At 43.4% G+C, this 72,089-nt stretch overlaps 1 protein-coding gene across 1 annotated transcript; it reads left to right on the forward strand.

Annotated features, from left to right (window-relative positions):
- The first annotated feature begins 23,697 nt into the window (after window positions 1–23,697).
- Window positions 23,698–56,642, forward strand: CNRIP1 (cannabinoid receptor interacting protein 1). Its single transcript, XM_030195202.1, has 3 exons — window positions 23,698–24,155; window positions 24,992–25,136; window positions 55,982–56,642. Exons 1-3 carry the CDS (start codon window positions 23,977–23,979, stop codon window positions 56,144–56,146), a joined length of 489 nt encoding a protein of 162 aa, XP_030051062.1. The 5' UTR covers window positions 23,698–23,976; the 3' UTR covers window positions 56,147–56,642.
- The last annotated feature ends 15,447 nt before the right edge of the window (window positions 56,643–72,089 follow it).

Here is a 72,089-nt window from a genome sequence, read left to right on the forward strand (position 1 = left end):
CTGCATCCAGTATCAGAGGAGAGGTGGTGGAAGAGAATAGCGGAGAGTCTGAAGAGGACGTTAGTGAGGAAGAAGAGGAGGAGAAGGAATCCAGGCCTAGGGCCTGGCAGAAGAAAGAGGCCCAGCATATGACTCCTGAAGAGGTAATTAGATCAGTGAAGAAAATGAATCGAGTAGAAGGTGAAATAGAGGTACTGAGGAAGCGGCTGAAGCTAGCAAAAACTATGTGTAACCTGGCTTCCACTGGCCCACGAGACAAGTATGTTAAGGGAGTTGAAGCACTCCAGAAGCGGCTTACAGCAAAACAAAGGCAGCTGCAAAAACTAAAGAACTGCAGAGATAATCCCCTTCGTGAGGTTTTCCTGAACAGGGAACGCATGCAGCAGACCCAGACGCAGTCCCAGATCCAGCAGGAAGCAGAACCCAGAGACACACAGGACTCCGTGGTTCCAGACACCCCAGAGGCTATGCTGGAAGGGACAGCAGGGGAAGAGAAACAGCAGCAGCCAGAAGGAGGGAAAGACAAGACTGACACAAATAATTCCCAGTTATCACCAGTATTTTATTTCCTACAGGATTCCCAAGAGCTAGGTGCTCCATCCACTTACCAGCCTTGTAGAACAGAGGCTCCTAGTCCAGTTGTGGCAGGTACTGTGGATAAGGAGGGGCTCCAGCACTGCATGCAGCAAGAGAGCCTGGCAAGTTTGGAACACAAAAGAGCTATGAAACTGAAAAAAAATTCAAAAACGTCCCTTATACTTAGAGAGCTGGCAGGGCATAGCCGAACCCACAGAGAAGAGCTCAGGTTTGCTGGGAGAGACAGAGAAGAAAGACAGCCTGGAGAATCAGAACAGTTTGAATGCTGAGGAGAATCAGAACAGTTTGAATGCTGAGGTAGGAGAAGAATCACTACACACTGAGCAAGTACAGAAGTTACCAGGAACAACGGGAGGGAAAGTAGAGCAAAAACAAGGGGTTTTGCAGATGGAGACAGAGACTAAAGAGGATGGGAAAGTACAGGAATGGAGTAGTGGAGTACTACAAGAGATGGAAGAAGCTGAGAGCAAATATGGTGGACAGAGGGCGGGAACATCGTGGGAACACCACAGTCACTCATGGACAGAATTGATAGGGCAGACCTCTGAGCAGGGCTGTCCAAGAGCTGCCATCCAATCTCAATCAGAAGTGCTGATGACATCATGGGGGAAGCTCAGTGACAGGCAGGGGCTCCCAATAGATTCTGCCACTCAGAAACAAGAAGAAAGAGCAGAAGGGAGCTTCTCAGAAACTCATGCCCATCAAAGCAGGAGTCCCAGAAAGGAGAGAGAGAATTGTGGAGAGTGTCAGCTGCACCAGGAGGCGGAGCCAAGACCCAGATCGAGTGAGACAGGGCATGGAGGAGAGTGTCAGCTGCACCAGGAGGTGGAGCCAAGACCCAGACTGAGTAAGACATTGCCAGATACAGAGAGAGTACATGAAGGAGAGTGTCAGTTGCACCAGGGGGCGGAGCCAAGTCCCAGACCCAGTAAGACAGAGCATGGAGGAGAGTGTCAGCTGCACCAGGAGGCAGAGCCAAGACCCAGACTGAGTAAGACAGTGCCAGATACAGAGAGAGTACATGAAGGAGAGTGTCAGCTGCACCAGGAGGCGGAGCCAAGACTCAGACTGAGTATGACAGTGTCAGAAACAGAGAAAGTGCATGGAGGAGAGTGTCAGCTACAAGAGGAGACAGATCCCAGACCTGGTCTGAGTGGGACAGTTGCAGAGCAAGGGAACGAGTGCTGGTTGGGAACAGCAGCAACTGGCAAAGGACTGGAAGTAGAATATTGCAGAGGGGGAAGAGACAGAAACAGCACAAGTGAACTGAACATAGTGGGGTTAGTGGACATGGGAGAGGAGGGAGGGGAAGAGAGGGGGAGGGGAGGAAGGCAGGAAGGGAGTGGGGAAGGGGGGAGCATACTGGTATCAGCCCCTTTATCCTTTGCAGCAGTAGTACGGGGAGGAGGGGCAGAGACAGGGAAGGAGGAGGGGAGGCAGGAGTCAGACATGGAGACAAGGGGAAATCCATTTTCTGGTCCGTTGCGGGGTCCCGGGAGCGGTGTTACCCCAAAACGTCGAAATGTTGTCCAGCTGCGTTGGGTGGGCACAGGGGTAGCACCACCTAGAGAGGTTGTTTTAAGAATGGTATTCTCCCTTGGCTTTATCCCTGAAGATTTGTATGCATGCATACACCCTGTGGGAATCCCTGAATATGATATTAGTTTCTTAACAGGGCGAGGTTTGGACCTGTTTTGGGAAAAGTACACAGAGGTGCAGCATCAGGGTAGATGGGTGGATTTTAAGGCTGTCCCCATCAGTAGACAGGACGCAGTCCAGATTACCATTTTGGTACGTAATGAATCTCTTATGGCTGCAGACCTGTCATACTGGTTGGGACGGTATGCCGAAATTAGGACCCCATTAAGCAAAATACCAGACCAGAGTCGTGTGTGGGCGGGGGGGTGGAGTGCCCTTGTAAAATTAAAACAGGCAGGCTATGTCACCCAACATATACCTTCAGCCGCATACATTGGAAGGGATCGAATTCAATGCTTTTATGCAGGACAACCCAGACAGTGCTACAGGTGCGGATCTTTCCGTCACTTAAGCATGTCATGTACAGTGTTAAAGTGCTCGCGATGTGGTAGTACAGATCATGACACCAGCGACTGCACTACCATACGCTGTAACCTGTGTGGAGGCTTGGGGCACCCTTTTAGCAAGTGCCCACAAGCATCGCACAATCAGGTAGAGGAAGAGAGGAGGGGGGAGGAAGGGGCACAAGCAGAAACTACAAGGATACAAGGACAGAAGCGGGAAGCATTAAAGGGATTAATGGATAAATCAAATACCACTATTCATACAGAGGCAGGCACTAAGGGAAAGGGAAAGGGGGAGAAAAGGGCATCAGGTTTGGATCACATTCAAAGAAGGGGTATTTGTGAAAGGATGGAAGAAGGAGGTGGGGAGAAGGGGGGAGAAGAAGGGGAAGCATGGACCCTGGTAGGGAAACATGGAGGGAAGGGGGGTCGGAGGAAGGAGGGGAGGGGGCTAGCCCGAGCGGGGAGAACAGATATTCTGGAGAAGAGCCAGAGTAATCGATATGCAGTGTTTCAGGTTTCAGGTGAAGGAGAGGGTGATCTTGAGATGAATCCACCCCAAAGGGAGGTTTTGGAGGAGAAGAGGAGGGAGGGGAGGGGAGCAAGGAATGAATCATCTGAAAGACTTAACAGAGAGGAGCCAGCAGTGTTACCCCCCAGTCTAACATCACATCCTACTAGTTTAACGAAGGGCCTCATGCAGGAAATAGAGGAGGGTAAGGAAGGGATGAAAGGGGAAAGGGCTGGTCCAGAGGAAACCAAGAAAAAAAAGGGTAGAAAGAAAGCCGGGGAAGATGACTCAGAGTGGGAGGATTTGGAATTAGAAGAAATTATAGAGGATCCTGAAGAAATGATGGGGGCAGGAATATCTGTGAAGAGGGATTGCGGTGAAGAGATGAGGAGGGGTAAGAAATTTAAGAAATAAACCATGGCTGCCTTGTCCTTAATCTTTGCAACTCTGAATGTAGCAAGCATAAAGGCAGAGAGAACTAGATTTGTCGCCTTTAGCGATTTGACCCAGTGCAAGGTAGACTGCATCCTGTTGCAGGAGACTCATTTGGATTCTTTGCAGCTCCTGCACCGGGCCAAGAGAGATTGGAAAGGGGGGCCCTCATTCTGGTCTCTGGCCAAAGAAAGATGCGCAGGGGTGGCTATTCTTTTTGCCACCCGAGAAGTGGAGATTACGAGGGAAATAGAGGTGGAGATAGGGAGGTGTGTTGTCTTAGACGTTTTCATTAGAGGGGTAGCAGTGCGAATCATTAACTTTTATGGGCCCCAGATTAGTTGGGAACGCAAGCAGCTGTTGCTCCGGGTGAAACCGTATTTATATACAAGCAAATTGGTGGTATTTGGAGGAGACTTTAATATGGTCTTACAGCAAGCAGATAGAAAGGGGTCCAGGCGTCAGGTGGGTTATGACAGCCTCCAGCTGGCAGCAATTGTAAAACAGGCAAGACTGGAGGTGGCGGGAGGGAAGGGGTTCACTTTTAGAAGGGGAGACACGGAGAGCCGTATTGACTGGCTCTTTGTAGGCGGGTTGGCTAAGTTTCAGGGGCAGCCGAATAGATGGACGGAATATTCAGATCATGCCTTAGTTTCCACAGTCTTAACAATATGCGAAGGGGCGCAGAAAGGCCCAGGATTTTGGAAACTGAGTGCAAAGTTATTAGAAGTAGAGGAAAACAGACAAATATTTGAGGGTTTTTTAGCAGACCAAGAAACACTATGGGAGGTGATGGATGATAAGGGAGCCTGGTGGGACATGGTAAAGGGGCGAGTCAAGGCCCTTTTCCGGTCCCTAGCCAGGAAGCAGAGTCTGGGGTTACAGGCACAGTGCTGTCGTCTTCGTAAGCAATTGGACCACGCGGTCTCCAACCATCTAGAGAAGGGAGAGATAGAAGCTTTGCAGGCCCAGTTGAGGCTGTTGCAATATGATCGATACGCTGCTTTGCTTCTGGAAAGGGAATATGGGCATCGGTATTCCCCGGATCCTTTCCAGAATTGCAAGGTAGCAGTAGGACACAAGGTCATTTATGCTATGAGAGATGAAGCAGGGCAGCGATTGACGAACCAACGTTCAATCGAGGCCAGGGTCATTCGGTTTTACACCCAATTGTGGGGGAAAGAGAGCTTGGTTTCTAACTTCATGCTATCATACGTGCAGAGTGCCCCAGGCTTGGAAAAGGTTTCGGAGGGGGAGATGGAACAACTGCTTAGGCCCATTACCACAGGAGAGGTAGATGATGCTATTGATACGCTATCAGCACGTACAACTCCGGGTCCCGATGGGCTGACCCCAGAGTTCTACAAAAAATTCCGTGTGGTCCTGATTCCAGTGTTAGCTGCAATTTTTAATAATTGTTTGCAGAACGGGCGTTTGGCCCCTTCACAGCAGTGTTCTATTTTGGTTCTCCTCGCAAAGAAGGGAAATCGGGAACTTATCGAGAACTGGAGACCCATAAGTCTTCTGAATGTAGATAGGAAAATAATGGCCAGGATTATTTACAACCGCCTGGCTGGGGCAGTGGGTGGTCTCTTGTCCTCAGCACAGTTTTGCTCGGTGAAGGGGAAAGGGGCAGTGGAAGCAGTTTGTACCATCCGTGAAATAGTGGAAAGGAGTCAAGGTGGGACAAAGGGAAAGTATTTGCTGACCCTTGATCAGTCTAAGGCTTTTGACAGGGTGTCCCAGGAGTACCTATGGCTAGTGCTTCGGTGCTATGGGATACCCGACCAGTTTATAGGGTGGATCCAGACTTTGTATCGCAATGCAAGGAGTAGCACTCTAATAAATGGTTGGGTGGGCAAGAGCTTTGCAGTGAGGTCAGGGGTACGGCAGGGGTGTCCCCTCAGCCCCTTGCTGTACGTCCTTTCCTTAGATCCTTTCCTCAGAAGGTTGAGTGGAGGGTTTAGCGGTCAACTAGAGGGCATCTCTTTGGGTTCACACACATGGCGATGTGTCGCCTACGCAGATGATGTCACAGTAGTAATCAGTAGCAAGGAGGAAGCCGAGCGAGTTCAGACCTGGATGGCAGAATACACACAGGCTGCGGGGGCCCAGATAAACCAGGATAAGAGCTCCGCAATTTGGGTAGGACAGGGCAGACCAGCTTTCAAACTTCCCAGTCAGTACCCAGTAGCAAGGGATGAAGTACGGATCCTGGGTCTCTGGGTAGGCAGACAGGACTATGATACGATCAACTGGGAGAAGGGGCTGGGGAGAGTCGAGGAAAGGGTGGCCCAGTGGAAATCATATAAGTTGCGGTTTGTGGAAAAACTGCATGTCATTAAGACCTATCTGATACCCCTTCTCCTGTTCATATCCAAGGTCTGTTTACTGCCTATATCGTTACATGCCAGAGTATACAGCTTGTTTTTCCAACAGCTATGGGGGAACAGGATGAATATTATCCGGAGGGAGGTGACCTATTTGCCCAAAAGGGAGGGGGGGTTGGGAATGGTCAACCCTGTGGTACATTTTAGTTGTTTCTTTTTCCAACAAAATCTGGGAGGGGTCTTGCGGGAAGGGAGGCCGGCTTGGGCAGACTGCATGGCCTCCTGGCTTCAGCGGTACTTGAGGGATTGGGTGAGGGGAGGTCAGGCAATGCCCCTGCGAGGGAAGGCGGGATACTTGCCACAGTACATCTCACCTCTGTTGAGATTGGTGAAGAGATGGGGTATCACAGTACAGGAAATCCAGAAGGAGGACAGGAGGCAGCTACAACACCGCATTATTCAGACACACTTTTCAACACGTCTAGCCTTGAGGGACTGCCCAGGTCCACTACAGGAGGAAGGTCTGGCTTTCCTCAATTCATCACGCCTCCCCCGGAAGATTGCGGACATGGCCTGGCTGACTTTCCACAGCCGGCTTTATGTTCGAGCTAACATGAAAAATAGAAACAGCAATGATCGTAAGTGCCCGAGGGGGGAGTGCGTGACGGAGGATGAAACAATGGACCACTTCCTCCTCAAGTGCCCGTTCAATCAACAAGTCTGTCAGGCAGTAGCCCGCCAATTAGGGATTCCTTTCTTCCACCAGCTATCTTATGCAGAATGGGCCTATGGAGGGTTTCCAAAAGGAAAGGGGTGGTGTAGGGAGACACTGTATATCATCGCTGCAGCCCTTTGTTACTTCCTGTGGCAGGCACGCTGCCAAGCTTCATTATATCGGAAGTGGCTGTCTGTACAGGAGGTGGCAGGGGATGTGGTACATTTTGTCCAGCAGCTGGCAGTGAGGGAGAAGGAGCATTGTTCTGGACTACAGTGGGCAAGGCATTGGAGGGGTTTTTCGTTTCAGCCTCCCTGAGTGGGAGGGTTTGTTGAGGGGCGGGGGTATTGGCCAGTAAGGTTTTATTTATGTATTAGTTAGCGGGTTTTATTGCTTGTTTTATCGCTTGTTTGTATGCTTGGTTTGTCTTGTTGCAAGTTTCAATAAAGACAATATGACACACACACACACACACACACACACACACACACACACACACACACACACACACACACACACACACACACACACACACACACACACACACACAAAATAGGGAATACTAAACAACAATAAAAAAAAACAAAATCTCCTATATATAGAAAATGGCAGGAGATGTATGTATATACCTGGAACAAAATGGGTTATGAGAGTGTCATTTGATATATGAGAAATGGCTTACCCTGGAATATTTGTTAGTTAGTTGAACTAATGTTTAGCTAAAATACTGAATGTTATTGTCCATTTCTGTAATCTGCCTTGAGATAGAAGGTAAAGCAGAATACAAAATGATCATGTTAAATTTTAAATTAAATTAAATCACATATAGCAGTAGCCACAATTCCTCTGTTATAGTGGATGACAAAACTCTGGCACCCCTAGTCCTAATCTTTCAGAGTGAATTATGCAATGGTGATTGGGTTTGTATATATTTATCAGTGCACTTATTCCCATTTGATTAGATAAGGCTTTGGTGAGCTTAAAGAAGGAGGTTTGGTTTCTGTCTTCTGTAGGAGCAGGAAGGAAGCTCCTGTTTCTAGGACCAGCAAGGCCTGGACAAGTAGGGGAATTTGTATAGGTTGACTACTACTACTACTATTTAACATTTCTAGAGCGCTACAAAGTGTACGCAGCGCTGTACAAACACAGAAGAAAGACAGTCCCTGCTCAAAGAGCTTACAATCTAATAGACAAAAAGTAAAGCATTTAAATTTAAAATATTTAAGCAGTCAAGCACAAGAGAACAGTCACAGAAGGACAGAAGATGTTGAAGGGTGGTCAGTGTGATTAGGTGTAACTCTGGTTGGAGTAGTAGGGGAAAGGAAAAGAAATAGTTCTATAGGAGCAAAGTAAGCACTACAGAATGCACTATATGCCACTATATAGCAAAGCTGTATAGAAATATGGTGATGACATTATTCAGCTAACCTGACTTTGTGATCAATTCTAACTCCGTTAGAGTGAAGGAGCTACCCTTTATCTGTCAGGTCGCAGCTAATTTTTCCTAGTGCATGGGATTAGGAGTCCTAATTAGCAGGCAATAGGGTATATTTGAATTGATTATATCCATTATTTTACACCTGTTCTTTATGCAACCAATTGTTTACCTACTCTTGATTGACGCTTGCTATGATGTATTATTGTAAGCCACATTGAGTCTGCAAATAGGTGGGAAAATGTGGGATACAAATGCAATTAAAAAAAAAATATATATATATAGTGTGTGTGTGTTATCTTTACCTTGCTTTGACAGGTACATAAACCCACATTGTTACCATCATTTTGGGCCAGAAAGGACTGGGGTGTTTTGGCACCAGAGGATTTTTGAGATCATTTTAAAGCCAGAGGCTTTTGGGACCTTACCAATGTGCATCCTAGAGACTTTCAGAATACTTTATTCTCCACTTTTCCCAAGTACATTCCATGCTTGACTGAGATTTTTGGATTATGGATTCTTTTTGCCAGGCAAGAACCCTGCATGTACCTTCCTCAGGTGCTGCACAGAATGTATGAGATTTTTGGATCAGTTATTTGTGTACCTTCCTTAGGTACACTCAATTTATGGTAAGTATTTTTTTAGGAAAGGAAGGTACTTCCCAAGAATCCTACACATGAGCCACAAAAGTGCAGAAGAGAATGAGGAAGAGCTTCAGAGGAGTCAGACCTTTCTGTGGAGAAGCTGGAGGAAGATCAAGGAGATTAGTCAAACTGGCTATAGAGAAGGAAAGAGGGAACACCTGTAAGATAGAAGATCTGCATTTGCAAGAAAGTACATTTTGTATTAAGTTCTTGAACTATTTACTTTCCACTTCTTATATTTGCTTTTTGTTTGAAACCACAAGTAAAAGAGTTTTTGCAATGGGATTTTGGCTGTAGCTTGTGCCCGTCTCAGAAGTTCAAGGTGAGTTATGCTCAGGTCTGGTAGGTCTTTTCCTGTTTGAGGGCTTACAGTCTAATGCTAACTTTTACTAAGGATTAGCGCCTGTTATCTGCAGCAGGGCTCATAGGAATAAAATGGGTCTTAGGGCTGATAACACATGCTAATCCTTAGTAAAAAAAAAAACAAAAAAATAACAACAACCCCCCCCCCCCCCTAAGTTTGTACCTGAGGCAATGGAGGGTTAAGTGACTTGGCCAAGATCACAAGGAGTTGTCAATAGAATTTGAATACTGGCTTTCCTAATTCTCAACCTGCTGCTCAAACCATTAGGCTAATCTCCACAAAAATAAAAAGAAAGAACACTGCCTGAACTGAGTTTATTTTCTGGTGAGGAAAGGTAAATTGTGTGGGGTAGAAGAACTGACAGTCTAGACCTTGAAGATTGTGCCTCCCTCCATTCACTGGTACTTCCTCCTCCTCTTTCCCTGTGGTCCAGACACACTGCCCTTAGACCCTTGTTAAATACATTATTGAGCCTCTACTGTCATTCTGATCAGCATTTACATGCACTAATTATTGTGATAAAATTAAGCAGTTACTTACACCGGATTACAACTCATTGCTTAATTTTGAATAAGAATTTATTTTATTTTCTTGTCCTAAATGCATCCATTTTATTTTGCATTAACTGTACAGGTTCATTTTTTTAAATGTTGATGTCAGTTACTGAGATGTGTAAGAAGATCCTTCCAGATTTGAATCTTTCTCCAAAGTTCAGTCTGCTCTGGGGACAAAATATGGACCTAAATAACAATAAAAGCAATTCTATAAATTGTTGACTAAAGAATAGGTGCCAATTGGGTGTTTAAGTTATAGAATAATAGCACTCACACATGTGATTGGTGCCACAAATTGGCATTTACATGCATTATTCTACAGCAAATGCACCAAAATCATTGAGGGGTAAATTCTATAAATGGTGCAGAAAATATCAGCACTGAAAAAACCCGCTTAAGCAGTATTCTGTAAACCACAACTAAAGTTCGGCACAGTTTATAGAATACACACCGAAGCGGAAAGTTGCACATAAATTTAGGTGCGGCCATTTGCACCAACGAAAATGTGGTGCAAATGCCCACACCTAAATTTACACATGGAGCACCATTTTGTAATTATATGCATAACTCAAAGCCGCTCCCTCATTCCGCTCCTAAATGCCCATGACCCTCCCATTTCCGCTCCCCATTTTTTGGAATGTACATAAATTTTAGGCATGGATCCTGAGCCTAACTTTATATGCTGTGATCCTTTCTCCATCCGCTTACAGCAAGGAGAAGGGTTAGGTGGTTCTGGCTCCTCTCTCTCTCTCTCTCTCTCTCTCTCTCTCTCTCTCAGGATGAGTATCAAAGTCTAAGTCCAGACCCTCAGTGCTCACTCCCAACCAGGCATTCGCCTAGAGCAGTCCTGGCCTCAGGCTCCAATACAATGTCCTTTCACTGGGGTTTCCCCATCCATCATCTACCAATCTAGACAAGGTGTCTGGTTTGTAGTGGCCCTCCAGCAGCTTGAGGCCATCTCTTACCCTCCCAAGGTCCACAGTAAACCCGGAATTGTAACAACCCAGAGTCAGAGTTGGGCCACGGCCTCTCCCCCACCCCAGTGGGTGGAAGTGCGAATGCGTGCACTCAGACAGGCCCTCTTCTCCTCGTTGCTATCAAAGGTTCACTTCTATTCAGGAATATATGTAGCACAGCTCTCGTATTCTCCTTTCAAACACAATTCATGTACACACAAAGGAATTATAATCTTCTCAGTTTCAACCCTTTTCCCTTCAGCCTCCTCCCAATCTCTTCACAGAATCTAATGGTGACCTCCACCCTTTCCTTACCAGCACTAACACCTGGTAACCTCCCACTTGGGTCAGCGGTGAGACAATTATTTGATGTCTATCTTCCTGATAAAAACCTCCTCCTCCCTTTTGAACCAAGGTAGTGAACCAGGACGCAAAGAGCCCTTTCAATTGTTCACCTTTCCTCTTAGCCAGGGCAGAAATGTCCATAGGTTCTTCCTCCACACCCTCCTCTCTTTTCTCCCCAGTTTGCCAGTCCATGGACTCCTACTCAAGGCCCCTCAGCTGTCTCATATCCTCATGATTAGGCTTCCCCAGCCCACCCCCCTCTTCACCCATAGGATTGTAGGAATTGTAGTACGGGGAAACGCCTCAGCTCTATCAGGTGACCTATCTAAGTGCTGCTGGGAATTGTAGTCTTTCGGCCTCTCTGGAGAGGGAGAGAAACCGCTCTCTTTGAGTGGAGCAAGTTTTCTGTACCGGAACCTTCTAGCTCTGTACTTACAAGAAGTTTCAGGGTAAAAACTGCCCCCCTTGCCTTCCTCCCTACCTACATCTTTACCATTTCTCCTGTATCCTTCACAGTGCATGGGTCCCAATTAAATCTCATTAGTGCCAATAATTGCTTGTTAAAAAGCCAATTATTGGCACTAATTGCCTTGTTATTCAATTAAATTGCATGCATAAATTGGGAAAATGCCTAAATTTGCGCATGCAATTTTTGGCGACCTTTATAGAATCAGAGGGTTAGCATGTAGGTTCTAGGAGGTGTGCATTGCCTCCTGATGGTCTGGTCCAACTCTCCCTGCTGTCGTGAAAGATCTCGACTGATATCTGTGGCACTACCGCCTCTTGATGGTCTGGTCTGACTTGCACCCCACTGTCATGCAAGGTGAATCAGACGCCTGGAAGTTGTCTATTTAATCAAATCTGCTAGTGATGTTCATTTATTCTCTGTGTGTGATCCTGTTACAGTTATTTTAGTAACTTCTCTTTATTTTTCACTGTTTCCCTTCACATCTTGACTGCTATCTGTTGTGCTATTGCCTCTCAATGCTCCAATCTGACTCTACCCCCCCCCCCTTCCCCACTGTTATGCAAAGTGATGTCAGATGCCTGGAAGTTGTCTATTTATTCAAGTCAGCTAGTGGCAGGAGCAGACTGACAGTGGTCTGAGCCCCTGGGCAATAAGGGTCATGGGTCCTTATCCACCTATCAAAAGTGATTAAACTAGGTGGAGGCTAGAGGAGAGTGGGGCCCTTACTACTGTGAGCCCTCAGGCATTGCCCTATTGTTCCAATGGTCAGTCCACCCCTGCCTACTGGCATTTACTCTGAAGGAGTAAGCACAGAGCAAGTCGTGCTCCTTGGGCAAACTCCTTGGGGTGACTCCTGGCCTGGGCGACTATGAATACTCATTCCTAGCCTTCTTGATATACCACTGGGCTCTTCCTTTTTCTCTGCTCATCTTAACCCCTTGTTTGTCTGTGTAGCTTCTTTGTTTCTTTTCTTTCTGTTTTCCTCAGTGGCCTTGATTCCAGTACATTGGGGCAATCATCCTTTACATCGCCTTTCTCTTCCAAGGCCTATCAACACTCCTCTCCTATTCTGCTTAACTGCAAGTCTTTCTGTTCCAAAACAGACATAATCCAGGTTTTGAATTCCTTCTCCCCCCTCCTCTTTATTCTGTTTCACTGACTTTGCTGCATTTTACACCTGTAGAGTTTCTAAAAAGAGAGGCAGTGGTCTTGCTATTCTAGCTTCAACCTCCCTGCCTATCACGGAAATTGTACTGGACACTCCTCTTTCTTTCCTGAATTGTTTCTGCTCCACATTAATTTATCTCCCCTACTGCATTTACTTCTGCTTTAAGTCCTGTCAACCTTAGATGCTAGTACTCTGAATTACTTAGCTTAGTGTCTTTCTTATGGTACCCTCCACCCACTCCAATTATTTATCTTTGGGGATTTTAATTTTCACGTTGATTCTCCTACAAGGTCAAGTTTTTGTTTCTTTACTTTCCGATTTAGACCTATAGCATGTTCCCTTTCCCACCCATTCTGCAAACCATACCTGTGACTTAGTGTTGACTTGTCATTCTGATCATCTTTCACTTTCAAACATTACTTCTCAGCCTATTCCTTGGTTAGACCACTTCCTTGTTTCTATTACCCTTTCCCTCACATGTCCCTCCATCCCTCCCCCTCCTCCTACCTGGCCTTTTATACTATTGATCCCATTGCTTTTGCCCCTCTTTGCTCCAAATTTCCTTTGGATTTTGCTTCTTCTCTGCCTTCTTGTCCATTATCACTGGTTACCTATACACCAAACAACTATACACTTGGAATACCACCCTTCTGGCTGCAACCAATGACATTGCCTGATTGCCCCTCTTTCCAAGGGCTGCAGTAAACTCTCTAGGAAGCCCTGGTTCTAGGTTAATGTTCGACTACTTAAGTGCCAACTTAGGTAGCTGAGAGCTGCTGGAGGCAGGGCCGTGCCGACACGGTAAGCGAGGTAAGCAACGCAGGGGGCGCCGACCTCTAGAGGGCGCCACTCACTTGCAAAATCTTCTACCTGAAGTTGTGATTTTCCTCTCTCCCCTGCCCTTCCCACTTCAGGAAGTGAAGGTAGCCCAGTAGTGCTGAGACAGACACGCTGCTCTGCTAAAGCTGCTTCAAAGAGTACAACCAGCAGCTATTTATGGCTTTGGTGTGTGAACAACTTTCATTCAGGGTGAGCTGGAACAACATTCAAATTAAAGAGAACAGGTTTGTAGGCAGGTGTGCAAGTGAGACTGGGGAGAAATAAAAAATAAATAGTGTAATTGTTATCTGTAAGTGGTTCAAAGTTTTTGTTTTTTGAGCATGAACACTGAGAGGAGGGCATGACTGCAATGATGTGTACGTAATTATCATAATTGGCTGAGGTTCAAAGAGGAAGTTTAGCTGATGTATAGTGTAGAATAGCTGGTAAGTAAAAATCTGATTGCTTTTTTTGTGTGTTTGTTTTTATATAAAACATTCTGCTTGGATAGGGAGAGTTTGTGATATTTTAAAATACATTTTGCTTTAATGAAATTGCTAAACTTTAGAGTCAGAGACTTATCAATGAGGGATACATACAGTGGAAAGGAAGCCCTGGAAACAGAGTTAAGAGGACAGATACCAGCAACAGAATCAGATACTGGGCCAGCATGATCAGAAAAAGAAAGTCACCAGCCAACAAAGGTAGAAAAAAATCGTTTTATTTTCATTTTAGTGTTTGGAATATGTCCACTTTGAGAATTTACATCTGCTATCTTATTTTGCAATGTATAGCAGTCTCCAAGAGACTGGGCTCCCAGTGAGCCAGGGAGGTCAGACTGTGTAAATGAGATGAAGAGACCCCCCCCCCCCCCCCCCACTGTAACAAACACAGGAACATGCATAATCAAAGCTTAGGTCTCTGCAGTTACAAGAGCTGGCCATTCCTATTTATGCTAATAGTTTTTAATAGGCTAAGTCCCACTGAAAAGCCTCTTTATAAAGGCAGTGCTTTCTCTGGAGAGCAGTGTTAAGAAACAGCAGGAATTGTGTTTATTTTTTTAAACTGCTTTCCTGTGTAAGCTAATTTACAGTTTTCTAGTATATGCTTGACATTGAAGGGTGTGGTAGACCCTTTTGTCAGGTCTGGCTGGGCCTGTAGTTTTCAGTGTAAAGGAAAGACAGGTAGCAATGGAGAAACATCTAATGAAGAAGCGAGATGGGGGGGGGCACCAACTGATAGTCTGCAGGGGGGCACCAGAGACCCTTGGCACGGCCCTGGCTGGCGGAAGACTAAATCATCCACAAGCCTGGTCTAATATAATCTTATAGCCTCTATCGCTCAAAACGCAGGGAGCTCCATCATCAATACTGCACAGAATGCATTAACAAAGCTCCCAATTGCCACGAAAAACATTTTGCCATCTTTAACCAGCTTTCCACTGTTCACCCACTAGGTTTTCCCCTCTGGTTCGCCGTCTGCACTCAATTTTACAATGCATTTCTTATCTAAAATCAACCCCCTGTCTGTTCAGGAACACAAGTTCCATACTTATGTCTCCCCACCATAGCTTCCTCTAGTTCACCCTCTTTATCCTCACCTTCACCAGCTACTTCCTCCCTTACCATTTCTGGTCTAACTTTAATATTCCCACTCTGACAGCATATAATAAATTGGTAAGTGGAGACAGGAAAACAACTTGTGCTCTTGACCCATTTCCATCTTCTTGGCAAGAGATCTCATCTCATAGTCTTTGGCCTCTTTCTCTCTCCATGATATCCAACAGCCCGTCTACTGGCTGCTTCCCCTCAGCTTGGAAGGCAGCAGTTGTTCAAACCATCTTGACAAAAAATATTCTTGATTCCTCCCAGGTTTCAAATTATAGACCAGTTTCTAATCTTCCTTTTCTTTCAAAGATCATGGAAAGGATTGCCTTCTCCCAACTTCTACAATACATTGAAGCTTCTCATATTCTACACCCAAGACAATCCAGATTTTGGCTGGGCCATAGTATGGAACCTGTGTGATTGCATCTTTGCACAATGACCTCCACTGCCTTTGATGGGGATGATGTAGGTCATATTGTATTACTTGATCTAAGTACTGTGTTTGATCTTGTAGATCATTCTATATTACTGACTAGACTACTATCTATTGGAATTTCAGGTACAGTTTATAACTGGTTTTCTTACTTGCTTTCTGAACGTAGTTTTAAGGTTTCCCTACCATCCTCAGAATCAAGACCCTTTCTGCTACATTGTGGTGGCCCCCAAGGCTCTGTTCTCTCTCTCTGCTTTTTTTTAAACAAATTCCTTAGACCTCTTGCTACTCTTGTTCAAGATTCTTCTGTTTCTGTTTATTTTTATGCCAAAATCCCTACATCCCTGACTTGTATAAATTACAATCCTCTCTGAACTGGATATATACACAATGTGAATCACTTTTGCACACTCACAACCACTGTATTGAAGATGAGAGGAAACAACCTCATACTACTGTGGCTCTACTCGGTTACCTTTAACCGGAAAAGTATTGTTAGCTCACAGTTAAAAAGTAATCATAGGCAAAAAAAAACCCCTCTCATTAAGCTCTTCTAACAACGTGGTACAATAGTCAAATAAAAAAACATTTATCTTTATTTATCTGCATTCTATCCGTGCTCCGCTGCTCCGTGAATCTTCTCAAAGAGTGAGGTCCCGACGGACCCGTTTCGCTGATGCTTTTTCAAGGGTCCTCACCGTCTGACCTGAAACAGTGAAAACCACAATGAGCACTCAAACCCTGGAAACACAGTCGGAGCACAGATAGAATGCATGTTCTATTGCATCGCTTATTAGGTGTTTCATTGATATTATGCTGACATTGTATTGTATCTATGTTATTCGAATGTATTTCCATGCTATTATAGTACTGTTTGTAGTGTACTGACATATATTTCCAAGCTTACCTCATTTATTGTATTTATATTTGCTCATTTTACTATTGTTATGTTGTTAACAAGATTGTAAGTTTTGTATTAAAATGGGCCTCCTGTACACTGCCTTGGGTGAATCTGTTCAAAAAGGCAGTTAATAAATCCCAATAAATAAATAAGTTAACTTGTGCACAACAATTTTCATTTAGCTGTATACGCCCTCAACAATGGAATGAATTAGAACTAGAGATTAGAGAAGAGTTGAACTATCTGGGATTTCATAAATTAGTGAAGTCATGACAATTTGTCAGGTATTTGGGGAGAGGGAAGACTGATTATGGGGAAACTGATTTTACAGACATGATACTCTATATTTTTAAAATCTGTTTATGAATTATATGTGAGCTGTATGAAAGGTAGGATATCAAGTGTTAATAAAATACAATAAAGAGATTAAAGAAAGGATCAAGGATGTGGAGGGAAGGAAGGGAGATCTGGAACTTTAGCAGGATTCAGGAAAGGAAGAAAGATAGGGGAGGGGAAGGAGAATCTCTCACTCTCCTTCCCCACTCAGCACAGAACCGTCTCTCACCCGCCCCCCCCCCAGTGCACATCCCACCCCCTCTCTCTTCCACACCGACACCTTTTCCCAATTTCCTGGCACTGTTCCCTTCTGTCATTTACACATACATATACCTGATGCCAATCTCTCTTTCTCTCTCTCATGTGCACACCTGAGTCCATCTTCTCATTTCACAATTCATTCTTACACACACCCTACATCCTCTTTCAGCCATAATCTGTTATGACTCTGTTAGAATTCTGCTAGTCAGGCAGGGGAATGCTTGGAACCACTCCTGATTGGCCATCAGGGGCTGAGCTGATGTCAGTCTGATCTACTTAAGCTTACCTTTCCCTACAACCTCTGCTTTGGCTTTACTCCAATTCTGCTGAAGCCTTACCTTTGCTCTGTCTGAGCTATTAGCTCTGTGCTTGCATGGAGTTTGTTTACTCCTTTCCTTGCTTGCAGTTTCTGTTGCTCTGTCTCTGTCTGCCGGCTGCTGCCTGCGTGTGTCTAATTGCCTCTCTACACTGCACCTGGGATTCTCTCTGTTTGACTGTGGTGCTGTGTGGTGAGTTCCTTCCTCCTCCTGTTACAGTTTGTTTGTTTTGCTTCCCCTTCCTTCGAATTTCCCTTTGTGCTGTGTTTGTTTTTTGCTTTGCAGGTCCTGCCCTTGTAGCAGACTCGGGACCCTTTGTTTCTCTCTATGGGGGTTGTTTGTTTGTTCTTTCTGTGCTGGGTGTCAGGGGCGTAGCCAGACAACAGATTCTGGGTGGGCCTAGGCAAGAAGTGGGTGGGCACTAAGTGTTCTTCACCACCAACACCAAAAAAATATCTCAGCTAGCGAGAAAATGCTTCTTTCCACCTTGGCTTACCATCAAAGGGAAGTCTTCAGCTGATAGAGCTTGGGATCTCCACCAGCTACCATTAAATGTATGCTACTGTTGGGTGGGTCTGAACCCTAGGTGGGTGGGCCCTGGCCCACCCAGGCCCACCTGTGGCTACGCCACTGCTGGGTGTGTGTTAGGCTCTGCACTCCGTTTTGCGGATGTTTCTCCTCCCTGTCTGCTGAGGGTCTCTGCCTACAGTATCTTTATTTTGCAGTCCCTCACTTTCTTTGTGTGTGGTGGGGTACTGCTTGACGTGTTTCTGTGTATGCTTCCCTTTCTCCTTGATTGACAGCACCGAGGGTGTTGCTGGTGCTCCAGTCCCTGTGGGGAACCCCTCGTTTAGTCTCTTTCTCCCCTCCCTATGTATGAGTCAGTTCTGGTTCGGCTGTGAGGCCCACATGCTTGAATTCTGAGTAAATGGGTTCTCGATAGGCTGTGAGGCCCACCTGATTGCCCTATCTTCACTTTTCTGGAGGTGCAAGTTGGTTGCTGCATGTGTGTACAGGGCTTGGTAGCTGGGGTAGTGTGTAGTGCCTGCTCGGCCCACCCTCGGCCTTGGCCTAACACCTATACTAGGCCTCGGCCTGGGCTCACAACCAGACTAACATAATCATTCCTTGTGCCAATCCCTTCTCACTCCCCCATCTTCTGGCATTGTCCTGTCTCCTTTGGGCCAGATTCTATATAAGACGCCTAAAAAATCCGCACGGTAAAGATTTCCATCTAAGCATAGTCTATAAGTGGCACCTAGATTTAGGCACGGTATATAGAATATGCTTAGTTGTTATCCCAGCACCTAAAACTATGTGCCTCCATTTATGCCAACAAAAATGTGGTGTAAATCCCTAAGCGTAGACTCAGGGCTGTGCCGACACGGTAAGCGAAGTAAGCAACGCAGGGGGGCGCCGACCTCTAGAGGGCGCCACTCACTTGCAAAATCTTCTACCTGAAGTTGTGATTTTCCTCTCTCCCCTGCCCTTCCCACATCAGGAAGTGAAGGTAGCCCAGTAGTGCTGAGACAGACACGCTGCTCTGCTAAAGCTGCTTCAAAGAGTACAACCAGCAGCTATTTATGGCTTTGGTGTGTGAACAACTTTCCTTCAGGGTGAGCTGGAACAACATTCAAATTAAAGAGAACAGGTTTGTAGGCAGGTGTGCAAGTGAGACTGAGGAGAAATAAAAAATAAATGGTGTAATTGTTATCTGTAAGTGGTTCAAAGTTTTTGTTTTTTGAGCATGTACACTGAGAGGAGGGCATGACTGCAATGATGTGTACGTAATTATCATAATTGGCTGAGGTTCAAAGAGGAAGTTCAGCTGATGTATAGTGTAGAATAGCTGGTAAGTAAAAATCTGATTGCTTTTTTTGTGTGTTTGTTTTTATATAAAACATTCTGCTTGGATAGGGAGAGTTTGTGATATTTTAAAATACATTTTGCTTTAATGAAATTGCTAAACTTTAGAGTCAGAGACTTATCAATGAGGGATACATACAGTGGAAAGGAAGCCATGGAAACAGAGTTAAGAGGACAGATACCAGCAACAGAATCAGATACTGGGCCAGCATGATCAGAAAAAGAAAGTCACCAGCCAACAAAGGTAGAAAAAAATCGTTTTATTTTCATTTTAGTGTTTGGAATATGTCCACTTTGAGAATTTACATCTGCTATCTTATTTTGCAATGTATAGCAGTCTCCAAGAGACTGGGCTCCCAGTGAGCCAGGGAGGTCAGACTGTGTAAATGAGATGAAGAGACCCCCCCCCCCCCCCCCCCACTGTAACAAACACAGGAACATGCATAATCAAAGCTTAGGTCTCTGCAGTTACAAGGGCTGGCCATTCCTAATTATTCTAATAGTTTTTAATAGGCTAAGTCCCACTGAAAAGCCTCTATATAAAGGCAGTGCTTTCTCTGGAGAGCAGTGTTAAGAAACAGCAGGAATTGTGTTTATTTTTTTAAACTGCTTTCCTGTGTAAGCTAATTTACAGTTTTCTAGTATATGCTTGACATTGAAGGGTGTGGTATACCCTTTTGTCAGGTCTGGCTGGGCCTGTAGTTTTCAGTGTAAAGGAAAGACAGGTAGCAATGGAGAAACATCTAATGAAGAAGCGAGATGGGGGGGGGGGCACCAACTGATAGTCTGCAGGGGGGCACCAGAGACCCTTGGCACGGCCCTGCGTAGACTTGTGTAGACTGGGCCATATTCTATAACTACTCACATAAATTTGGGAATGCCCAGAGAATACCCATTTCTCTGCCCATAGCCATGCCCCTTTTGAACTGCACACATTAGAATTTAGGCGCAGTTCATTACAGAATACGCTTAGTGAGTTGTGTACGTAAATTCTAATTATTGACAATTAGTGCTCATTATTGCTTGCTAAGTACTATTATCAATGCTGATTAGCTTGTTAAGCCAATTAAGTTGCGTGCATTTAGAATACACTCTTCCAATCTCAGATAACTTGAAAATCCTCAGCATTATTATTGACAGCAACCTAATGCTAAAGAACCAAGCTACTGCCATTACAAAGAAAATGTGCCACACAATGTGGAAACTCAAACAGGTAAAACAATTCTTCCCGAGGGAAACTTTTCGCAACATGATTCAAACAATGGTATTAACACATGTCGATTACTGCAATGGAGTATATGCAGGTTGCAGGGAACAAATCCTAAGGAAATTGCAGACTGCTCAGAACACGGCAGCCAGGCTTATGTATTGAAAATCTAAATTTGAAAGCGCAGAACCCCTCCGGGAAAAATTACACTGGCTACCAATCAAGGAACGTATCGCTTTCAAGATTTGTACCTTTGGTCTAGCTCCGAGCTATATGTCTGAACTAATCGACTTACCAATTAGAAACACAATTGTATCAGCCAGAATGTACTTAAATCTTCACTTCCCAAGTTGTAAAAGCTTGAAGTATAAGTCAACATACGCGTCAAGTTTCTCTTACATATGCACACAGCTCTGGAATTCTCTACCAAAATGCCTAAAATCTACGAATAATCATCTAGAATTCCGAAAAAAACTAAAAACTCACCTGTTCAAGAAGGCATACCCCACAGTATCTGACATAGATACCGAATAATAAAATGTGGCATTTTAATCAGGAAACGGACAGTATTCAACCCATGATCAAACCCTAACATTTTGTCTGAACCACCCCAACCTATTTACCGATACTTCTTTACTGTATTTGTCACTGTAATATTACCCCTATACTGTATTTGTTCACACCGGAGTCTGGAACCACCTCTCCGGAAGTATGTAAGCCATTTTGAGCCTACTAATAAGTGAGAAAAGGTGGAATACAAATGTAACAAACAAAATAAATAAATAAAATACTCCTGGATTTTGGTGCAATCTCTAGGTATGCTATATAGAGTTCAGCAGTTTGCCCTTCCCCTTTGTTACCTCTTCTCATCTTTGCCATGCAGTTGATCTCTTCTCATCTTCTCCGTCCCAATCCAAACCCTCGCATCCTCCCAACCAATTATTCCCTCCAACTTCTCCCTTCTCACTTCGCATCCAGTTCTTTTTTTTTTTGTTTTCCAGCAGATCTCCAGTAACCTCAGTAGCCATTCCTTCACCAGAGCTAATTCTCCCCACCTCCCCAACCAGTCCTTCTCCCCATCTGATACTCCCAGCATCTCCTCAACCAAAACTCCTTCACCCCAGCTGATTACCCATATCTTTCCAGACAATCTCTGCTCACCCTTATTCCTGCTGGCATTTCTCAGTTTCTCCCCCTGGCAATGAGCTGGCAGGTAGTACTAGAAGAACAGTGATGCTCAGGTGTCACGTTTTCAAAACAGGAACTAGGTTTGTGAGCCATTGGGTCACTACCAAGGAGCAGCAGTGGCAGGAAAAACCACCCCACACCAGAGACAAGGTAGAACTCTGACAAACAGTTAGGCTTCACCTGCACATGGCCACCTTTCACCAGGAGTTGAGCTCCTGGCTGGAGGCGGCCGGCAGGACTTATAGGACAGGGCAGGAACAGGATCCCAACTAGGCTGAACAGGGACTGAGGGTCAGAGGGGAAAGGAATATACAGGGGCAGCAAGGCAGGGAAAGGATAAGCAAAAGGACAGGACCGAAAGCTGCAAGCAGCCACTGAAAAAGGGAACAAATACTGACAGACAAAAGACAGAACTGAAAGCTGCAAGCAACCACTAAAGACAGGAGACACGGACAACCTAAGAACTACACAAAGAACTACAAACAAGGAACAAGACTAAACAACAAACAACCCTAAACTAAACTACACACAGACTAACTAGAAACAAACAAGAGTCACAAGCAAGAACCCCAACTAAACAGAAGTGCAGCAAGCACCAACAAACCAGGGCCTAAGGCAAAGCAGAAAGGTTTCCAAATGGCTAATAAGCCCAGCAGCAGCTGAGGCTTGCTGCAGCAATAACCAGGCAACTACGGATGCTGTGCAGGTTCAAACAAAAAGAACAAGTCTGGCAGTCTGGAAGATCCTGACCGGACTAGGCTGAAATCTGGAACGGGTGACAGTAACCAGACAGTCCATAGCAGCCACCAGGTCTGGCCACCAGATGGCGAGAAGAAGGAGAGCACGAAACATGGGCACAACCGTGACATCAGATCACTTCTTTCTTGCTTTTGCCTATGATCAATCTCATGCTTTGAACCATGCGGTTGAAATCTCAAGTCATATCCTGAAGATAGTGGTGGAAGATGCAACTTGAGTGATCACTAATCTCCTCCTCTTCCCTATTTTAGCAGGTTTGGCATCAGGGCAGGGGGAGAAGATCAGAGAGTGGGACCCCTCTGCTCAGCTACCTTTCCATGGAGTCAGAAAGAAATTCCACATCAAAAGCTGGATTTTAAGACCTCTTCCACAGCATTGCAGGACACTACTAGTATTAAGTAAATATCTATAACTGTGGGAAGTGACAAAAAAAATTAAACTTTTCCTTTCTATTCTGCATACCTCACAGATTACTATGCATGGACACTATATTTAATATTCACTGATCTGGAAATGTATCTGGTGGTTAAACTGCACACAGGGATCTGGCAGGTACTTTGCTATATCTAAGGGAAACTGAGGACATCTGTCTTGTCCCAGCAGACAGTTCCATCTCTTCTAGGAGGGAGGTTCATAACACAAGAAAACAAGCTCACAATTTTTTTCTTTTTCATTTTACTCAGGACAGTATAAATATCATTTCCCCCTGTTTTGAATCTGAGCTGTGGCACACTGTATGCTTACAGTTGCTAAATTCTTACATGAAGGTCTCCAATTTGTCTGAAGAAAAATGGAACAGTCTCCTCCTCCTTTCCGTCAAGGAACAGCTCTCTAAATTTAACTCATTTAAGTCCTGTCAAAAAACAAATAGTAATTTTAGAAGAAACATTGAAATCATAATCTATTTTTTTTCTCCTGAAAATCCTGAGAATTGATTACACTCCCAATGCAAGAGGACTACCTACAGGGAATGTGGGGTACAGGGTTGCCAAATGTCAATAAAAAAATTACTGACAATCAGTATAAAATTGACAAGTCCCTACCATAATTTCACCTTAGTAAAAATGTCTACTGGACCCAGGACTGCAAGGCTGTATCACTCAGGAGAGGGAAACTGGGTACATAATAAATCCAGTTATGCACAAAAGAGTCACACATGCCTCTGTAAAGATTAAATAGTCACAGTGCCATGGGTTTTCTTGAAAGCTGGAAGGTGACATGGAGACCTGCAGGACAGAGTCAGGAGTTACAGTCTGGCATAGCACGCAGGAAAAAAGAGCAGTGAATGCTGAGCTTAGCTTTTGCCTCTCGTTAAAATCTACAGTGAACAGTTTTAAATTTCGAGTCATCGTCAACTCTGAAGGAATCAGTTTGGATTTAACCCTATTTCACACTGCCAGCCGCCTCGAACCCATCCCTCAAGCTTTTACTGCTGTTGTGTCTTCCCTTTAAATCAGTTTCTCCCACTGTCTTATTTTCAGCCCCATATTCCATCCTGTGCTCTCCCTCCCTCCGGAAAAGCAGCTGAGGTTTTGTTGCAGTGAGCTCAGGATTATCAGCAAGGAAGCTGGCTGGAAAACGCTATCTAAGCGCTCTCTCCACGTCTGTCCCATAGGGAGTGGGGAGGGACGTCAGTGCCCAGAGTCAGCAGCTGCCTCTCTCTCTCCGATCTCGCACCTCCTGTCACCCTCCTGCAATACCGTCCCCTGGAGCAAATACCATGGGAGAGATTCCGAGTCTGGTGAAAATCGCAGTGGCTCTGAAAATCCAGCCGAACGACGGACCTGTTTATTTCAAGGTGGATGGCCAAAGATTTGGACAGAACAGAACGATCAAACTGCTCACGGGGGCCAAATATAAAATCGAGGTTGTGTTGAAACCCGGGGGTGTCCAAGCCACGTAAGTAATGGATAGGGGCGACGTTTTCGTAGCTTTTTGTCCTTTCTGGCTTTATGTCTGTTATTTCTTTTTAGGGCGCCTTGTTTGGGGATTATTTTTCCCGTCAGATGCCTTTGTTTCAGTTTGGTCTTCTGAATCAAAACCTGCTCGACGTTTGCTTGTTCTCCCTGTATATCGGAGGCTTTCTTGCTTTCCTGCCTGTGGACTCTGAGCTGTATCCTGCAGTGAGGAAGGATCCGGCTTCTTAGGGCCAGATACCTTGCTCTTTCTATTCACATCACCAGCTCTGATTCTGCAGGTTTAGTGTATTCCACCACAGCTAGCCTGGCAGAGGTTTGCAAAGGAAATTCAGAATTTGGACGCATGGGAAGGGGCTCACTGCTCTTTCCCCTAAACATAAGCCAATATTAAAAAATAATAATAATAAATCAAAAGTAAGGAACTGTAGCTGCATCTGCTGTTTAGCAGTAGAAAGCAATGCTAAGGCCTTTCATAGGTGAGAAATGCCCGTTAAGAGGGCTGAAGGGCAGCATCACCCACCTCAGTAAATAACTGTGATTTCTCCCTTGTTTAAACTGTGATATTGGTCTAATCAGAATGCCTCGACATAAATATACCCTGGCCATGTTTCATAACATACTCATCCTCACATGATCTGCATTAAAGGTGACAGAATTATTGTGTTATAGGGGGGAGGAGGCATTTATATGATCAGTGTCCTCAGACAGGAAAGTAAAACGTGTGTCTCTAGTGTCTTCCTGTGTATTGGGATCAGATTGTTTTTTCTCTGATGGGGATGTGTAGGTTGGTGAGCTGTTCAAAGCCATGTATTTCAGGACTATGAATATTGGGGGGATAATCATCCCCTTGGAAGAGAAATCCAGAGACCCGCAAATGGCCTGTTACACTGCGATGTACGACACAGAAGGAGTGACCCACACCAAAAGTGGAGAGAGACAACCCCTGCAAGTCATCATTCAGGTACTGAGCTCTCTAGGGTAGAAAAGCTTAAGGTCACATGCATTCAAATAGCTTCATACAGACAAGACAGGAAGAAGAGAGGCAGATTTCCCTTCTTTCCATGTACAGAGGATCAGGAAGTAGGTACCATTCAAATGACAAAGGCATTGAATTGCTAAAGAGCTACAAGGAAATACTTGATTTGTGTATTTTCTGGTATGGCAATTATAATTTGGCACAAGGTTCTTTCCCATTCTGTGTCTGGGGGGAAAATGCTTAGCTTTTCTGGCCTGTATTTCTAGACTAGTATGGGGACCTTAGTAGAAAAAATATATATATTTTTTGGTTTATTCAAGATGAAGTAAAATGCCTTTAGTTTCTGGAAAGGAAATCTATTATTTGGATTTAGTTTACACTTTTTCAGTAGTTGCTCAAGGCAGTGGCGTAGCCAAGGGTGGGCTCGGGTGGGCCCAGGCCCACCCACTTTGGGCTCAGGCCCACCCAGTATCAGCACAGCTATGATGTGGCTGGAATGGATCCCCAAGTGCCACCAGCTGAAAACTCTCAACAACTGTTCCTCCTTGCATATCTTTTAAATAGCAGATCTTTGCCTGCAGTGAGCAGCGACTGATACATAGTGCCTGCACTGGCCCCATAACCTTCCCTCTGATGTATTCCTGCCTATGCGGAAACAGGAAGTTACAACAGAGGGAAGGCTGTAGGGCCAACATGAGCACTGTGTATTAGTTGCTGCTCGCTGTCGGTGAAAATCTGCTATTTAAAAGGTATGCAGGGGAGGGGGAATGTTTGAGAGACCACATGGCATGCAGGCGAGATAGGGAGAGACCAAATCACTTGTGGGACAAGGTGGAGTTCTTCTGCCCACCCATCTTGGGCTCAGGCCCATCCAAAATCAGGTATCTGGCTACGCCCCTGGCTCAAGGTGAGTTACACATTGAGGTACTTGAGGTTGGGGTATGACCTAAGTTTGTATATTAAGCAATGAAGAATTAATCCCCCTATTTACTAAGCCTCACTAGCAGCTGCTGTGTGCTAACACCGACGCAGACCATTCGCTTTGAATGGGCTGTGTCGGCATTGCTGCATGGCTTGGTAAACAGTAGGGAAAGTTACTTAAGGGCCCCTTTCTTAAGCTGCATTAGGTGCTGAGTGCCTGATTCAGCTTAAAATGGCATACTGTGGGATATCACGACCGTGGCATACCCTGTTATGTAGAAAAGCTTATCCCAAGGACTCAGTGTGTGTCTCCTCTGCTTGATACACATCAATCTAGTGACAATTTTGGATGCATCCACCCTTCCCTCCTCTCTCCTGGTTTCCCTGCTCCTTCCGTCCCTTCCCCATCCTCCCCATTATTACTCATGTAGGTTTTCTGTTGTATTAGCTTAATTTTACTGCATTGGCGTCTGCCTCTGCGGTGCGCTGTAAGCCACATTGAGCCTGACGCAGTTGGGAAAATGTGGGGTACAAATGAGATAATAAATAAATAAATATTGACGTCCTGCAGTAACTATCAAATTAGCTTGTGCATGTAGTGGGGGGGGGGGGGGGGGGTAGAGAGTGGGCATTCCTACACTAAACAGCACATTCACATTACCATGCGCTAACTGGTCACTACAGGTTTACTGCGTGAGCTCTTCATACCTACAAAATGGGTGGCAGTAAGAGCTCACGTGGTAATTTTGTTTAAATAGCCGAGTGTTAATGGCAACCTTAGTGCATGGCCATTTTACGGCTGTGGTAAAAATGGCTTTGGCGTGCAGGAATAACCCACAAAAGGGTGCACTGAGGCCACGTTTTACTGCAGCTTAGTAAAAGGAACCCCTACCCAAGGTCATAATGAACATCAATGAGATCTGAACCTTGGATTCCTTGGCTCTTCACACACGGTTTTAATCACTAGTCCACTCCTCCATTCTGCACAACTTCACATTTAATATAAGTGATGCATCATGTCCTTTAGAAAAGCTCTGGAAAGCTTTGACATGCAGTGTGCTTGGGCTTAGTTTCTAGAATACAGCGCCAATTACAGTCCCCATCCAGGGCAAGATTAAGATACAGGTAAACTAAACAATGCCCAGGGCCCAGTAGATTAGGGAGTCCCTGTCAGATGTGCTAAAGGCTCAAGAGGATAGCATTGCCTGTTACATAAAAATTTGAGAACATAAGTGTTGCCATACTGGGACAGACTGAAGGTCCATCAAGCCCAGTATCCTGTTTCAACCAGTGGCCAAAACAGGTTAAAAGTACCTGGCAAGATCCCAAAACAGTAAAATAGATTGTATGCTGCTTTTCTTAGAAATTAGCAGTGGATTTTCTTTTAGGAAGTTATCCAAACCTTTTTAAAACCGTGCTAAGCTAACTGCTCTTACCACATTGTCTGGCAAAAAATTCCAGAGTTTAATTACACATTGAGTGAAGAAATATTTTCTCTGATTTGTTTTAAATTTACTACTTAATAGCTTCATTGCATACCCCCTAGTCCTAGTATTTTTGGAAAAAATATACAAGTGATTCACATCCACCCATTCCATTCCACTCATTATTTTATAGACCTCTATCATATTTCCCCTCAGCCGTCTCTTCTGTAGGCTGAAGAGCCCTAGCCATTTTAGCCTTTCCTCATAGGGATGTCGTCCCATCCCCTTTATCATTTTCATCACCCGTCTCTGTACCTTTTCTAATTCCACGATATCTTTTTTGAGATGCAGCGACCAGAATTGCACACAGTATTTGAGGTGTGGTCGCACCATGGAGCGATACAACAGCATTATAACATTCTCATTTTTGCTTTCCATTCATTTCCTAATAATACTTAACATTCTGTTTGGTTTCTTAGTCACCGCTGCACACTGAGCAAAGGGTATGAAAGTATCATCAATGATGACACCTAGATCATTTTCCTGGTCATTGACTCCTAATGTGGAACCTTACATCACATGGCTTTAGTTTGGGTTCCTCTTTCCCATATGCATCACTTTGCACTTACATTAAATGTCATCTACCGTTTGGATGCCCAGTCTCCCAGTCTTATAAGGTTCTCTTGCAATTTTTCACAATCCTCTTGTGATTTAACAACTTTGAATAACTTTGTGTCATCAGCAAATTTAATCACCTTACTATTTATTCCCATCTCTAGATCATTTATAAAAATGTTAAAAAGCAGCGGTCCCAGCACAGACCTTCCCACTATCTACTCTTTTCCATTGAGAATACTGACCATATAACTCTACTCTCTGTTTTCTATCTTTTAATCAGTTTTTAATTCACAATAGGACATTACCTCCAATCCCGTGACTCTCTAATTTCCTCAAGAATCTTGCATGAGGTACTTTGTCAAATGCCTTTTGAAAATCCAGATACACAATATCAACCGACTCATGTTTATCCACATATTTGTTCACTCCTTCAAAGAAATGTAGTAGATTGGTGAGGCAAAATTTCCCTTCACTAAATCCATGTTGGTTTTGTATCATTAATCCATGCTTATGTATATGCTCTGTAATTTTGTTCTTTATAATAGTCTCTACCATTTTGCCAGATCATCTCTGGAACCTTTTTTAAAAATTGGCATTACATTGGCCAATCTTCCGGTACCATGCTTGATTTTAAAGATAAATTACATATTACTAACAATAGTTCTGCAAGTTTATTTTTCAATTCTATCAGTACCATGTGGTCCAGGTGATTTGCTACTCTTCAATTTGTCAAATTTCCCTATTACATCTTCCAGGTTTATAGAGATTTGATTCAGTTTCTCTGACATCTTCCAGGTTCACAGTCTCGTCAGCATTGAATACCATTTCTGGCATTGGTATCTCTCCTACATCTTCCTTGGTGAGGACCAAAGCAAAGAATTCATTTACTCTCTCCACTATGGCTTGTCTTCCTTAAGTTCCCCTTTTACCCCTTGGTCATCCAGCAGTCCAATTGATTCTTTTGCCAACTTCTTGCTTCTAATATACCTAAAAAAGTATTTACTATTTTGTCATGAAATGTCTAGCCACCTGCCTGGGGTTATCCCGCAACCTCATAGAGGATCTATCCCTGGCACAGCTCAGGTCTGCCTGCACCTACCGCTTGTGCTCTAGCACCCTCCTCCCATCAACTGGATTACAACCACCTCTGGGCGAGTCTCATGCTCTCAAATTATCCCCAGTGATTTCTAGGTTACTGGGGCTACACTCCCAGTGGTCCCACAGTTCTCATAAAGCACTCACAGACCCAACACACCAGGATTCTTTATCAGTCCAGACAGGCAGAAGCAATAAACAATTGTTTTTTGTCTTAAAAATATATTTAGCAATGAACAAAATATGTGCAATCAGCAAACAATAACAGGTAACTGAAATATGGATCAATTATAACACTAACTAAACATTTGTTTACTTCCTAAAAAGTACCTGGGAAAGATCAGGAAATATAGCTGCTCACAAGTTATCAAATGTAACTGTACAGGGCCTGCATTAAAATCCAGAAACCATAAGAACAGCTAAAGGGTCTGGGCATTTTTCAGAGTTTAAAACCTTTCTGCAGCCACCCAGTTCTACCCCTTGTGTGAATGGCCACCTTCCAGTGTCAATACCAGCAGAGACTGTGGGCAGGATCCAGGCTGGAAGTCAGTTCTTGTCATAGGAAGGGAGGAGGTGAGCCAAAGGGAAGTTCTTCTGCACAAATGAAGATTCTTTGTGAGGTGTATATGTGTGTTGGGGACACAAGGGCTGAGCTGTGCAAAAGGCAGAGTGTTGTGGTCTGGCCTTGGAGATAGCCAGTGAGTGTCCTGGTGGGGGTGGTAGATATGCCAAGTTAACCAGTTCCAGGCTGGAGATTTGGGCAGTCCTGGATTTCTGACCACCCTATCCTGGTGCATTATGGGACTTGCAGCATTGATTTTTAGGCAGAATCAGGCACTACAAATCCCACATAGCTTTGGGATATAAGTTCAAAACCAGGACTACCCAAAATCTCCAGTCTGCAACAGGACAACTTGGCATCTCTGGAGTGGGGAGGGTGGTGAGAAGGAGTTGGAATAGGAGAGGGAAGGAAGGATTGAAGGGGGGTGCTTGGCTGTTGCAGGCAAGAACTTGTCATGCTGATGGAGCAGAAGGCATAGATTGCCTAGACATTCAGTTCTAAGGAGGAGATTTTGGGCCAGTGCTGGATTTCTGACAACCGCATCCTAGTACATCATGGGAGGTTTAGCACTAATTTCAGTGGGTAGAATTGGGAACTACAAATACTATACTGGGTTGTAAGTTCAAATTTGAACTAAAAAAAAAAAGAAAGAAACAACCCAGGACTGGTCAAAAAGCTTCCCTCCTGGAACTGGCAACTTGGCAGTTCCAGACTTGCCATGGGTCCCTTCTCCAGCTCACATGCTTATGGGACCCGTTCTCATTCATTAGCTCCCAGCTGCCCTAACGGACTGGCAATTTTCCCTCCCTTCCCTCCTGCCCCATCTCACTCATTGGCCCCCAGGTGTCCCCACAGTCTGGCAACTTTCTCTCTCTTCTCTCTTGCAGGTCCGGCAATTCTTTTCCTCTTCCTCTACCCCTCCCCCTTTCCCCACTGCTAGTCCGGCATCTGTTCCCCCATCCTCAAAAACCAGCGAGTCACGGGCAGCGTTATAGATGTGCTGCTGCTGCTTCCAGCTGATGGTCCTTCTCTCTGCTTGGTCCTGTCTTTTTTGATGCAACTTCATGTGCATAGGACCAAGCGGAGAGAAGGACAGACAGCCAGAAGTAGCAGCACATCTATAGCAACTCACTGGTTTTTGAGGATGGGGTGGGAACAGATGCCAGATCAGTGGTGGGGGGAGGGTGGAAGAGGGAAAGCCGCTGGATGTGGGGAGTAGGGAGAGAGAAGGTGCCAGACCGGGTCCAGACCCATTGTTGGGAGGGGAAGAGTGAGGGAAGGATGCCAGATTCATGGGGGGATGGGAGGAACAGATGCTGGACCAGCAGTGGTGAAGGGAGGAGAACTGCTAAACCTGCAGGATTGTGGGGGGGGGGGGGGGGGGGAGGGAGGAAGGAAGAAATGCCAAACCCATTGTTGGTGGGAGAGAGAGGGAGGGAGGGAGAGATGCCAGTTCCACAGAGGAGTGGGGGGGGGGGATACCAGACCAGACAAGACAAAACGGTTGAGGGAGGAATAAAGGGGGGGAGAGATGCTGGACTTTGGAAGAGGGGAGTGGAGGAAATAGAGTGAGAGACCAGACTGTAGAGGAGGAGAAATCCAGGACCCATGGTGGGGGAAGTGGGGAGTGAAGGAAAAAGAAGTGAGTGAGAGACGCTGGACCATTGGAGGGAGGGACAGAGAGAGAAAGATGCTGGACGGCACAGGTGGGCAAGGAAGAGAGAGGGAGAGATGCTGGCCTTGGGATGGGGGTGCCATAGGAGGGGAGGAAAAGGGCATACACTGGACAAGGGATGGGACAGGGACACAGAGATAAGATGCTGGGCATGGAGGGAGGCTAGGGACAGGGACACAGAGGTGCAATGCTGGACATGGGAGGGGAGACAGGGACACTGAGAAGGCAGATGAGGAACATGGGAGGAAGATAGAGGGTCATAGAGGAGAGTTTCTGGATAGGAAAGGTAAGGGATACAGAGGGAAGATGGGTGGTGGACATGGAGAGAAAAGAAGTGCCAAATGGACAAGGAGATTCTGACAAGATAGTTAAGAGAAGAAAGCAGAAACCAGAGACTGGGACCAATACCATAAGACAAATAAAATGACCAGATGACAAAGGTAGAAAAAATAATTTTATTTTCTATTTATTGATTAGACTATGTCAGTTTTTTTAAAACGTACATCCGCCAGGACTGGTTTTAGACATGGCTGGGACCCTTGAGAAAAACCTCACTCATTGGCCTTCAATCTCCAACACAACAATGGTAAATCTCCAGCTTTGGGACTGACCACCCTTGGTGTCTCTGCAGCTCTGAGAGGGTGAGGGCAGTCACTGAGTGAGCACATGAGCAGCAGGATGTATTGTAACAGAACGCAAGAAGGGGTGGTGTGTCTGAAGAGAAAGAGAGTGAAAATGTATATGTGATTCTATGTCTTTCTCTGATGGGGACACTGTAATATAAATAGGATTGCTCCATAAGTCCATGTCATAAGGAACAGGTTAATCCAGTCCTGGTTTTATGATTGCCCCTATGAGTTTCCCAAGAAAATCAAAACTTCAAGGCCATGCATGCATGCAGAAGTAAAACCAGGACTGGATTAGCCTGTTCTTAGGACATGAAGTCATGTTGCAAGCTTACATTAGGGATGTGCATTCATTAGCCTTTATTTATTTATTGAGATTTATTAACTGCCTTTATAAAGAGATTCACCCAAGGCGGTGTACAATAGGTATAGTTTAACATAAAACGTATAATTTTGTTAACAACATAACAATAGTAAAATAACCAGTGCTTTTTTTGTGCTGTTACGCACTGGTATGGCGTACTGGCACCTTTTTTTACCTCCCATTCGCTGTCCCATTTCCTTTTGCTACCTGCTTGAGAATATGACCCGTGATTACTCAGTACAAGCAAGGTTCGGCACCAGCATACTCAGCCTTAGTTTGAGCCTATCTGCTTGTAGAGGTCCTGTTGGTACCACCCCTCTGACACATACTTATCAGAGAGGGCGGAACTAACAGGGCCTTCCTGAGCACATGGTGTTGGGAGCGAAGGCTTCTCAGCACTGGTGCCGGGCCTTGTACTGGCTGATTACTGCCGGCCTGGGGGCCTGGACTTTCAAGCAGGAAGGCAGTGGGAGAAAAAGGAAGGGCAGGGGGAGAGTAGAATTGTTGGACATGGATGAGAGGGGAGGGCAGAGGACAATCACTGGACATGGATGGGAGAGGAGGGCAGAGGAGAGAGAAGAATCACAGGACATGGATGGAGGGGGAGGGCAGAGGAGAGAGGAGAATTGCTGGATATGGATGGAGGGGAGGTCAGGGGAGAGAGGAGAATCACTGGACATGGATAGGGGTGGACAGGGTGCAGAGGAGAATCACTGGACATGAATGGCAGGTGAGGACAGGGGGCAGAGGAGAGTCACTGGATATGGATGGGAGGGGAGGATGGGGGGAGAGAAGAATTGCTGGATATGGATGGGATAGGATGGCAGGGGACAGAGGAGAATCACTGGATATGGATGGAGGGGAGGGCAGGGGAGAGAGGAGAATTGCTGGACAAGGGGAGAGAGGAGAATTGCTGGATATGAATGGAGACAAGAGGAGAGCAGGGGAGAGAGAAGAATTGCTGGACGTGGATGGATGGAGGGGAGGGCAGGGGAGAGAGAGGAGAATTGCTGGACATGGATGGAGAGGGGAGAGAGGAGAATTGTTGGATATGGATGGATGGAGGGGAGGGCAGGGGAGAGATGAGAAATACTGGACATGGATGGAGGGGAGGGAAGAGAAAAGAAAAGAAGAAGATGCACATGGAAGAGAGGAGAAAAACTGCACATGGATGGAGAAAATAGGCAAAAGCTGGATCGATTGTATACCTCCTCTAGTCAAGTTCGCAGAGAACCCAGCTTTTACTTATGGATGTAGAGCAAGAAATGAAGAGGAAAGTAAAGAAATAAATGGACAGAAAGTCCTGGAAATGGCGTTAAGAGAACAGATAGAGAGCATCAGAATCAGAGACTGGGACCAACATGATCAGAAAAACAAAGTCCAAAGAGCAAAACAAAAAAGTACCAGGAGCCTTCAAAAAAAGGGGAATAAAACCTTTAATCATGTATTTTGAGGAACAGATCTTTGAATGGACCCGACACTGTCCGTGTTTCGGCGCTAAGCGCCTGCATCAGGGGTCTGTATTAAACATAAAAAATTTTTCAAGATTAATATACATATGTATATATACACATATACACACAAATACAGATATATTAAACTTTAAAACAATAGGAACCACAAATATTGTAACATAAAGTCTACATATGTTTAACATATAAAGCCGAGGTTCTTTGTTATATAGTAAAAAAAAGAGATAATTCTTAAAAAGGATTTATCATATCAACACTTACAAAAATAATAAAAATAAAGGTCTATATATATATATAAAATCATACAATCGATGTTTAGATGCATTTATATGGAAGTAACCAGAAAGTGGTGTGTTTTACACACAGTCAATATTTAAATGCATATATATTAAATTTATATTAAAACAGCCATAACATGGGATGAATGCAGTACACATCCATTGGCCATCATACAAAAAATATTTAAATATCATGATTAAAATAAAGTCCAGGATTAAAAGAGAAGGAAACAGATGTTCTACTAGGAACAAATCTTTATTTTAAAATTTGTAAAAATTGAGTATTGGAATTTTACTCTCCCAGAGATTGTGACTAAAAGTCATATTTAACAAAACACTGTTTTTTTCTCACTCTGGCCAGACAAAAGCGTAGTTTAGTTTAGTAATGCAGTTCAATGTGAGTTAAAGGAAACTCTGAATGGCTATAAAACAGCTCACAAGCTTCTTTCAGACATGCACAGTTTCAGACATACAAGATTGTGGTGATATCACCTTATTCAGATTTATTTTTAATAAGGGACTCCATAGCCTGTATTTTGTGTCACTTCATTTTATGAAATGCTTTTCTAAGGTCTCAAAGTGATGTGAAACTAAGGTAAGTACAAATCAAGAAGGGGCCCTTTTACTAAATGGCGTTAAGCCCTTAATGTGTTAGGGTGTGCCAACAGGTTACCGAGAAACGAATTAAAGCATTTTGTAGTATTTTGCATGTTGGCACATGCTAACCCACGTTACCAATTTTTGAAAAATATTTCTGAAAGGGGAAGTGTCATGGGCGGAGACAGTGGTGTAGCTACGTGGGGCCTGGGGGGCCTGGGCCCCCATAGATTGGGCCCTGGACTCCCCTGCCAATGACCCGCTCGACCCCCCCTCCCGCCGCCAACCTGCCTACCTTTGCTGGACCCCAACCCCCTGCCAGCCGAGGTCCTTCTCGCAAAAGGCTTCCTAGTCCTTCTGTTTCTGACATCCTGCACGTACAACATGCAGGACATCAGACTCACAGAACAAAGCCTTGCAGATCAGCTGATTGCAAGGCTTTGTTCTGTGAGTCTGACGTCCTGCACGTACAATGTACAGGACGTCAGAAACAGAAGGACTAGGAAGCCTTTTGTAAGGAGGACCTCGGCTGGCGGGGGGTTGAGGTCCCCTTACAGCAAAGGTAGGCGGGTTGGCGGCGGGAGGGGGGTCGAGCGGGTCGTCAGGGGGGTCGACAATGGCTGGCGGGCGGTGTCAACAGCAATGGGGGAGGGGTGGCAATGGCGGGGGGGGGGCTAAAATGTGCCCCCTCACCTCGGGCTCTGGACCCCCCTCCCGCCGAAGTCTGGCTACATCCCTGGGCGGAGAGTGGGCATTCCTGTTTTATACAGCTATCATATTATGGTTACTGCGTGCTAACTGGATAACAGAGTTAACTCAGTATCTCTTAGCACCTCCTAAATAGGAGACATTAAGAGCTTCTGCTTAATTCTATGCATGTACGTGTGATAATATCAACATTAGTGCATGACCTGCAATAAAATATATTAAAAATAACTCCCATTACTGCTGTTTTAAATCTGGGCTAAACACGGTAAAATCCTGCATGACTATGCATTAAGCCCAGATTCTAATGCCCATTAGTAAACGGGACCCTAAATGCTTTAATGTTTTTTCTGACATATTCCTCTGGTCCAGATAGTGACTAGAGGCCAATCAAACCAGTGGTTTTGGTTCCAGCTGAAACTGAATCCGCAGCCAAAATATGCCGCTTGGTTTCAGCCGGAGCCGAAGCTGAAACCGAAAATGGCTTTCCCTTCTGCCTGCCCCCTCCTAGCAGAAAATGTGCACTTCCATGCTCCCCTGTGCAGAAAGTGGGTTACACCCAGTGGTGTGCTGGAGCCGGCTCGCACCGGCTCGCAAGAGCCAGTTGTTAAATTTATTGGCATGTTGCAAGCCGGCTTGCGTCTCCTCCCCCCACCCCACGAGCTGCAGGCTCCCCCGTTCCGCAGGTCGTCCATCATCTCCTGTCTGCCCTCAGCTCCCCAATAGCCCTCGTTTCCTTCCTGCCACCGCCCTGCCTTTAAATATTGTATTTTTCCTTGAGTCACAGCGCCGGCATTGAAAGCAGCAGGCTCGGCTCGGCTCCAGCCTTCCCTCGCATGGTTCCACCCTCTTCTGATGTATTTCCTGTGTCCGCGAGGGCGGAACCATGTGAGGGAAGGCTGGAGCCGAGCCTGCTGCTTTCAATGCCGGTGCCGCGATGTGAGGAAAAATACAATATTTAAAGACAGGGCGGCGGCAGGAAGGAAACGACTGCTCTTTCCTGTCTCTATATGATGTGCTCATTGTCAGATCTGCTGTAGCTTTTTAATGCAAGTAGAATGTATATATGTGATTATTTTAAAAACATAACAAAAATAAACCCTGAAGCAAAGTTATTTGGACTCTGCACTTTGTCCCAGTGGTGTAAACATGGATAATCTCATTAAGGACAGACTGTCTTTAATATTTGACAGTGGGTGAGGGAAAATGTGTTTTGGTTCAGAGGAAATTGAAGAGTCATGGGATAGGAGGTAGTGTCCTATTGTGGATTAAAAACTGGTTAAAAGATAGAAAACAGAGAGTAGGGTTAAATGGTCAGTATTCTCAGTGGAGAAGGGTAGTTAATGGAGTTCCCCAGGGATCTGTGTTGGGACTGCTTCTTTTTAATATATTTATAAATGACCTAGAGATGGGAGTAACTAGTGAGGTAATTAAATTTGCTGACAACACAAAGTTATTCAAAGTTGTTAAATCACAAGAGGATTGTGAAAAAATTCAAGAGGACCTTACGAGACTGGGAGACTGGGCGTCTAAATGGCAGATGACGTTTAATGTGAACAAGTGCAAAGTGATGCATGTGGGAAAGAGGAACCCGAATTATAGCTACATAATGCATGGTTCCACTTTAGGAGTCATGACCAAGCAATGGATCTAGATGTCGTCATTGATAATACATTTAAACCTTCTGCTCAGTGTGCTGAGGCGGCTAAGAAAGCAAATAGAATGTTAGGTATTATTAGGAAAGGAATGGAAAACAAAATGAGGACATTATAATGCCTTTGTATCGTTCCATGGTGCAACTGCACCTCAAATATTGTGTTTCAATTCTGGTTACCGTATTTCAAAAAAGATATAGTGGAATTAGAAAAGGTGCAGAGAAGGGCGACAAAAATGATAACGGGGATGGGATGACTTCCCTATGAGGAAAGGCTAAAGCGGCTAGGGCTCTTCAGTTTGGAGAAAAGACGGCTGAGGTGACATATGATAGAGGTCTATAAAATAATGAGTGGAGTTGAACGGGTTGATGTGAAGCATCTGTTTACTCTTTCCAAAAATACTAGGACTAGGGGGCATGCAATGAAGCTACAAAGTAGGCAATTTAAAATGAATCAGGGAAAACATTTCTTCACTGAACTCTGGAATTCGTTGCCAGTAAAGGCGGTTAGCTTAGCAGAGTTTTAAAAAGGTTTGGACAGCTTCCTAAATGAAAAGTCCATAGACCATTATTAAAATGACTTGGGGAAAATCCACTGCTTATTTCTGGGATAAGCAGCATAAAATGTTTTGTACTCTTTTGGGATCTTGCCAGGTATTTGTGATCTGGATTGGCACTGTTGGAAACAGGATGCTGGGCTTGATGGACCTTTGGTCTTTCCTAGTATGGCAATACTTATGTACTTAATGTTTATCCGTCCCCTTCTCCTCTACTGCTAATTCTAGACTCCGTTCCTTTTGTCTTGCTGCACCTCACGCCTGGAATAGACTTCCCGAGCCCATGCGTCCAGCCCCGTCCTTAGCCGTTTTCAAGTCCAAACTTAAAGCCCACCTCTTTACCACTTCTTTTGACCCCTAACCACTACTCACTTCCCCTGTCCTTTATCCTCACCTATTTATTCCCTTACCCTTAATTGTTCTGTCTGTTTACCTGTCTTATCTAGATTGTAAGCTCTTTGAGCAGGGACTGTCTTTTTGTGTATGGTGTACAGCGCTGCGTATGCCTTGTAGCGCTATATAAGTACATAAGTAATGCCATACTGGGAAAAGACCAAGGGTCCATCGAGCCCAGCATCCTGTCCACGACAGTGGCCAATCCAGGCCAAGGGCACCTGGCAAGCTTCCCAAACGTACAAACATTCTATACATGTTATTCCTGGAATTTTGGATTTTTCCAAGTCCGTTTAGTAGCGGTTTATGTACTTGTCCTTTAGGAAACCGTCCAACCCCTTTTTAAACTCTGCTAAGCTAACCGCCTTCACCACTTTCTCCGGCAACAAATTCCAGAGTTTAATTACACGTTGGGTGAAGAAAAATTTTCTCCGATTTGTTTTAAATTTACTACACTGTAGTTTCATCACATGCCCCCTAGTCCTAGTACTTTTGGAAAGCGTGAACAGACGCTTCACATCCACCTGTTCCACTCCACTCATTATTTTATATACCTCTATCATGTCTCCCCTCAGCCGTCTCTTCTCCAAGCTGTATAGCCCTAGCCTCCTTAGTCTTTCTTCATAGGGAAGTCGTCCCATCCCCGCTATCATTTTAGTCGCCCTTCGCTGCACCTTTTCCAATTCTACTATATCTTTCTTGAGATGCGGCGACCAGAATTGAACACAATACTCAAGGTGCGGTCGCACCATGGAGCGATACAACGGCATTATAACATCCTCACACCTGTTTTCCATACCTTTCCTAATAATACCCAACATTCTATTCGCTTTCTTAGCCGCAGCAGCACACTGAGCAGAAGGTTTCAGTGTGTTATCGACGACGACAACCAGATCCCTTTCTTGGTCCGTAACACCTAACGTGGAACCTTGCATGACGTAGCAATAATTCGGGTTCTTTTTTCCCACATGCATCACCTTGCACTTGCTCACATTAAACATCATCTGCCATTTAGCCGCCCAGTCTCCCAGTCTCGTAAGGTCCTCTTGTAATTTTTCACAATCCTGTTGCGATTTAACGACTTTGAATAACTTTGTGTCATCAGCAAATTTAATTACCTCGCTAGTTACTCCCATCTCTAAATCATTTATAAATATATTAAAAAGCAGCGGTCCTAGCACAGACCCCTGAGGAACCCCACTAACTACCCTTCTTCATTGTGAATACTGACCATTTAACCCCACTCTCTGTTTCCTATCCTTCAACCAGTTTTTAATCCACAATAGGACATTTCCTCCTATCCCATGACCCTCCAATTTCCTCTGTAGCCTTTCATGAGGTACCTTGTCAAACGCCTTTTGAAAATCCAGATACACAATATCAACCGACTCCCCTTTGTCCACATGTTTGTTCACTCCTTCAAAGAATTGAAGTAAATTGGTCAGGCAAGATTTCCCCACACAAAAGCCATGCTGACTTGGTCTCAGTAATGAAATGATAAATAGTAGTAGTAGTAGTAGTAGAATCTGAGCACAGATCTGAAAAGTGGAGGTTTGCAAATGTTGACTAGGTCTCTTTACAGTATAGCAAATCAATTTTGCAGTGCTGGATACAAGAATTGAGAAAGCAAAATGGATCATTTGGTAGTGTTGTTGTTAAGTCCTAGATAATCTTTGGATTCAGACCAGTGGCGTAGCTAATTGGAGCCAAGGGGGGCTTGGGCCCCCATAGATTTGGCCCTGGACCCCCCTGCTGATGACCCGCCCAACCCCCCTCCCGCTGCCAACCCACCATCACCGTCGCCTACCTTTGCTGGCAGGGGACCCCAACCCCCGCCAGCCAAGGTCCTCTTCTTCTCGCAAAAGGCTTCCTTCTGTTTCTGACGTCCTGCACGTACAACGTGCAGGACATCAGACTCACAGAACGAAGCTTTGCAGATCAGCTGATCTGGACTGATCTGCAAGGCTTCGTTCTGTGAGTCTGATGTCCTGTACGTACAACGTGCAGGATGTCAGAAACAGAAGGAAGCCTTTTACGAGAAGAAGAGGACCTTGGCTGGCGGGGGTTGGGGTCCCCCACCAGCAAAGGTAGGCGACGGCGGGTTGGCGCGGGAGGGGGGATCGAGAGGGTCAGCGGCAGGGGGGGCAAAGTCGGCAATGGCAGGGGGAGGGGGAGTCAGCGGCGCCGGTGAGGGGCTAAAATGTGCCCCCTCACCTTGGGCTCTGGACCCTCCTCCCGCCGAAGTCTGTTTACATCCCTGATTCAGACACGTGTGATTTGACTAGTCTCTACAATTCTTTCCAAGTAGTGTGCCCAAAAAAGAAATTTGCCATGATAGAGCCAAAATGTTTTGTGCAATGTGTGCACTGATTTTAAATTTCAGGTCCTTTTTCCTTAAAGCTTTTGTCTCATTTTAGATGTGTGAGAAAAAAATTCTCAATGAATTGGACTGTTAATAGTTATAGAAGTACTTTATTTATTTTAATTGCTTATCCAGCTTTTAGAGAGCAACCCATCATGGTAGTTTATGGGACTAAAAACACATTTATTTTAGTTACATTTGTACCCTGTGCTTTCCCACTCATGGCAGGCTCAATGCAGCTTACATATATAGGTATTTATTTGTAGCTGGGGCAATGGAGGGTTAAGTGACTTGCCCAGAGTCACAAGGAGCTGTGCCTGAAGTGGGAATTGAACTCAGTTCCTCAGAACCAGCGTTCACCACCCTAACCACTAGGCCACTCCTCCACTCCATAACAAGCAAGCAAGCAAACAAACAAACAAACAAAAAAAGCAATAACAACCCCTCCCCTCCACAATAGCTGTGCAAAATCTACATAGAATCCAAGTTTTCACACAGAAATAAAAACCAAGTACAATACATGCAAGCATAAACTAAAACAGAGGGTCCAGTACAGAAAGGCAGCGTGGGAAGAAGTGTGTGGTTAGCAAGAGTTCTGCACGCATTTTTATGGCTGCACAATGCAGAGAAGTGTTTCACGCAGAAGATAATTTTATTTATTGGGATTTATTAACCGCCTTTATGAAGAGATTCACCCAAGGCATGTGCAGGCCACTGGCATACAGCATAGGGAACTGGCACATATTAAAATGAATGGTAATGAGGCTATTACCTATTCAGCTCCAATGCACAGAAGTATGCAGAAGACAAGAACAACTGGAACTTGAATTCCAGCTCTGAGGAAACTAGGGGGCCCGTTTACTAAGCTGCGTAGGCACCTACGCGTGCCCAACTCATGTCAATTTTGTGTTACCACCTGGCTACCACGTAGCCCTTGCGGTAATTTCATTTTTGACGTGCGTCCGCTACTCGCACTGTAAAATATTTTTATTTTCTGGTGCATGGGCGGTAATTAGCATTTTTACGCGTGTAGACCATTTCCGCCCGGTTACCGTGTGAGACCTTACCGCTAGGTCAATGGCTAGCAGTAAGGTCTCATACCGAAAATGGACGCGCGTCAATGTCCATTTTTGGCAAAAATATTAAAAAAGCATTTTTTGCAGGTGCGTTGAAGAATGATTCTGTGCACGCCCAAAACAAGCGTCTACACTACCGCAGGCCATTTTTCAGCGCTCGTTTGTAAAAGGATCCCTAGAAGAATTAGTTGAGGGGATTTCGAGCACAACAGTACCTGCAACTTTTAAGGTAGAACAAGAAGTGGGCAGGGTCTGAGCAGAGAAAAAAATGTATCTTTGCATGTACCAGAATATTGTACACATAAATATCGCCATCACAGACATTTTTAAGTGCAATAATTTTTTATGGGGCTGATATTTATCTGCAGAATAACATTCCAGCATAAGTGCAGATGTATACTGACACTTTCATTTTGTTTGGACTACAAATTCCCTCTTTGGTAAGTTGAGCTGTGGATATGGCAGTGCTTATGTTTTGACTGACTAGGATTATGGGTAATTTTGGCAGTAATGATACGAGAAGGGCAGTGCCAGTAGCAGGTGGCATGTTTGCATAGTAGCCGAACAGGACTGTATCGAGCTGGAATCATGTCTTGCTCGACACACCCTCTAGTACCCTGACCCCACACACTGCACTACAACTAAGAAAACGAGACAATGGTTGGGGCTCACACAGCCCTTAGTATGGCCCTGTAACAGAAAAACATCATAGATCCTTGGTCTTCCTTTCCAGTCTTTGAAGATTGCCAATGGATTAGGCTTTCAGGATATTTCTAATGAATATGCATGACTGAAATTTGAATGCTTACTACCTTTATTCCTTACAAATCTCTCTCTTTCATATGCATTTAGGATATCTCTAATTGGCCAACAGAAGCTATCCTAATATAAAAGATGTACCAGAAGGAAACGTAACTCCAGGAGGTCCAGCAGTATAGTCAACAGAGCACTGTGTTTTTGTCCAGTAAGATATATTATCCCTGATGCAGGTAGATGCCGAAACGTGGCCACATTGGGATGATGTGCTAAGAGATTTTATCCTGTTTGCCATACTGGTGTTTGTTGGCATTTTTACTGCTGGCCTTCCTGGAGTTTCCACTCCAAGTAGCATTTCTTTTTACTATTTCTTACACTGCCTCTTCAACATCTTTCCAAAAAGAAACATATCCATCTGCAAATAATTTTGTGAGACTTTGCTGTATTCTGTCATCTCTCAAAAGCCTTTGGCAAAAGACTTCATGTCAAACATTTCCTTATAAAGGTGAAAGGTGAGAAGATCTTGCTGAATTAAAGTAAAATTTGTGGCAATGTTTCACAAAATTCTATGAAAATTAATATAATGACAACAGGTTTCTCACAATGTGCATCTCGGGCTGTGCAAAAGGTGTAATTTTCATTTGGAAAGAATGGGAACCCCCCATTTTTTTAACTTGTTACTTTTGATGTAAATGTTTGCACATTATCCAGGCTAAAGGGCCAAATTGTTGTTACTCCAGATGGTATATCCATTCCTTCCCCTTATGACAAACTAGAAACGTGAGCAAAGAATTTCTGACAATAGCAAAAGCTAGAATTTGTGTCAAAATCAGAAAGTGGCAATATACCCAAAATGTTTTGTTGTAGTGGAGAATTAAAAAAAAAAAAATCAAAGTCAAAAGAATGGTTTATGTACTCAACAGTGGCACATGAGAGAGCGAAGCATGCATCAAGCTAACCATCCTGTTAAGCAGTTTAATATAAACTTCTGCTGCATGAAATCCAGGGGACAGTATTCCTTTCACATTCTAAGACTAATTATCATAGTGCTAAGCACTAATGATGAAGGATCAGCAGCTCCAAGTCATATGACTAGGAGGAATCTAGTCATAATTCTCAGACTGATTTTAAAAGAAGAAGTAATGCTGATACAGCAAAGTTTAGCTTTTATAGAAGGCAATGTAGAGGCTAGATCAGTGAATTTCAACCTTTTTCATCTTGTGGCACACTGACAAGGGGTAAAAATTGTCAAGGCACAGCTTAAGGATATATATTTTATCATTTAACAAACAAGAATTAAGATTATGTTTAAAGTTCAATAATTCAATTTTTAATCATTGTGTTATCTTTATAGTTGAATGTTTGATTTGTCCTTCCCCTGAGAATGGCAAGGACAAATCAAACTCAGGTATACATATAAAGGATGACATACCATGTAAAATGAGTTTATCTTGTTGGGCAGACTGGATGGACCGTTCAGTTCTTTATCTGCCGTCATTTACTATGTTACTGTCCTGCTTATTTTCGAAGGAGAAGGCCGGCCATCTTCCGACACAAATCGGGAGATGGCCGGCCTTCTCCTAAAGCCGGCCAAATCGGTATAATCGAAAGGCAGTTTTGGCCGGCTTCAACTGCTTTCCATCTCAGGGCCAGCCAAAGTTCAAGGGGGCGTGTCGGCAGTGTACCGATGGCGGGACGGGGGCATGGTTAAGAGATGGCCGGCTTCGGCCGATAATGGAAAAAAGAAAGCCAGCCCTGACGAGCATTTGGCCGACTTTACTTGGTCCCTTTTTGTTCATGACCAAGCCTTCAAAAGGTGCCTGAACTGACCAGATGACCACCGGGAGGTGGTGGAGATGAAAACGGTAACGGAATTCAAACATGCGTGGGATAAACATAAAGGAATCCTGTGCAGAAGGAAGGGATCCTCAGGAGCTTAGCCTAGAATGGGTGGCAGAGCTGGTGGTTGGGAGGCAGGGCTAGTGCTGGGCAGACATATACGGTCTGTGCTGGGGCTGGTGGTTGGGAGGCGGGACTAGTGCTGGGCAGACTTATACTGTCTGTGCTGGGGCTGGTGGTTGGGCGGCGGGGATAGTGCTGGGCAGACTTATACGGTCTGTGCCAGAGGCGGTGGTGGGAGGCAGGGTTAGTGCTGGGCAGACTTATACGGTCTGTGCCAGAGCTGGTGGTGGGAGGCGGGGATAGTGCTGGGCAGACTTATAGGGTCTGTGCCAGAGCTGGTGGTTGGGAGGCGGGGATAGGGCTGGCCAGACTCATACGGTCTGTGCACTGAAGAGGACAGTACAAATAAAAAAGTAGCACATATGAATTTATCTTCTTGGGCAGACTGGGTGGACTGTGCAGGTCTTTTTCTGCCGTCATCTACTATGTTTACTCCCTCAGTGGTCACCAACCCCCTCCCACCCAAAAAAAAATAAAAAATAAACATTTTTTTGCCAGCCTCTATGCCAGCCTCAAATGTCATACCCAGCTCCATGACAGCAGTATGCAGGTCCCTGGAGCAGTTTTTAGTGGGTGCAGTGCACTTCAGGCAGGCGGACCCAGGCCCACCCCCCCTAACTGTTACACTTGTGGTGGTAAATGTGAGCCCTCCAACCCCCCCCAAACCCCCCCCCCCCCACTGTACCCACATGTAGGTGCCCCTCTTCATCCCTAAGAGCTATGGTAGTGGCGTACAGTTGTGGGTAGTGGATTTGGAGGGCTCAGCACACAAGATAAGGGAGCTATGCGCCTGGGAGCAATTTGTGAAGTTCAGTGCAGTGCCCTCTAGGGTGTCCGGTTGGTGTGCTGGCATGTGAGGGGGACCAGTGCACTACAAATGCTGGCTCCTCCTATGACCAAATGGCTTGGATTTGGCTATGTTTGAGATCGCCGCCATTAGTTTTCATTATCAGCAAAAACCAATGTCAGCTATCTCTAAGGCCGGCCCAAATGTTGAGATTTGGCCGGCCCCGGCCATCTTGTTTTGATAATACGGTCGGAGTGCCGCTTTACGGGGCCGGTCTTAAAGATGGCCACCCTTATAGATGGGCGCCCCTGTTCGATTATGCCCCTCCACGTTACTAAGACACAAGTTGGCAAAAGGGCAACAATACACTTAAAAGATAACAAAATTAGCCACAAATAACATACATTAAAAAACAACAATTTTAAAGTGAATACTCCCCACCCCTACCCACCCACCCACCCACCACAGGGGCTGGTGGTGATCACATCCATTCACTACATCCGATCTCTAGTCCTAAATTCTTTTATAATAGACTCCCACCACCAGGCACACGTTTATAGACCTACCCCCATAATGTGAAAGTAATGAGATCATACCAAATGGACCCAATCTGAATATCACACAAATTTTCACTATAATCTGGTTAAAAATTTGTGATGAGAACTGGCAAGCTGCCACAGGAACACACACATCAACACCAAGGACTCACTATAATTGAGCCAGTTAACTATGGTCAAGTTGAAGTAGATTTAGTATGAAGGTTCCATTACCTTCCTCATAGTATCTGGATACATAAACTGGGGAATTTAGCCTGTTTTTCCCTCACCTTTTTTCCTGTAGCAGTGAGCAGCAGTGGTTCTCTCTGACGTTTCCCACCTATGCGGAAATAGAAAGTTAGGCCAGAGAGAAGACTTGGGGGTTGGTGCTAGCAGGTTGCCTGAATCAGTGCCTGCTACCACCGACTGCTACAGATGAAAACTTAAATTGCTGGGTTGTTGGCTGGGGCTGTATAGGAGTGACAGAATACTCCCACGGCAACCCAGTTGAAAAACATTGGGCTAATTTTACTAAGATGTACTACTGCATTAGCATGTGCTAAAACTTTTAACATGTGTTATTAGTAAATGGTAAATCACACATTAATGCGTGTAATACACAGTAATGTGGTAGGGCTTTTTAGTAAATCCAGCCCTAAGACTGTTATCAAGCATACACCTTCACAAAAAAATACTTTTCATGTTTTCTGTACTTTAAACAAGTCTACACAGATTCTATCACAAAACTTTTAAAGAGGAACCTTAGAAACGTCTGTACTAATTTATAGAATATTTTTGGTGGAGCATAACTGGAATTTTAGTTGAGCAGAGAGTGGAGGAGTGGCCTTGTGGTTAGGGTGGTGGACTTTGGTCCTGGGGAACTGAGTTCAATTCCCACTTCAGGCACAGGCAGCTCCTTGTGACTCTCTGGGCAAGTCACTTAACCCTCCATTGCCCCAGGTACAAATAAGTACCTGTATATATAAGCCACATTGAGCCTGCCATGAGTAGGAAAGCATGGGGGTACATATGTAACAAAAAAGAATAAAAAATATTGTTCTAAACCCCTTATTGCTGCTGGACACTTTAAATAACAGTTCAACTAAGATAACCCTCACTCCCTTGAACCAGTTGGGCTTTTAGGATTTTTACCATAATTATGCCAAAGTCTAGATACAGATATAGAATTAGATATGTAATGGAGGCAGTACATGTTAATCAATCAGAGTGGGTTGTTTGAAAATTCCTATTTCAGTTCTCTTCCACCAGCATTACATAGATAGAAGCTCTAAAAACAAAAAGGCCCTTATTTTTGAAGCCATATTTGTGAATTAAGGGGCCCTTTTACTAAGCAGCACTTAAAAGTGGTCGGTGCTATCCCCAGCACAGGTCTTTCCCGCGTGCTGAGGACACCTTTAGCACAGCTAAAATGGCCCCATTTTCCATTATTCCCAATAATGGCCATACTCTAATTTTCCCATTAGCAGGTGGCCATTATTGTGTGAGCACATACCAACATCTATTTTCTAGGCGTAAGGGCTCATGCATTAACCACTCTCTAATCGGTTAGCACGTGGTGATGTAGCTGTGCTAACCGAGTAGTGCGGAACACACCTACTCTCCGCTCCCAGACATGCCCCAGCGCTAAAAAATAAATTCTATTTTTTTACACTTGGGAAGCGCATGCAGATCCCCAAACTACTGTGGGACGCCTCAGCAAGCCCAAGTAGTGCTTTTTACCCTGTAGTATGCATGCATTAGTGCTTACCACAGTTTAATTTGAGACCCTTACCCCTGGATTCTATATAGTGCGCCTAGAGATCCATGCCGAAATCCAAGCATATTCTATAACAATGCGCATAACTTAATTAGCATTGTTAACAGCACTTAACAAGCAATAATTAATGGCATTAATTAGAATTTATACGCACAACTCCATAAGCGTACTCTGTAATGCATTGCGCCTAACCTTTAATGCACACAGGCAAAGAGGGGCATTGTTATGGAGGGGGAAATGGGTGTTTCAAAATGTACACGTGTTGTTATAGAATATGACTACTACTACTACTTATCACTTCTATTACACCATGACTCTCTGCAAAGAGATGTGCTTTGAGAAATGATTTGAGGGGAACTTGGTTGGGACTAAAATCTACATGTTTTCCCATTTCAGAAAGAAAATGCATGTGTATGTCCCCATATATGAACACTAGGATTCACAGCTGCTCTCTTCCATGTATAGGTCTGTCTAAAGTGCTCATTTGGGCCAGCCCTTTACAAGAAGCATTAAGGGAGTTCTCCCCTTTAATCGCCCATTACCTATATCCCCCTCCAAATGGAAAACAAATAAGGACTGACGGCTCTGTTAATTAGAAGCTTATATATGTGAAGGTTTGCAAAATGACAGGTTGGTGTGTGTAAGTGGAGGAGTAGTCTAATGGTTAGTGCAGTAGGCTTAGAACCAGGGGCGTATCTGCGTGGGGCCACAGGGGCCTGGGCCCCCGCAGATTTCACCCTGGCCCCCCTCCCCGCCGTCAACCCTCCCCCGCTGCTTACTTTTGCTGGTGGGGGGCCCCAACCCCCGCCAGCCGAGGTCCGACCCGCAGTCTTCATATTTCGTCTTCCTCCGACTCCTCCGTGGCCATGCTGCAAGGAAGTAACGCTGCAGTGCTGATTCGTTGAATCCAGTTCGGAGTCTGACGTCGCAGCACGTTGTACGCGCGTACAACGTGCTGCGACGTCAGACTCCGAACTGGATTCAATGAATCAGCACTGCAGCGTTAATTCCTTGCAGCATGGCCACGGAGGAAGACGAAATATGGAGACTGCGGGTCGGACCTCGGCTGGCGGGGGTTGGGGCCCCCCGCCAGCAAAAGTAAGCAGCGGGGGAGGGTTGACGGCGGGGAGGGGGGTGGAGAGAGGCGGCGGCAGCGGCGGGGGGGAGGCAAAAATGTGCCCCCCCCTCTCTGGTTCTGGCCCCCCCTACCGCCGGATTTCAGATACGCCCCTGCTTAGAACCAGGGGAGCCTGTTTCAAATCCCAATGTTGCTCCTTATGTTCATGGGCAAATTACTAATCCTCCATTGCCTGAGGTGCAAACAGATTGTAAACCCTCTGGGGACAGTTAATTATCCATTTTACATAAATGTGACCACAACTTACACATGTAGGTTGCAGAATACCAACTCACATGTGTAAATTGCTGTGTTTTCTCCATTCAAGTTTTCAAGATATACCTTTTTAAATTGGCTGCTCCAGCATGTATTTTAGAAAAGGCTCTACGTCTACAATAATACCAGAATTGTACATATCCTAGCCCAGACTTATCAATTTTGGTTTCTATGTTCTATCACAAGGGGCTTAAGTTCTAAACATTTCATAACACCCATAAAAGCTGAAACAATTATTGATGCAGTAATGTCCTGGTTCTCAGCCTATTCTTTGGTACATACCCAGCTTGTCAGGTTTTCAGGATATCCACAATGAATACATGTAAGACAAATTTATATGTACTGCCTCCATTGTAAACAAATATATTCATGCCTAATCATTGTGGTTATCCAGAATATCAGACTGGTCGAGAATGTCCTGAGGACTGGATTGAGGACCACTTCAAAAAATGGTGTACTGAGTGTATGCTCTTTATAACAAAACCGGACCCTTACCACATGACTCATTAACCCCTTTTCTATTAATGATCAAGCATTACCTATTAAACCTTAGTTCGAATAGAGTCTCTCTATAGTCGATGACTTAATGTATGTTACAATCCAATGTATTACTTAGGTACCTTCATGCAATACCATAATGTATTCTGTTTTACCATATATGTATACACATGATATACATATACACCATGATCTGTTCCATATATGTTATGTTCCACGATATGTATATATATATGTATATGTTCCATATATGTTATGTTCCATGTATGTTACCATGTATGTATGTACCTTAACGTCGGAAGATGGGCGCCCTTCTCTTTCGAAAATTCACCTGATAATCACCATTTCATTCAAAATCCATTTGGGAGAGCAACTGCTCCTCTTGCACCACCCTAGCTATGCCTCTACCAGTGCCATGTCCGAACACTGGCACTGAATATCCAGGTCAGCTGCCAGCCCTGAAGTTATGTGGGTAATGACTGACATTCAGTTCTAGCACCTGCATAGCTAAGCTGGCAAAGATAGAACTGTTCAAGGAACAGACATTCTAATATTTGAAAGGTATTAATCTACAAACAAACATTTTACAGAGACCGGAAAGTGGTTGAACTAGAGGACATGAATTGAGGTTGCAGAGGGGCCGACTCAGGAATAATGTCAGGAAGTACTTCTTCAAGGTGAGGGTGGTAGATATCTGGAATGCCCTCCCACAAGAGGTGGTAGAGATGAAAACGGTAATGGAAATTTTAAAATGCATGGGATAAACACAAAGGAATCCTGTATAGAAGGCATGGAATCAAACAAGCTTAGCGGTGATTAGATGGTAACACCAGTAATTGAGAAGCAAAGCCAGTGCTGGGCAGACTTCTACGATCTGTGGCCTTATTGTGGCTGGATAGATTCAGCTTCAGTAGTTGGAGAACAAGGCCAGTGCTGGGCAGACTTCCATGATCTGTGCCCTAAAAATGGCAAGGACAAATCGACTAGACAAAACCGAACTCTCGATACCTGACTGCTTCAGTCACTCTGTCACGAACGATAATGCACTACCAACTCATTCTCACGCCGGAAATGAATTGATTATATAACTTTTTCTATAATTTACTCTAACATTTATGAACTTTGTATTTCTCATTCTGGAAATGACGATCGCCACTACGACATACTGTAAGCCACACTGAGCCTGCAAAAAGGTGGGAAAATGTGGGATACAAATGCAACAAATAAATAAATAAAAATCTGCCATCATCTACTATGTTACTATGGTGCCCTTTTACTAAGTAGCAATAAGCCAACTGCAGGCTTACTGCACACCAAACAGGAACTACCACTGAGCTACTGCAGCAGCCTGGAGGTAATTCCCACCCCCAGCGCACGCCATTTCTGGTGCTACAGAAATTTCTTTGGGTGGCGGTAAGTGCTTCCCCCTGAAATGGTCACGCCATAGGTAAATGGTTCACTTACTACATGGCTATTTCTTTTTTTTCTTAAAAGAGACAGCCTTTTATCCACTGCAGTAAAAGGGGGCCTCAGCACATGTCAAAACACCACAGCTTAGTAAAAGGACCCCTATGTTACCACGCCTGCTTAGCTATGCAGGCACTGGCACTGAATATGGCTGGTGCCTGCATAACTTCTGGCTCCTTCCTGACCACCCCCCAGACCACCCTAGCACTAACTGGACAGTGCTGCGGCAGTCAAGGGTCGCTATTCAGCCTCTCCTGCCTGCTTAAACCATGCTGAATATCACCAAGAAGTTGATCTTAATCTGGTTTACACAGTCAGCACATTACACAAATAATTGACCCCATGGAGAATCATGTAAATAGTAGCTGAAGTGCTAAAATACCATTCAAATATCTTTAGTTCTGTGATTTGTTTTTTAATCCCCACCCCCATTTTCCCTCCTTTAATACACCCTGAAAAGGTAGATTTCAGGACTCTACTCTGCTTTGGTTTTCTTATTTCTGCTCCCATCATATTTTAGCATATCCTTTGAGAGTTCTTCCTTCGTCCCATCCCACTATCAAGTCAACGTACTTACTCTCCTGGTCTGTTCTTGCTTTTATCTCTGTACTTGATCCATTGGTGCTCTGATCTTCTCCCTTGACTTTCAGTACCATTTTTTTGCTGGGGACTCCCAGCTCTATAAAACTTTAGATCATCAAGAATCCAGTTCCAAATCTCAGCCTGCTTGGCTGGCATCACTATCTGGATGTCTCACTGCTACCTAAAACTTAACTTAGCCAAGATGGAACTTCTTATCTTTCTCTCCAAATCCACTTCCCCTCATCTGTCTTTTTCAGCATCTATAGCTGGTATTCTCATCCTCCCGGTTTCCTTGGCCCATAAACGTGAGATCCTTTTTGATGCCTCTCTCTCCTCTACACTCCTCCAAAGCACTGCTAAAGTTTGTCATTTCTTGTTCATTAAGGGGTCATTTTACTAAGGTGCACTAATAGATTTCATATGTTCTAAATAATAACTGTGTGTTGAGTGCCATGTAACCCATAGGTATACAGTGTGTTGCGTGGTATTTAACATACGCTAATCATTAGCATGCGCTAAATTAGTTAGTGCACTTTAATAAAAGAACCCCTAACATTGCTGAAATCCATTCCTTCCTCTCTGAGCAGGTTACCAAAATATTTATCCATTCTCTTATCACCTCCCAGTGCAACCTGCTCATTATGGGTTTCCCACTGAAAAGATTTTCTTCACTACGATCCATTCAAAATTCAACTCTTTTTTTTTAAATTTTATTTATCATTTTACTTAATTACAGTCACATTTATCACATAAATGTAAGGAAATACAGAAGTTAATATAAAAAGGAAAACATTTTCGCTCAACAATATATATTTACATAATTGTCCACAATTCGAAGATCCAAGATCAGGAAAACAATCTTAAAGAAAATAAGAAAAACTCAAAATGGTTAATCTTATACTTCACATTTTCTGAGGGAGGAAGGTTAATCGGTTATTGCAGCCGGTACAGTGGTAACTGAAGGAAGTTGCTGCAGAGGATTCTTCATCTGTTTCCACAAACTCTATAATTTCTTAGGTTCAAACAAATAAGTAATAAGGAAAATAAAACACTTACAAGGGAATCGTGCTAGGAAGGTCCCACCTGGGGCAATGATTCCTGGCTGAAAAGCCAAGACTTCACACCTCCCAGTCTGCGATTCCCTTGATGTGTCAGGAAATATATTCATCTTTGAACCCAAAAAACTATCGGAAATACAATTTCAAAACGTTGTTCCTATCTAATCAAAGACGAAAGTCACTAATAATATAACTATCTATAACTTCTGAATTTTCCAAAATGTCAGTTAAACACATCTCTTTTCTCTGAAAGAAGATTTTAAAGGAAATATAATTTTAGTCACAAAATTCAACTCTTGACTATGTCTTCCTTCAACATCTCCATGAACATGTAACCCCTTTTGCTGGAGTCAGTACATTAGAACAGATTTTCTGATTTAGTGCTTCATGCTTGTCCTATGGTCATATTAAAATCCATCTAAAAACATACTTTTGGAGGCTTCTTTTAAATATTAACACTTTTCTTCTAAGTCCTCGTTTGTCAAAACTGTTTGTCTTGATTAGCCTGTAAGCTTCCATGAGTAAATAATGTCTCTTTTGTGTATCTGTTTAGTGTTGTATATTTCTAGTAGTACTTTAGATAGGGTTACCATATTTGCCCTAAGGAAAAAGAGGACACATGTTCTTTGAAGATCCGAATTTGGCTTCATTAGCAAGGTGCTGGCATGCAACAGTGCATGTCAAAGAGAAATATGTCTGGAACTGGATTGGGGGGTAGAGAGAGAGACAGAGAATGGCTGCTAGAGAGGAGGGGAAACAGAGAGCAGGGAAGGAGAAAAAGATGATTTACATGAGTGTCCCAATATGTGAAAGGGTTGCAGTTCTCAAAGCATGTAGGACAAAGAAAAAACTGTTGTAAGGCCTTACTCTCATCTGCTTTCCTTCTCTATCAAGAAGCTATTTAGATGAGGGGCAAGGCTTTCTTCTTGCCTTTGGACTCATGTGGAATGGAGGGAGAATTATTAAAGCTCTACAGCCCTTTATTAAGCAGATACTTTTTTTTTTTGTCAACACTCTATCCTCAATCACCCCACACAATATCAGATCCTCTGAGTCACTTCCAAAGGATTTCTGTATCCAGTCAAAGTCAGTTAAATTACATACAGTGTGATCTTTACTGAGGCAAAATACACAAGTCAAATCATTACAGTAAAGACTGAAATATCATACCAGTTCTCTCATACAGACTAGGAGACAAACAGCAGAAATTACAGCTGAGTTGACTTCTCATCTGTTCTTCAATGAAATTAATGAACTGAGGCTCTTCTCCAACTGTAAGATAGAGAAAGTTATTTATTTGACAATTTGTTTATATAAGTTTATATACATTGGTAAGATAAAAAAGGCAATGCATAAAAGATGAATTGAACACACAAGTGCAATCAGAAGGAAGGTTATAGAAAAACCTTTAGCTGGGCATTCAGTTGAAGCAAATCATAAATTTGATGATTATAGATTTGTAGTGATCACAAACCTACCACCCCTTGGATAGGAAGAGATACAGACAGCATCTTAATAAAAGTAGAGCAACTCTTCATTTTTAAACGTGATACTTTAACTCTTAGGGGGCTGAATTAAGAAATGGATTTGTCAGAGTTTCTATAATATATTCATGCCAAATGTTTATGATGTTTCCTTTTTTATTTTGCTGATTTTTGGATTTATTTATTATTTGTTTTTTAATGAGATAGTTATGATGATCTGGGGTTTTATAATTTGGTTTTAGATGTTATGGTGATTTTTGCTTTTGTTTTGTGATTCATATTTATTATTATGCAGGGTCATTCTTTTATATATGTTTTTAATTCAATTTTTAAGTCACGTCTTAGATTTATTTTATATTTTGTTTTTTATGTTACTGAGATTTTTAAAAAATCTTATCTACTTCAAATGAACTATTTTCTTTGTCTTTTTCTATTTGGAGCTTTCCCTTTGTTCCAACGAGCATATGATGTCATTGGAACTCATGGAGGCGTATTTTAAAACTTACCCCCCCCCCCCCGTTTACTAAGCCGCGCTAGCTGATGCCGTGTACTAATGCCGACCCTGCCCATTTGCTTTGAATGGGCTGTGTCAGCATTGCTGCATGGCAACCACTAACGCAAATTAGTAACCAGATGGTTTAGACTTACAAAACTATGCTGTATAGTAACCTGTGGAACTTTGTAAGTGTAAAGTCCCCTTTTATCAAGCCGTGCTATTGTCTGCCGGTGCAGTAATGCCAACAAAATACATTCTTTGAGTGGGCTCAATCGGTACTGCTGCGTGGCCTATAAAAAGGGGCCCAAGTGCTTTGAAAATGAGCCTCACGGTATCTTTGGGTTTTACTTTTAGACATTTTTATATTTTTGAAGCAGCAGGTTTTGGCGCAAAGTGTTTTGCTTGATAGCCACATACCTGATAAGTATTTTATGTAAATTGGATTGAGTCTTAAGAACAATTTTCTAACAGCCATTTTTTTGCTCTGCATATGAGATATGAGAGTGCTTTAATTTGTGCTTCTTTGTAAAGAATGCTTATTATTCATCTTTTCATCTTTTATTTTGTTTTATTACTGATTTAGTCAGTCTTTTAAAACATTTTTGGGCTTTTTATTATTTATTTATTTTTTGGGTACTGTCATTGATAGAAGCATTGCAATGTGACCTTTAGAGCGGAAGCAGCTCAAAGCATGTCTGAGGCATAGTATTCCAAAGCTTTCTGCTATGTGCTGGTGCTGCCATCTGTTTGTATGTATGAAGTACTGCTGGTAAGCTGTTTTTTAAAAAAAAATTAATTCTTCTTATCGGGGTTGTCTGTTATAAAGTTATATTTTTTTGTATTGTACTGATTATGATTTCTTTCTTTAGTTTATTGGATTTAGCCTGCTTTTGAGCTTATTTCCATTTGGAATAGTTGTTTGTATGTGAATCATTGATCTCTTGTTAGTACCTTAAAAAAAAAAAACCTATGGCCCCGATATCCTGATCATGGGAGATAGCTGGGCTGTCTCCCGTGGTCGGCACTAAACCCGGATATTCAATGCTGGTTCGTTTCTGGTGACCAGCACCATATATCTGGTTTGGCCGGTCCGATTTTAACAGGTCACGCTGATATTCAGCTGTGGTTGCTTAAAGTGACACCAGCCAAAGTTATTCCATCTATTGTGGTGATCAAATATGACCACAAAACTTGGCTGCTCTCACTTTAAAAATTGGCAGATAGCCAGTTATATTGCACAATTTAACCAGGTATCTTTAAGCCATTAAGTGGCGATATTCAGTGCTGGATAGCCGGCTATCTGGCATTGAATATCGCTGTATAAGATGCTTAAGTGCCGTTTTAGCGGCCATTTTCATTTGAATATTGGGTGGTATGTTTTCATTGATTTGAATCTTATGAGTTGAAGTTTTGTATATGTTATTTATTATTTACATTACAATGTTCTTAGCTGCCCCTATTGCAGCCCTTTGGCTAGGGCAAAACGTGTTTAGAGGGGGTATTTGGTTATTGGTTTCATGTTTCATTTATGGATGTTGATTTATGTTTGGACAGGATAAATATCTAAGCCTAATAAATAAATACAAAAAGAAAGAATCACATTCATATCAGCATTTGTTTTATTAACGTGCTTTTGATCTTGTTTCCACTTACAGTTCAATGACATTGGCAATTTTGAAACTGTCTGGCAAGTGAAGTTCTACAATTACCACAAGCGTGACCACTGCCAGTGGGGGAACAGTTTCAGCAGCATTGAGTATGAATGCAAGCCCAATGAGACCCGTAGTCTGATGTGGATCAACAAGGAGATGTTCCACTGAGGACTCACAGAGCTAAGGATGCTGGACACACGTTTGCAAACAAACAGTGGCAAAAAAAAAAAAGCAAAAAACCCTAGCCTTTAAAACCTGCACACCACCTTGACAAAGGCCATCATACATTTGTTTCATCAACTATGGTACAAAACACATATTGGACATTAAAGAGTGCATCGGTTTGGAAACACGTTCAGCCAACATTTTATCACGGTCCACATTTTAGATTCAAATGAGAAATCATGATGAGGATAATTTTGCTTATATGTATTTGTGTTGCTGTATTAATGTGCTGAAATCATTCCGTCTACCTCCTGTTAAAAACAAATGTACAAATAGAAAATGTTTGTATCATTAGTTAAGCAGCAGTATTTCAGGTTTTTTTTTTTAACAGAAATACAGATTTCTGTATCTCCCTTTTTTGTAGTTGAATATTGTAAAATAATGCTTTGACTCATCTTCCTTTTTGTTGGATTTGGTAAAAGGTAATTGCTATATTTCACATGGTGTGATGTATTTCTTTCTTCCAGCAGATGATGTGAAACAGCTGATGGAAAGAAAGTGTGAAAGCAAAGATGAATCTATTTTCTATAGCTTGTTCACACTCTTTAGACACAATTATAGATCTTGCTGTGCATTAAAAGCTACCGGAAAATAGACCTTGATTTACATTCTAGAAAAGTATGATTTGTTTACAAATAAGGTGTCTCCTGTCATGGTAATACCTCAGTCATGAAGTGGTCCTTTTACTAAGCTGTTGTAAGCACTAATGTGTGCGTAACCACAGCTAAAAATGCCTTACCATGTAGCGTGCTCAGGCACATAGCCGATAATTTTGGGATCAGCATGGGGGCAGGTCTGGGAGCAGAGAGTAGGCTTACTCTGAGTTAAGCGGTTAGCACAGCTACATTGCCGTGTGCTAAACGATTAGCGCATGGTTAGCGTGTGAGTCCTTACTGGCTATAATATAGGGGTCACACATTAATGGCTACATGCTAATGGGTATAACAAAAGAGAGGGAACGAAGTACAAACTAAAGTCCAAACAAAAAAACAGCACCACAGGCCTTTAAAAATGGAACACAGTTCTTTAATGAATGAGCCTTGACAAAAAGACCCGACATGGGCTGTTTCGGTGACTAGCACCTGCGTCAGGGGTCACAGTGATGACATGGAAAACTTGGGGAATAACTTGAATATATTCCTTTACAATATATTATTCCTTACCCCACGTCTCATATAGTAAAAGCTACAAAGCAACAAGGCACTTTTACTATGTGGCTTTTACTATATGAGATGTGGGGTAAGGAATAATATATTGTAGAGGAATATATTCAAGTTATTCCCTAAGTCACCGAAACACGGTGCTAGTCACCGAAACACGGCCCGTGTTGGGTCTTTTTGTCAAGGCTCATTCATTAAAGAACTGTGTTCCATTTTTAAAGGCCCGTGGTGCTGTTTACACGCTAATGGGAACATTAGCACATGGCCATTAGGATTATTAGGATTTATTTACTGCCTTTTTGAAGGAAATCATTCAAGGCGGTGTACAGTAAGAATAGATCAAACATGAGCAATAATCAATTACAGCAGTACAAATATTCAAATAACAATACACAGTATAGCATAGTGTACTACTTACAATGTCAACACAATACATAATAGAACATTTTAATTGATAGTGAAGGGTAAAGCAAAGATGGAACATATCGATAGGTAAGAGAGTAAGAAGAGTTAGAAGGCAAAGTGATTAATTTAAAGAAAGTTGCACATGAAGTCAGAGATGGTTTAATATTATCTCAGCTAGGGTAGGAGTGGATAAACATGTCGTGCTGTAGTATTCGCAGCCCGTGTCACTCACACACGTGAGACTAACAAGTTAGTTACTTCTTCCATAGAAAATAGAAAAATTGGTCATTTTACGCCTGTAGTAAAAATGGCCTTAGCGCTCAGCAATGACCTTTGTCAAGGACACACTAAGGCCAATTTTTAGCACAGTTTTTTTTAAAAAGGCCCTGAAGAGAAGAGCCTTCTTTTTACATTCAACACTTCTCAGTGATCAAAACTGCAAGTTGAAATCAGTCATTTCTCTTTAACATAATTGGCTTATGTTATATCACTTTTTGAATTGCATTATGCAGCACTCCTGCTTCATAGTGCAAAATTCCTCACCAGTCCCTTCAGCAGTACCCAAGGTTCTTCTGAGTTCTGTTCTGCAACTGGTGTTCACATCTGCTCTTTCTGTTGTTCTTCTCAATTATTGCCAATGATGCCTTTACCCCCTCCCCTTCAGTCCTTCCCAGCAAGTACTCAGGGAAAAAAAAATTACAAGATGCCCAATACTGAACATGCATATAAATAATTATAATAATGGTATACACATGCGTCTGTGTGCACATATGTGCATAAATTCTAACATTCCACCTAAGCGCTATTCTGTTAATATATGCATAACACCCATAGGGCCAGATTCTATATATAGTGCCAAAAGCCCATGCTTACAGGTATTCTATAAACCTCGCCTAAAGTTAGGTGTGGTTTATAGAATATATATAGCGGATGTCCTATGACTAAAATTTAGGTGCAGTCATTTATGCCAACTAAAACCTGGTATAAATGCCCACATCTTATTTAGGCGTGAATTGGGCGTATTCTATAACAGTACACATAATTTTCAGGAATGCCTACAACCCGCCTATGCCCCTCCCATGGCCACACCCCTTTTGTGCTCTGCACATTAGAATTTACAGACTACGCTTAGAAAGTTGCGCGTGTAAATTCTAATGTGCCAATAATTGCATTTTATCGGCCAATTATCAGCACTGATTAGCTTGTTAAACAATTAAGTTGCATTCACAATTTGGCTACATGTGCAGATTTGCACATGCAACTTTAGTTGCAATTGATAGAATCTGGGGGATAGTGCATATTTGACAGATGAGCGTACACATACATGGAGTCTGGGTGGAGTATGGGCAGGACACACACTAAGGGGGAATTCATCAAGTGGCATTATGACCTTAACACGCATTAAATAAATTAGCACATGCTATATGCCAAAAGCCCATTTTATATCTATGGGTTTTTAGCATTTAGTGTGGGCTAATTCCTTTAATGCATGTTAAAATGCTGCTTGATGAATTCCACCCTTTTGCACAAAACTTATAGAGTGCTATAAGTTATGCATATATCTGGTGTAAGTGCTTGCACCTAAATTATCGGTGCATACAGAATACTGCCTGTAGAATAGGCACATAAATATAGGCACACTGGTATATAATTACTCCCAGTCTGAGTACAGACCTCTAAGGTTCTGCCATATCTTGAGAACACAGAACTCTAGTGGCTCTAAAAAAAAGTATTGTATTGTGACCTTTTTATGACACTCACAGTTCGTAGAACATGGGAGGGCTCTGTTCACTAGGGAAGTAATGATGGGAAGACAATGGGAAGACACCCCACTTAAAGAGAAAACCCAGGATAACAGCACTTTCTATGTTTTTCATGGGCCAAGCCACTTCTCCTTACCATGCTATTAGTGCTCTGACCAGCTTGACCAGGACACCCCCAGTAAACATTGATCCTAAGAAGTTGGAGGCAAAGGAAGGCTTTTGAATAAGAAGAATCAAGGGGTTATCACTGATCTTGGAAAGAAGGTGAGAATTCAGGGGGGCAGCCCTGGAAGCTGAGACAAGGAGGTCCAGCTATCACCCACAGCGAAAGCCAGTAGTCATGTCTGAGTCTACTACTACTACTACTACTACTACTACTACTATTTAGCATTTCTATAGCGCTACAAGGCGTACGCAGCGCTGCACAAACATAGAAGAAAGACAGAGTCTGCTCAAAGAGCTTACAATCTAATAGACAAAAAATAAAGTAAGCAAATCAAATCAATGTGTACAGGAAGGAGGAGAGGAGGGTAGGTGGAGGCGAGTGGTTACAAGTGGTTATGAGTCAAAAGCAATGTTAAAGAGGTGGGCTTTCAGTCTAGATTTAAAGGTGGCCAAGGATGGGGCAAGACGTAGGGGCTCAGGAAGTTTATTCCAGGCGTAGGGTGCAGCGAGACAGAAGGCGCAAAGTCTGGAGTTGGCAATAGTGGAGAAGGGAACAGATAAGAAGGATTTATCCATGGAGCGGAGTGCACGGGAAGGGGTGTAGGGAAGGACGAGTGTGGAGAGATACTGGGGAACAGCAGAGTGAGTACATTTATAGGTTAGTAGAAGAAGTTTGAACAGGATGCGAAAGCGGATAGGGAGCCAGTGAAGCGACTTGAGGAGAGGGGTAGTCCAGTGAGTCCAGTGACCAAAGCAAGAAGGAGTTCCACCAGAAAAGAATCCAGGAGGGCCAAGGGTTCAGGAAAGGAATGCCTGTGGCCTACATCTGGAATCCAAATCCAAGGAGAAGAGGTAGAATGAAAGAGAGGAAGAAAGCCCAGGAAAGGATAAGAGGAGATTCCTAGCCCCAGGCTGAAGAAATTAGTGAACTGTATTTGTCTCAAGACTTACCCTACTGGTCTGTGTTTCTTTTCAAATCTTTACTTTGACCACCTTGACACTTTACTCCACTGTGTTTGTGGAGGCATAAGTGAATGGTCAGAGTGAGTGATGCAAGGAGTCACAACCTCCTAGCCAAGCTGCTCCCAACCCATGATCTCAAATCCCAGACACAGTGCTTCCTTTCTGAAGAGTGTACCCCCAGTCTCCCTAGCAGTGAGAGACCCAGACCATTAGGGGCTACATAAGCAGTTCAGAGAGATAGTAGAAAGAGATTAACTAATGAGATACTGTAATACCAGTGTACAAAATATAACAAAATAACAGAACAGATTGCATGGGTCATGGGTGACACTGTATCTGTTAAACGATAATCCTACTTGACATCTTTGTCAAGGAGCAAGCTGTGCTGTAGAAGCTTTATAGATGGAAATTTAATATGTGACGAGGAAGAATATAACAGTAGGGGAATATTGTTGTTCCTCTTATCAGACTGGTGAGACAGACTGACATGTCAGCAGAGATTAGGCAGTCTACTAAAGTTAGAAAGAGAACAATGATGGGGGAATTTCAATTACTAGAACATCAAGGGAGGAAGAGGACTTGTTCATTGCATGGGGAGGGAGAGCAAGGGGAGCCACCATAAAGTTTTGGTTCCAGCCATACTTGCCATACACAAATTTGGGGCTGGTTTTGGTGCCGAAACCAACATTTGGTTGACCTTTACATTAAGTTACACTAGGTATTTCCCTGTCTCCAGGGGGCTTAAAATCTAACCCTCCTGCTTACTAAGCCATGCGGCAATACCAACACAGCCTATTCAAAGTGCTAGCAAGGCCTAGTAAACAGGTGGGTAAGATTGTACTAGAGGCAATGGACAGTTAAGTCACTTGCCCAAGATTTGAATTGGGCTTCACTGGGTATCAGCTCAGTGCTCTAACCACTAAGCTATTCCTCAATGTCAGTGGTGCGTAGGAGTTTATCCAAGGAATAATGGTGGCAATCGTGAGCCATCAAACTTGATGGAGAATAATAAATAAAACTATCAAGGTAGCATTTAGCTTTAAAAAGGGAGACTATGATAAAATTGGGATATTAGAGGAATCCTGGAGGAGTAATAAAGAAGTATATTCTGAATGAGATGAGGAGCTAATTTAAAAACACCACCTACAAGCCCAAATAAAATGTATTTCACAAGATGGAAAAGGTAGAAAGAACACCAGATCACTGCCATAAATAGTGTTGTAAAAGAAGCTTCTAGGTTCAAGGGGGCATTCTTTATAAACTGGGAAGCACAAGTTCTAATGAGGAAAACAAGAAATAAGAAGGGAGCGTCGAATTAAGAATACTATGCAGCTATTGTACTAGAGAACTGAAGCGGCATAACCAGATTAAGACAGTCCCTGCACACAAAGATATATTTTGTAAATGTGTGGAAGGAAACCGAATGTGCTTCCTGTCACCTTTCTCTTTTATGAGGGGGCTAGAGCTTGAAGGACAATTAATAAGCCTACCTTGCTTGTTATTTTGGTGGTTCCATGCTGTAAAACCTAAGAGTGAAAACAATAGCAATAACAACAGTAACATAAAAAAAAACCAAGTGATTTGAAATCCTTCTTTAAACTGCAGAAATGAATGCCGAAGGGAGATCTGCATGAATGCATTCTAAAGATAGCACTGCAGGGAAAGGGAGACAGAGGACCCCACCAGCATAGAAACAGGTAGTTTTAAAAGCCCTAACAAGGTGGAGGAATGTTCCAAAGAACGAACAGAGATCAGAAATGTTCCAAAGGGTTTATTCTCCTCAGAGAGTCACATATATCAGCTGGACCAGCGTGTAACTTCATTGGTTAACTAGCTAAGCAGCACTGTTAATTGGATGATAACAAGCAATTATCAGCAGTAATTAACATCAATTGTGATTTACATGCACAACTTACTAAATGTATTCTGTAGCATGATGCACCTAAATTCTAAGTTGCATAGTTGAAAAGGGGGCATGGCCATGGGTGGGCAACTGGTGTTTCTTCAATCTATGTGCATTCTTATAGAATACACTCGCTCTGCGCCTAATGTAGGTGTTGGGATTTATGCCAAGTAAAACATGGCCTAAATGAATGTGACCAAATTTGGTCATGTGGATAGGCGCATGGAAATTTAAGCCAATTCTATAAAATCTAGGTGTACTTTAGAGAATATGCCAAGGCGTAATTTTTTTCCGTGTGGATTTTTAGGCACCATATATAGAATCTAGCCCATAGCACTTCCCTCATTGACACACCCTAATTCTAGAAAGATATGTGTGCAAATTTGCACACACAGCATTTAAGGCTTATTTTACAAAGCCGCACTAGCGATTCCCACGCGGCAAATGAGAGGAAGCCCTTAGGAATTGAATGGGCTTCCTCTCATTTGCCACACCAAGAGTCACTAGTGCAGCATTGTAAAAGAGGCCCAGAATAAGGTCAGTTGCATGTGTAACTTAATGCATTAATTAGCTGCTAATTGGCCTTAATAACCAATTATTAGCTATAATTGGTGTTCATTGGCAGTAATACATCTAACTGCCTTAGTCAGTTTTCAATAAGTTGCGCACTCAAATTCCAGATCATGTGACTTCAAGAGGGCGTTGACCTGGGAGAGGCATGGGCAAGTCAGGAGTGTGACAGGCAGTTATGTGCACAGGTTACAGAATACTAATATTTATGTGCCTAACCACCTACAGGGGCCCTTTTACAAAACAGTGACCATGCAGGGGGGAGCACTTATCACCACCCACTGAGGTGGCGGTAAGGGCTCCTGCGCTAGTCTGGTGGTAACCAGGTGGCACTTGGTACTGTCCAATTACCACCGGGTAACTGCTGTGCTAAAAAATAGGGCCCTGTTTTCCCTAGTGTGGGAAATGGTGCGCACTGGGGCTGGAATAACCGCCGGCGGCTGCATTGGGCCTGCTATAGCTCCAGACTGACGTGCAGTAAGCTTGCATTGGGCTTACTACCGCTTTGTAAAAGGGCCCCTTAGAGAGTTGGCAATTACTGCAGTAGCAGTTCTCAACCAGTGTGTCATGACACACTAGTGTGTTGCCAACACCCAGTTGGTGTGTCTTATTTATTTATCAAACTTATATCCTGCACTATCCACTAGATCTAAATGGGTAACAAAGGAAAAACATATATAAATTATAAAACACACAGAATAAAAATCACATATAAATTATAAAACTTACTGCACGAACTAATACAAGCTCACTCATTTATCTGTCACTCATTTATCTACATCAAATCATATGAGAATGCTCGTTTATCTGTCGTATATTAATTAGCTCTTCAAAAAAGCTTCTTGAAAGAAATGTGTCACGGGGCTGGCCAGCAGAAACAATTGCGGCTGGAAACAGCCCGGCAGAGGAGACGTGTGGCTACACTAATCCTAGTGCTGTAGCTCTTTCCCGGGCTGTGCAGATGGCAAATGTGCTTACAGGTTTTCACTTCTCCCAGAACTGAAAACCCTGCTAAGTGGGTTTGGTGACTGTACAGCCCGGGAAGGAGCCACATTTCTGCTGGGCTGTGTCTTGCTGCCTGTGCTCTCTTTTCCCAGCCATTGCCCTGAGCTGAGGCTGCACTTTTTTTTTTGGGGGGGGGGGGGGGGGGGGAGGGAATGACATGGAGCTGCTGGACTATGGAGAGGGCAGAGGGGACATGGGGCTGATGGACTATAATGGTTTGGGAGAGAGGGGACACAGAATTGCTGGATCATAAGGAGGGAAATGGAATTGCTAGACCATAAGGGGATGGGAAGAGAGGACAGAGTTGCTGACTATAGGGGCAGTAGGGGCAGGGGGATATGGAGCTGCTAGACTATAGGGGTTTTGGAGAGAGGGAACACAGAGTTGATGGATTACAAGAGAGGAAGGGGAGTTGCTGGGCCATAAGGGAGCAAGGGGAGGGGAGATGACAGGGTATTTCTGGACTATAGGAGGGAGGGGGACATGGAGCTGCTGGACTATAGGAGTGTGAGGGGAGGGAGGTAGGCAGAGGGGAGATATGAAATTGTAGGACTATAAGGGAGAGAGGACAGGGAGTTGCTGGCACAAGTGATGGGAGGAGACATGGAGCAGCTGAACTATAGGGTTGGGGGATGGATGCTATTCAAAAATACCATTCTGGAAGCCCAGCCCAGATATATTCCATGTATTTAAAAAGGAGGAAGGAGGGCCAATCAACACCCAGTATGGCTAAAAAGTGAGGTGAAGGAAGCTATTAGAGCTAAAAGAAAATCCTTCAGAAAATGGAAGAAGAATCCAACTGAAAATAATAGGAAACAGCATAAGGTATGGTAAGTCAAATGCAAGCACTGATAAGGAAGGCGAAGAGACTTTGAAAAGAAGATTGTGTTGGAGGCAAAAACATATAGTAAAAACCTTTTTAGGTATATTAGAAAGAAGACGACAGTAAAAGAATCAGTTGGATTGCTAGATTGCTGAGGGGTAAAAGGGGCACTCAGGGAAGACAAGGCCACAGCAGAGAGATTAAATTAATTCTTTTCTTTGGCTTTTACCGGGAAAGATAGCTGTGCCAGAAATGGTATTCAATGCTGATGAGTCAGAGAAACTGAGACAAATCTCAATAAATGTGGACGATGTAATGGGGCAATTTGACAAATTGAAAACTAGCAAATCACATGGACAGGATGCTATACATCTCAGTGTACAAATGAGCTTGTAGAGCTATTGTTAGTAATATGTAATTTGTCTTTAAAGTCAAGCATGGTACTGGAAGATTGGAGGGTGGCCAATGTAACTCCAATTTTTAAAAAGAGTTCCAGAGGTGATCCAGGATACCTAGAACACTGCAGCTAGACTCATATTCGGTAAAACAAAATATGAAAGAGCTAAACCCCTACGAGAAAAACTACACTGGCTTCCACTTAAAGAACGCATCATGTTCAAAATATGCTCCTTAGTTCACAAAATCATTCACGGAGATGCACCAGCCTACATGTCAGACCTGATCGACTTACCATCCAGGAATGCCAAAAGATCATCCCGCATATTCCTTAATCTGCACTTCCCTAACTGCAAAGGTCTAAAACACAAAATAAAGCAAGCGTCAAACTTGACCTACTTGAGCACACAGTTATGGAACGCATTGCCGCGCAAATTAAAAACGATTAGCAAATTAATGAACTTCCGCAAACTACTGAAGACCCATCTGTTTAACCTGGCATACCACAAAGATCAACCAATGTGAATACATACAACTCCTTCACATATATTCAGAACTGTCTTACAATATCTGCTTGTTATACTACTATTATGTTTCATCATTATCATGTTGCCCAAGATCCTTCTGTAACACAAGCCAGCTTATTTTCGAAAGAGAAAGACGCCTATATTTCGACCCAAATCGGGAGATGGGCGTCTCTCTCCCGTGTGCGACCAAATCGATATAATCGAAAGCCGATTTTAGTCGTCTTGAACTGCACTCCGTTGCAGGAACGAACAAAGTTGACGGGGGCGTGTCGGAGGCGTGGCGAAGGCGGGACTGGGGTATGGTTATCGGCCGAGGAGAGATGGGCGTCTTTAGCTGATAATCGAAACAAGAAGGGCGTTTTGGATGAGAATTTGGTCCGCTTTATTTGGACCATTTGTTTTCAGGTCCAAGTCCCAAAAAAGTGCCCCAACTGATCAGATGACCACCGAAGGGAATCGGGGATCACCTCCCCTGACTCCCCCAGTGGTCACTATCCCCCTCCCACCAAAACAAACCCACTTTAAAAACTTTTTTTCCAGCCTCTATGCCAGCCTCAAATGCCGTACCCACCTCCATGACAGCAGAATGTGTTCTATCCTCTGACAGCCTTTCCCTGGTTCTGATGTGGGTCTCGGGTGAGTGTGACACCCTTTCTGCTATGCGCACTGCAGAGTCACATCAGCAATGCATTGTAGTGGGTGTAGGGTATTGGGCTCCGTGATTCCAGTAGCTTGTGTTAAATACTCACAATGTTGGTAGTTGGTAGGCTCTACTCCCATGGTGCTTTTCCCCCTGCTTACTGGGTCAGAGTGTGCCCTGTTTTGTTTCCGGTAGTCCATGAGGTAGTGGCCATTTTTGTAACACAGTTTTAGATCCCTTTCATGTGTTAGCCACGTTACAGAACTTAGTTCTTCCCTTGAATGTTGCTGAAAGAGGGCATTGTACAGCATTCTGCCAGCTCTGACCTACTGCTAATCTCAGTACCAGGAAGACTCTTTGCCAGTGGGGCACAATCTCTGATCTGCAGTTAACTGTGAGTAAACGTGCTTATTCAAATAAAGGACTTTTTCAAAGAGATTAGTCTTCAGGTGTCAACTGGTGTGTCAAGGTTATACAGAAGCAACAAGTCCTAGAGGGCTGCGTGTATGCAGGTCCCTGGAGCACTTTTAGTGGGTACCGCAGTGCACTTCAGGCAGGCGGACCCAGGCCCATCCCCCCTACCTGTAACACTTGTGCTGGTAAATGGGAGGCCTCCAAAACCCACTGTACCCACATGTAGGTGCCCCATTCACCCCTACGAGCTGTGGTAGTGTTGTACATTTGTGGATAGTGGGTTTTGGGGGAGGGGGTTGGGGGCTCAGCACCCGTGGTAAGGGAGCTATGCATGTGGGAGCGTTTTCTGAAGTCCACCGCACTGACCTCTAGGTTGTCCAGTTGGTGTCCTGGCATGTCAGGGGGGGCGAGTGTACTACGAATCCTGGCCCCTCCCATAACCAAATGGCTCGGATTAGGACATTTCTGAGCTGGGCGTTTTTATTTTCCATTATCGCTAAAAAAAACAAACGCCCAGCTCACAAACGACTAAATCCATGGCATTTTAGTCCGTACAAAACCGTATTTTCGAAACGAAAGATGGACGCCCATTTTTTTTCGAAAATACGGTCTGTCCCACCCCTTCACGTACCCATTCTCGGACATAGACGCCCATGGAGATGGGCATTCGCGTTTGATTATGCCCCTCTAAATGTCTTACAATATCTGCTTGCTATTCTACTATTATGTTTTATCATTATTATGCTGCCCAAGATCCTTCTGTAACACTAAATGTCAATTTTCTAATATATTTCCACTATTCATGATGTACTGTAAGCCACATTGAGCCTGCAAAGAGGTGGGAAAATGTGGGATACAAATGCATTAAATAAAATAAATAGACTGGTGAGCCTGTTGGTGTCAGGCAGAATGGTAGAGACTATTATAAAGATCAAAATTACAGAGCATATTCAAAAGCATAGATTAATAAAACAAAGCAACATGAATTTAGTCAAGGGAAATCTTGCCGCACCAATCTACTACATTTCTTTGAAAGGGTGAATAAACATGTGGATAAAGGTGAGCTGGTTGATATTGTGTATCTGGATTTTCAGAATGCATTTCACAAAGTACCTCATGAAAGACTCCTGAAGAAATTAGAAAATCATGGGATAGGAGGTAATGTCCTATTGTGGATTAAAAACTTTAAAGATAGATAACAGAGTAGGGTTAATGGTCAGTATTCTCAATGGAAAGGGTAGATAGTGGGGTTTTACAGGGCTCTGTGCTGGGACTGCTGCTTTTTAACATATTTATAAATAATCTAGAGATGGGAACAACTAGTGAGGTAATTAAATTTGCTGATGACACAAAGTTATTCAAAGTTGTTAAATTACAAGAGGATTGTGAAAAATTGAGACTGGGCAACTGGGCATCCAAATGGCAAATGACATTGAATGTGAGCAAGTGCAAAGTGATGCATGTGGAAAAAAGGAACTCAAACTATAGCTATGTGATGCAAAGTTCCACATTAGGAATCGCCACCCAGGAAAAAAATCTAGGTGTCATCATTGATGATACATTGAAACCATCTGCTCAGTGTGCAGCGGCGGCTAAGACAACAAATAGAATGTTAGGAATTATTAGGAAAGGAATGGAAAACAAAATTGAGAATGTTAAATGCCTTTGTATTGCTCCATGATGTGACTGCACCTTGAATATTTAGTGCAATTCTGGTCACCACAACTCAAAAAAGATATAGCGGAATTAAGAAAACGTACAGAGAAGGGCGACGAAAATGCTGAAGGAGATGGGATGACTTCCCTTTATGAGGAAAGGTTAAAGCCTCTTCAGCCTGGAGAAGAGATGGTTGAGGGGAGATATGACAGAGGTCCATAAAATACTGATTGAGTGGAATGGGTGGATGTGAATCACTTTTTTACTCTTTCCAAAAATACTAGGACTAGGGGCACACAATGAAGCTACTAAGTAGTAAATTTAAAACAAACCAGAGAAAATATTTCTTCACTCAACCTGAGTTAAACTCTGGAATTCATTGCCAGAGAATGTGGTAAAAAAGCAGTTAGCTCAGCAGGGTTTAAAAAGGTATGGAGTATTTTTCTAGAAGAAAAATCCATAATCTACTATTAAGATGGACTTGGGAGGCTCCACCGCTTATTTCTAGGAGAAGCAGCATAAAATCAGTTTTACTATTCAGGGATTTTTGCCAGGTACTTGTGACCTGGATTGGCTACTGTTGGAAACAGGACCTGGGCTTGAGGGACCTTGTCTGTCCCAGTATGGCAATGCTTATGTTCTTATGTTATGTTCTAATGGATTGGAAGGGAGAGGGGACAGAACTGCTGCATTAAAAGGTATAGGGGACAGGGAGCTGATTGACTAAAAGGGAGGTGGCCAGTGGGGGAGGTGACACAGAGCTGCTGAATTATAGGGAGGGGAGGGATAGTGGGGACACAAAGCTTATGGACCATAGGGGTGTAGGAGAGACAGGGTGATGCTGGATAATAGGGGTGGAAGAGTAGGGAGAAGGGACAGGAAAATGCTGGAGGCATAAGGGTGGAGGGGTAGGGAGAAGAGCCAGAAAAATACTGCACCATAAGGATGGAAGGGAAGTGAGAGAATGGAAGAAGACAGGCAGGAACTGGAGAAAGGACAAATTGACAGGAACACAGGAAAGCTGAAAAGAGAAACTGGGACCACCATGCTTGGAAAAATAAAATGACCAGACAGCAAAAGTAGAAAAAAGTGCTTTATTTTGGATTTAAGTGGAATACAGTGAACCACCACTTGTATACGCACTGTTATTGCATGGGTCCAGATTATGTGCAATGGCAACATGCCTCCCAATGACGTACACAGGAGTTGTTTGTACGTTGTGCAATGTAGTACTGTAGTCCTCGATGCCTAGAGTTTTTTTTTTTTTATTGATGGCCTCCTCCCTGCCTCAGGAGTTCTCTTTACAAAAGTCATCAAAACAGCATGCACACATGCTTTGGCAACTTTTTAAAGACAACTCCAGAGACAGATTTGCTTATATATGCATGGATAGTATGCAGTTCCAAGATCTGTGCCTCCCATCTGCCGTGTACTATCAGTGCTCCACTGATTGTTAGCTTTTGAAAATGTGTATCACAGATGCAGTTCCTTTTTTACTGAACAAAATACAAAGGCATTTCTGTTTTTATTTCTCCCATGTTGTGGTGCAAGCCTAGTTTGACTTACTAAGGTTCCCAGTTCAGTTTTTGTCTTCATTTTTCTATTTCTTATTTGTGATCTCTTGTTCTGTATTTGGTGAGGGTCTGTCTGTGTTTTGCCTGTGACCGAGGTGTAGTATTCTGTTTGTATGTTGTTTTATCAGCAGTATGTATATGGGTGTTCTAAGGCCTGTGTAATATTTGTAGTGCTGCCTATTCAAAGGTAAGGTTCAAGTTGTTTGAATCATAGGAATTAGTGCTACTATTTTTAATGGTAGGTTCGCTACATGTATATTGAGTTAGGATTTTTTTTTTCAGATTTTGTATTTAACAATATGGAGAGATTTATATTGCTGTTAATCAGATGAGATGAGGTAGGGGGATATGGATTTTGTTTACATTTAACTTTAAAAAATTGCTATACTGTGTCAGACCAAATGTTCATCAGGGTCATGTATGTGGTGTGTCACATGTGTGAATATTGTCTGTCAGGTGTATCCCAATTGAATAAAGGTTGAGAACCACTGTACTACAGGTATAGTATCAGTCAATGCCTTATGAATAAGTGACAAGATTTTAAACTTCACCCTCCAAGCTGCAGGTAACTTATAGTAACATAGTAGATGACAGCAGAAAAAGACCTGCACGATCCATCCAGTCTGCCCAACAAGATAAACTCGTATACGCTACTTTTTGTGTATACCTTACCTTGATTTGTATCTGCCATTTTCAGGGCACAGACCGTAGAAGTCTGCCTAGCACTAGCCCCGCCTCCCAACCACCAGCCCCGCCTCCCACCACTGGCTCTGCCACCCAATCTCGGATAAGCTTCTGAGGATCCATTCCTTCTGAACAGGATTCCGTTATGTTTATCCCACGCATGTAGTTTTTTTAAAATAGGGGTGATATGCATAAATTGAGACATATTAGTCTGTGCATATTGAGCCACAAGTAAAGCACACATAAGTATATAAGTATTGCCATACTGGGACAGACCAAAGGCCCATCAAGCCCAGCATCCTGTTTTCAACAGTGGCTAATCCAGGTCACAAATACCTGGCAAGATCCCAAAAAAGTACAAAACATTTTATACCGCTTATCCCAGAAATAGTGAATTTTCCCCAACTCCAATTTAATAATGGTCTATGGACTTTTCCTTTAGGAAGCCATCCATAACCTTTTATAAACTCTGCTAAGCTAACCGCCTTTACCACATTCTCTGGCAATGAATTCCAGAGTTTAATTACACGTTGAGTAAAGAAAGATTTTCTCCAATTTGTTTTAAATTTACTACTTTGTAGCTTCATCGCATGCCCCTTAATCCTAGTACTTTTGGAAAGCATAAACAGACGCTTCACGTCTACCCGTTCCACTCCACTCATTATTTTATAGGTTTCTGTCATATCTCCCTTAGCCGCTTTAGCCTTTCCTCATAGGGAAGTCGTCCCATCCCCTTTATCATTTTGTGCATTGTTAAACTGAGGTACAATGAGTTATAATAATCTAGTATTGGAGTAACTAAACATTATACCGATGCTCTAAAGTGGTGGAATAGCAATCATTTTAAATAAATAGAAAGAAATAGTTTAGAAGGGGATAGATCTTATAAAAAGCTGCAGGAACAGGAACAAAGTGGGGAAAAATGAGAAATTGATGTTTAACATTAACAGCAGCATGAGTGTTCTGAAAGCAAAGAATGGAGCCTTGGCTTTGAAGCTGGATGATGCTGAGAACAGGATAAGGCATCGCAATATTTGCACATGTGGAGGGATTGAAGGGGTGAGATGTATGGACATTTTTGGTATTTAAAATACATTGCAAATGAAAAAGCAGAGAGATGGTTGAGGAGAACTAATAATCCATTTCTGTTCTTTTTATAGAGATGAATAATTTTTGCAGATTTCAGGCACAGCTATTGGTGTTAATGATTGGCCCATCACTGACAGAATTGTATACGA

The sequence above is a fragment of the Microcaecilia unicolor genome, chromosome 3, assembly GCF_901765095.1.
Source record: "Microcaecilia unicolor chromosome 3, aMicUni1.1, whole genome shotgun sequence".
In the NCBI taxonomy this organism is placed as follows: domain Eukaryota; kingdom Metazoa; phylum Chordata; class Amphibia; order Gymnophiona; family Siphonopidae; genus Microcaecilia; species Microcaecilia unicolor.

Coding starts and splice junctions, on each gene's coding strand:
- CNRIP1 (XM_030195202.1), top strand. CDS start 23,977: ATGGGAGAGATTCCGAGTCTGGTGAAAATCGCAGTGGCTCTGAAAATC. Junction 24,156..24,991: donor CCCGGGGGTGTCCAAGCCAC/GTAAGTAATGGA, acceptor CATGTATTTCAG/GACTATGAATATTGGGGGGA. Junction 25,137..55,981: donor CCCTGCAAGTCATCATTCAG/GTACTGAGCTCT, acceptor TTCCACTTACAG/TTCAATGACATTGGCAATTT.